This window comes from Solanum dulcamara, chromosome 10 (assembly GCF_947179165.1).
Source record: "Solanum dulcamara chromosome 10, daSolDulc1.2, whole genome shotgun sequence".
Lineage (NCBI taxonomy): Eukaryota > Viridiplantae > Streptophyta > Magnoliopsida > Solanales > Solanaceae > Solanum > Solanum dulcamara.
This window is the reverse complement of record NC_077246.1, coordinates 67,731,653-67,783,978: the sequence shown is the minus strand read 5'-3', so window position 1 is coordinate 67,783,978 and position 52,326 is coordinate 67,731,653. Positions and strand designations below refer to the sequence as shown.

The 52,326-nt window shown below is 35.8% G+C and overlaps 2 protein-coding genes and 1 long non-coding RNA gene across 7 annotated transcripts; 1 reads left to right on the top strand and 2 right to left on the bottom strand.

Moving 5' to 3' along the window:
- Window positions 1–223: 223 nt before the first annotated feature.
- LOC129871563 (histone acetyltransferase HAC1-like) lies at window positions 224–29,647 on the bottom strand. Of its 4 annotated transcripts, none has more exons than XM_055946512.1 (18): window positions 29,308–29,647; window positions 27,774–28,085; window positions 26,118–26,232; window positions 25,723–26,002; window positions 25,107–25,619; window positions 24,502–24,936; window positions 23,232–24,358; window positions 18,634–18,930; window positions 17,704–17,982; window positions 16,214–16,342; window positions 12,814–13,014; window positions 12,579–12,721; window positions 12,167–12,479; window positions 11,485–11,624; window positions 10,098–10,176; window positions 9,614–10,006; window positions 1,652–1,869; window positions 224–851 (listed from the first exon to the last, which is right to left on the bottom strand). In XM_055946512.1, exons 2-18 carry the CDS (start codon window positions 27,962–27,964, stop codon window positions 737–739), a joined length of 4,968 nt encoding a protein of 1,655 aa, XP_055802487.1. In that variant the 5' UTR covers window positions 27,965–28,085; window positions 29,308–29,647; the 3' UTR covers window positions 224–736. The 4 variants fall into 4 exon arrangements, with proteins under 4 accessions (XP_055802487.1, XP_055802486.1, XP_055802488.1 ...); XM_055946511.1 differs by having other exon boundaries at window positions 29,470–29,647; XM_055946513.1 differs by having other exon boundaries at window positions 23,232–24,352; window positions 29,470–29,647.
- Window positions 29,648–36,997: 7,350 nt separating this feature from the next.
- LOC129871098 (uncharacterized) lies at window positions 36,998–39,361 on the top strand. 2 transcript variants are annotated; one of them, XR_008762189.1, is made up of 3 exons: window positions 36,998–37,230; window positions 38,096–38,137; window positions 38,975–39,361. It is a non-coding gene; the product is annotated as an uncharacterized LOC129871098 (long non-coding RNA). The 2 variants fall into 2 exon arrangements; XR_008762188.1 differs by lacking the exon at window positions 38,096–38,137.
- A 2,990-nt stretch (window positions 39,362–42,351) lies between these two features.
- On the bottom strand, window positions 42,352–50,296 carry LOC129869997 (uncharacterized). The gene is made up of 5 exons (XM_055944556.1): window positions 49,884–50,296; window positions 46,586–46,708; window positions 45,440–45,536; window positions 44,116–44,225; window positions 42,352–42,718 (listed from the first exon to the last, which is right to left on the bottom strand). The coding sequence occupies exons 1-5, from the start codon at window positions 50,220–50,222 to the stop codon at window positions 42,512–42,514; spliced, it is 876 nt and encodes a 291-aa protein (XP_055800531.1). The 5' UTR covers window positions 50,223–50,296; the 3' UTR covers window positions 42,352–42,511.
- Window positions 50,297–52,326: the final 2,030 nt, after the last annotated feature.

The following is a 52,326-nucleotide window of genomic DNA, read 5'->3' as shown; positions in this document are numbered from 1 at the left end:
CTCAAGTCTGATGGTTTTGGCTGAATAATCTTTCAAAAGCTTTGGCTGTAGTTGTACACTAATCAAAAGCCATTTTTGTTGGTCAAGTGGATGAGGAATTATGGTTCTTTCATGAAAGGAAAACACAAGTAAATAGTTACACACGTAGTGGACATTTCCTGCTTGCAAAACAGAAGCAATAGTAATTTGCTACTTGTAACTCTTGCATCTTTAAACATATATATATATATATATATATATATATATAAGAGAAACATCCACAGAACCAAAATCCAGTTTGAGAACTCATGGAGCTGAACGGAGCAAATCAATTTTACTAAAACAAAAAAACTAGTTCTCCCTCCTTCCCCACTGCAAGCTTAAGTTGACCAAGGAAAGCTATATTACAACTTTTGGTAGAATGAAATCAAAGAATCACCTATGTGCCATGGGCAGACGACGCTTGTTGGCATTCTATACTACCACAGAACGGTTGCCAAGAGCAGCTAGGATCTATAACCATCATTATAGAAGTAATCCAAAGCTGTGCCACTGAAGGAATCATAAGAGTGATAATAAACCAGAACCAGACCTGGTCAAGTTCTTTTTCCATGAGAGAGCATATCATTATAGAAGTAATCCAAAGCTGTGCCCTGTATGCATGAAGCAGATTTGTCTATTCAACGCTTCCTTGCTTCCATAGTCCTATCTCCAATAACACTTCAGCACCATGCCTATTGAAATATGTACAATATCTTCAACCAGAACCGCCTGCAACCTCTGCTGCACGCTGCCTCATCATCTCCATGACAGCAGCTCTCCGCCGAGAATCAGCCTGCTGCTGCATCCTCCGCAAATGTTCTTTCAAATCTCTGTGTAAAGGGTAAAAAGATAGCAAACTTTACGTCGATAGTTGAAATTCAAAAGTAATAACTGCCGGAAAGGAGAGGCGGAGAAGGAGATAAAGTTACTGAGTTTTATGATTATTTATACTTTTGCAAATCTATAATCTTTATCTAATCCCCAGTTGGACAGCAAAGCATAAAAAATAATCAATAACTATTGAGTAGTCCTAGGAAGAATATAGTGAAATGGACAAAGAGGATTCATACAGCCAAACCCAAATTAAAATGGATTGAATCATAGTCTGATTGGTCGCTACTCGTAGCTGATGCTGTTAATAGATGGAAATTGTCACATTGGCTAATCATTATTTAATTAATTGTAATAACAACATCAATGAAAAGTGATTGATTATGTGAGAAGTAGACAGGAAATATTAAGATGTTTATCTAATTATTACACCTAGCCCTATTTATAGTTATATTCTAAACAATACTATAACTTTCCAAGCATCGTAGTAGTATTAATTTTCGCAAAACAATGTTAGAAAGTGGCATTAAAGCGGACAACCACTCAGGTCACCGGAAAATTGTGGTGACTGATTTTCTTTCCCGAAAAAGGCTGGTATTTTTGCTCAATGATATTCTCTCACCAAGGCTCTGCTACCATGTGAGAAGTAAACACACGAGACAATATTAAGATGTGTATCTATATTATGACATTGACCCCTACTTACAGTTATATTCATAATAATCCTTTTCCATGTTAGCCTATATACATTAATATTCTAACAGATTACAAGTATCTAAGGAAGCATTAGCCAACGTACCTGCAACGTGGAACATGACATTCAGATACCTTGCATGCACGAGCATGCAATTGAAGGAGATACCACATCTTCTTACAGAGAACACAACCTCCAGAAACTCGTATTTTACACTGTATACCATGACGGAAAAGCCCCTTAACTTTGCGACAGTTTGGATATGGACAATGGGGAAAGCGACACTGAGAAGCATGCACCAGAAGCTCAAGCATCTTCTTAAGCTGTAGAGTTGAGGGGAGAAATCATGTCAGATCTCACGTCTAGAATATGTTTTTAATAAAATGGAAGAAAATATAATCGAGCTAAAAGAATTTCATTTATATGTAAACAGAACCATCTATACCACAGATGATAGTTGAATTGCTAGGTTTCGTTAAATAATTGTTATCTTTTCCATTAGGATAGAGATCATCTAATACTTTTCTATTTCATATGAATTTCAAGATGTTCAACCAAGAAGTTTTTGAGGAGATTTTGGAAAGATTTCTAGAAAAAAATAGTTTTCTGCAAAAGATAACATGCTTGGATTGCTCTAATCTTCCAAAAAAAGAGGTTATTCAAGAGACAGACCGGTTTTGAAAATTTGGAAATTCACAAATTCACATCATAAGCAAGACCTCGTATTCTTGTTATTCAGGATTTTCAAGGAAATGAATGAAACAATTATCATTACTCAAAGAAAAGGTCATGAATAAAAGTTGTCCCATATTAACTTAGAAGGGATTGATTTCCTTATATGATTATTGGCAATTCAAACCATAGAAGCTAGCTTTTGGGTTGATTAAGGCCCAAGATCCATTTCTTATCATATCGAATAAATTATATTTACTTATTATTATCAACCAAGTAAAATGGTTGTCCACTTAAAATGGTGGATAATCCATTTACTTTTTAAGTGGATAAAATGTCCACTAATATTTTCCTCCACTTGTAAATATGGCTATAAATATAGCCTTAAACTTCAATGTAAAAACACACAAACACATAAAAAAGAAGAGAATTACTATTACTCTCTCTATATTACTACTCTCTCTATTAATACTTTCTATATACATATTCTCTTGTTCTTCTTCCTTTATAAAATTGTCAAGTTAGTTAATTTATAACACGTTATCAGCACGAAGCTCTAATTTTTCAGAAAATTAACTTCTATATCAGGTATATCTACTAAAGAAATTTAATTTTTAAGTTATCTTTGTTACTTTCAAATTAATTTTCATCATGTCAAACTTGTCAAAATTGGAATTTGTGGCACTTGATATTTCTGGTAAAAATTATTTGTCATGGGTACTTGATGCTGAAATTCACCTTACCGCTAAGGGTCTTGGTGATGCTATAATTGAAGGAAATACAGCATCAAGTCAGGATAAAGCAAAGGCTATGATTTTCCTTCGTCATCATCTAGATGAAAGCCTAAAAATGGAATACTTGACAGTGAAAGATCCACTTGAATTGTGGAAAGACTTAAAAGGGAGGTATGACCACCTCAGGGCAACGGTATTGCCAAGGGCTTGTTATGAGTGGATGCACTTACGGTTTCAAGATTTTAAAACCGTAATTGAGTATAATTCTGTTGTATTTAGAATAACTTCTCAATTAAAATTATGTGGGGAAAATATAAATGATGAGGACATGTTAGAAAAGACACTAACTACTTTTCATGCCTCTAATGTAATATTACAGCAGCTAGGGCTGTACAGGGCAAACCGATAAACCGCACCAAACCGACAAACCGAATCAAACCGGAAAAAAAACCCGACTAGTGGTTTGATTTGACTTGGTTTGTTGTTTGAAAAAAAAAACCCGACCATTATAGGGTTGGTTTGGTTTTAACTAAAAAAAGTCAAACCGAACCCAAACCGACCCGATTATAGATATACTACTTTTAAATTATGTTATACAAAAGAATATTTATTAAAATATAATTTATAAATATTTTTAATTTTTTTTTCATAATTTTCATTTTCTTTCTTACATTTAGATTTGGAGTTGAGAAACCCATCTAAATAATATACAAAAAAACCCATCTTATAAAGTTATATTATAAAGTTAAAACTTCAAACAATGTTCTGCCTCCATCTTATACGTTGATATTTTGTACTAGAACTCTTTTTAAGAAGCACTGCTCTGTGTTTTTTATTAGATACTATGAAAAACCCGAGTAACCCAAAAAACCCGAAAAATCCGCAAAAACCCGAAAAAATTAATATCGAAAAACCCGACTTTATTGGTTTGGTTTGATTTATATATTTAATAACCCGACACAAATGGTTTGGTTTGGTTTGTAAAAAATCCGAACCAACCCGATCTATGTACACCCCTAACAGCAGCAATACCGTGAAAAGGATTTTAAAAAATACTCTGAATTGATATCATGCCTTCTGGTGGCTGAACAACATAATGCTCTTTTAATGAAAAATCATGAAGCCCGTCCCACTGGAACTGCTCCGTTACCGGAGGCAAATATGGTAAAAGCACATGGCCAGTCTGAAAGAAGACATAATAAATATCAAGGTCACAATAATGTGCGTGGACGTGGCAATGGCAGAGAACGATATAATAATCGTCGTGGTGGTGGTCAACATAAAAGGGAGAACAATATCAGTTCTCAAAATGGCCCTTCAAAAAGTAACTGTCATCGTTGTGGCATGAAAGGCCACTGGAAAAATGAATGTCGGACGCCTGAGCATTTTGTAAGACTTTATCAAAACTCTTTTAAAAGAAAGGCAAATAGAGGTGGTGCCTCTTTTTCTAATGCTCGGATAGAGTCACACTTGGCGTTCGAAAATAATGTTGAGGCAAGGCCTTTGAATAATGATAATATTGAAACAAATCTGGCCTTAAGGGATGATGATTTTAATGACCTCAATGATATTACTCATTTGGAGGTTGAAGATTTTTTTAAGGATCTTAATTGATGTTTAATTTCATGTTTTTCAATATGTTATCATGTACTTTGAATTATTGTGTTTTTACGTTTATGTATTTGAAGAAAAAAATAATAATCAAGGTCACATTTTTATGATAATTGTATATTGTTTATTACATTGTGCTATTTTACAATGTTGTAATTAATTACTATTAGTGTGCTATTATTTAATCTTAATATCATATTGTTACTAAAAATAATATTCGCCTTATTTAATGTCATTATACTAACTGTTTATTCTTGTTAATATTTTAGACATTAATAATGTATAATGATTGTATTATTTTTGTCAATAAACAAATTATCTATACATGATGAATAATATTATATTAATGTTTTATAATATTTTATATTTGTTTTTAATACTTGTGTATAATATTTATTTAAGGTTAATAAGTATATAATTCCATAAACTAAATTATTGTAACATTCATCATAATTGAATCATATAATTTTTTAAATTCTAAATTACCATAATTTAACTTTTAAAAAAAAGGGACTTATGTTTTACTAGCAAAATTGTTATTTATTTTATTTCTTACAATGCATTTTTATTTTATGAAGATAAATAAATTTATCAGTGTTCAATTGGATTCAAGATGAATAATGGAGATATGTGCATTTTGGATAGTGCCACAACTCATACGATATTAAAAGAAAAGAAATATTTTTGTCATTTGATTATGAAAAAGACCTATGTCAATACAATATCTAGTAGTACAAAATTAATTGAAGGCTCTGGAAAAGCAGTCTTATTACTACCTGGAGGAACGATATTGGTAATTGATAATGCATTATATTGTAGTAAGTCTCAAAGAAACTTGTTAAGTTTCAAGGTTATTCGCCAAAATGGCTATCATATTGAGACTGCAAATGAAGGAAAGGTTGAATACCTTTATATTACTACAATAAATATGGAGAAGAAAATTGTGCACGAAAAATTACCTGCACTTTCTTCTGGGTTGTACCATACAAATATTGGTACTGTTAAATCACATGCCATTGTAAACAAAAGGTTTACTGATTCTAATGATTTTATCATTTGGCATGACCGGTTAGGCCATCCCGGTTATAATATGATGCGCAGAATTATTGAGAATTCACATGGACACACTTTGAAGAATCAGAAAATTCTTCAATCTAAGGAATTCTCTTGTGTTGCTTGTTCCCAAGGAAAACTGATTATCAAACCATCAGCAACTAAGGTTGGGATTGAATCCCCTGCGTTTCTGGAACGTATACAGGGTGATATATGTGGGCCAATTCACCCTTCATGTGGACCATTTAAATATTATATGGTCTTGATAGATGCATCTACAAGATGGTCACATGTGTGCTTATTATCAACTCGCAACATGGCTTTTGCGAGATTGTTAGCTCAAATTATAAGGTTAAGAGCACAATTTCCAGATTATGCAATAAAGACAATTCGTCTTGATAATGCTGGTGAATTCACATCTCAATCATTTAATGATTATTGTATGTCGATTGGAATAAAAGTTGAGCATCCGGTCGCTCATGTACATACACAAAATGGTCTAGCGGAATCATTGATTAAACGCCTCCAATGGATAGCTAGACCATTGCTAATGAGGACAAAACTTCCTATTTCAGTATGGGGGCATGCTATTTTGCATGCAGCAGCACTTGTGCGCGTAAGGCCAATAAATTATCATGAATTTTCCCCATTACAGTTGGCGTTTGGAAGGGAGCCAAATATATCCCATCTTAGAATATTTGGGTGTGCGGTATATGTCCCAATTGCTCCACCGCATCGCACAAAGATGGGTCCCCAAAGAAGGTTGGGAATATATGTTGGGTATGAATCTCCTTCTATTATAAAATATCTGGAACCTATGACTGGAGATTTATTTACGGCAAGATTCGTTGATTGTCATTTTGATGAATCAGTATACCCAACATTAGGGGGAGAACATAAGCAGATGAAAAATGAGATAGATTGAAATTCATTGTCACTATCTCATTTAGATCCTCGAACAAATCAATGTGAGCAAGAAGTTCAAAAGATGATTTATTTGCAGAATATTGCAAATCAACTGCCGGATGCATTAACTAACCTTCCACGGGTTACTAAATCGCATATCCCAGCTGCTAATGCTCAAGTTCGAGTTGATGTCCCGGTAGAACAACTTGTTCAGGCAAATGAGTCTAGACCACGCTTAAAACGTGGAAGACCATTTGGTTCCAAAAATAAAAATCCTCGAAAAAGGAAAGGAATAAATGATCAAGATGATCATAATTTGGAGGCGAGTGCTCAAGAAGAGCCCAGAGACACAACAAATGGTGATACCACCGAGGAGGTCCAAGTACCTGAAAATAATGAGAATGAAGAAATCTCAATAAGTTATGTCTCGACAGGAAAACGGTGGAACCGAAATGATATTGTGGTCGATAATATTTTTGCTTATAATGTTGCCATTGAAATAATGGAACAAGATAAGGATCTTGAACCAAAATCTGTCGATGAATGCAGACAGAGAAATGATTGGCCAAGATGGGAGGATGCAATTCAAGCAGAGTTAACTTCACTTGAAAAACATGAAGTTTTCGGATCAATAGTTCGAACACCTGAAGATGTCAAGCCAGTAGGGCACAAATGGATTTTTGTGCGTAAACGAAATGAAAAGGGTGAAATCGTAAGATATAAAGCACGACTTGTAGCCCAAGGTTTTTCGCAAAGACCTGGCATTGACTATATGGAAACATATTCCCCTGTGGTGGATGCAATTACTTTCAGGTATCTAATGAATTTGGCAGTTCATGAAATGCTTGAAATGCACTTAATGGACGTGGTCACTGCCTATTTATATGGCTCATTGGACCACGACATTTTTATAAAAATTTCCGAAGGGTTCAAAGTGCCTGAAGCATACAAGGATTCTCGAGAAAATTGTTCAATAAAGCTTCAGAAATCCTTGTATGGGTTGAAACAATCAGGGTGAATGTGGTACAATCGTCTTAGCGAATATTTGCTAAAAGAAGGATATAAAAATGATCCAATTTGCCCTTGTGTCTTTATGAGAAGGTCTGAATCTGAATTTGTCATAATAGCAGTATATGTTGATGATTTGAATATTATTGGAACTCCGGAAGAACTTTCAAAGGCAGTAAAATGCCTGAAAAAGGAGTTTGAAATGAAAGACCTTGGAAAGACAAAATTTTGTCTTGGTCTACAAATTGAACATTTTACAAATGGGATATTTGTCCATCAGTCAACATATACTGAAAATATTTTAAAGAGATTTTATATGGATAAAGCACACCCATTGAGTACTCCAATGGTTGTGAGATCTCTTGATATTAATACAGATCCGTTTCGGCCTTATGAAAATGATGAAGAACTTATTGGTGCTGAAATACCATACCTTAGTGCAATTGGTGCATTAATGTATCTTGCCAACAATTCTAGATCAGATATAGCTTTCTCAGTAAACTTGTTAGCAAGATTTAGTTCTTCACCAACACGCAGACACTGGAATGGAATTAAGCATATATTCAGATACCTTCGAGGTACCATTGATATGGGATTGTTTTACTCAAATGATTCCATGTCACAATTGATCGATTATGCAGATGCGGGATATTTATCTGATCCCCATAAAGGTCGATCGCAAACAGGCTATTTATTTACATGTGGTGGTACAGCTATATCATGGCGTTCAACAAAGCAAACTATGGTTGCCACTTCCTCAAATCATTCAGAGATAATAGCCATTCATGAAGCAAGTCGAGAATGTGTTTGGTTAAGATCAATAACTGAACACATTCAAGAAACATGTAGTCTTTCTTTGACAAAAGACGCTCCAACAATATTGTATGAAGACAATGCTGCATGTATAGCTCAACTGAAGGAAGGATACATCAAAGGAGACAGAACAAAACATATTTCACCAAAATTCTTTTTCACTCATGATCTTCAAAATAAGGGTGAAATAGATGTCCAACAAATTCGTTCAAGTGACAATTTGGCGGATATGTTCACCAAAGCATTGCCAACTTCAACCTTTGAGAAAATGAGATACAAAATTGGAATGCATCGTCTTCGAGATATTAAGTGATATTTTCATCAGGGGGAGCAAAATACGCGCTGTACTCTTTTTTCCTTAGTCAATGTTTTGTCCCACTGGGTTTTCCTGATAAGGTTTTTAATGAGGCAGCACTCAAGGCGTATTATCAGATATGTGTACTCTTTTTCCTTCATTAGGCTTTTTCCCACTGGGTTTTTTCTAATAAGGTTTTAACGAGGCACATTTCTCGTGGACATCCAAGGGGGAGTATTATCAACCAAGTAAAATGGTTGTCCACTTAAAATGGTGGATAATCCATTTACTTTTTAAGTGGGTAAAATGCCCACTAATATTTTCCTCCACTTGTAAATATGGCTATAAATATAGCCTTAAACTTCAATGTAAAAACACACACACACATAAAAAAGAAGAGAATTACTATTACTCTCTCTATATTACTACTCTCTCTATTAATACTTTCTATATACATATTCTCTTGTTCTTCTTCCTTTATAAAATTGTCAAGTTAGTTAATTTATAACACTTATCAAAAGAGCTACTTGGAGAATTAAACTATAGTGTCCTTTGGGGCTATTTTTACTTTTACATTACAACTTTTAATGAAAGAAGTTAATCCCCTTTTGCAGAAATAATTAGGATAATTTGACAGATGATGGTTATCAAGCAACATCGCTAAAATGTTCATACTTTTGAAACCATCTTGGTGTGTCATCAATGAAAAGAATATTTATTTGTCCAGAAAAAATCTTTTTTGGAGAATGGTCGTAGGAATTTTTCTGAGAAAGAAAAGGTATAGCATTTAGAAGCTGCAGTGGACTAGGACTAACATATGGAGATTCAAGAGGATGAAAGAGCTCCCAAAGAACACAGTGAGGTAGGTGCAAGGGATCTAGATCTGACCCAAAAGTTGTAATAGAGGACTTCACAGACTAAACATAGGAAGCAGCACAAAACCACAAATTACATTAAGGGCCAAGAAGAATGCACCTGCAAAACTCGTAGTTGCCTAGCTTCTTTATTCTGTGCATCACGCTCAGCCAAGGATGGATGCTTAGTCAACTTATGAGGATGATCAATTCCACCATCTTTTTGGTAACAAGCATTGCAAACATCATAATCTGCACAAACTTCACATCGCCAACCTTGACCAGCTTCTATATCAAGGTAACAAATGTTGCAAGTTGTCACAAATGCTGGTGCCGTTGGATTATGAAGATGGTAAAGGACCATCATCGAGGAATGTTTAGCACGCCTCAGGGTATCATATTGGTAATGATTTCCCTGACAAAGGCTCAAAAATGCCTGTCTTGTATCAAAAAACTCACTCTCGAGAATTTCATCTTCATCCTTGGTGTCATGAGGTACCTCCTTGATTTCACTCTGGAAAATTTCATTAAAATTTCTTAATCATGGAACACAATACATGTTCCAACTGTGGGGCGGGGGGGGGGGGGGGGAGAGAAATACTTACTAGATAAAGAGTGTGCTTGTCCTTTTGATTAATCGGATGTCTCTCTCTCTCTTCAAGATTTTGCTCAGTTTCATAGCACCTGAAACAGTACCAATAAAGACCAAACGTTGTTAAGAAAAACACTAGGGAATAAGAAACTCTCTCTCTCTCTCAAATGGTATCTCATATGAATATTTTCATACAACAAAGAGAAAATAACAAAAACAAAATGTAACTGCATCCTTTCTGTTCTTTCTTTGGGATCCTAAAAATTCCCCAGTTTAATTTATTGATCAATATGCCATCTCTCTGTTAGCTACATAAAAAAAACTCACAATATAAAGACTCGGAAACCATATGAACTTAACCTACCATGGAGCTTCTTCGCATAATGTACTATTCATGGAGGAGACAAATAGAATATAGTTGGGTCTTTATAGATGCTCTGTTGGAAAAGACTTTATTGTATATTCTCTACCTTCTAAGCATCAAAGTTTTACACTTCAATCAGTAAATATATTAATTATACCCTATCTTTCACCAAAAGGGGAAAAGGAAGGTGGTTGAGATAGGGGCGAAGGATAATGTCTCCCCACCACAACCAAAAATTTGCCCGTGAAGTTCTCCCAGCTAGACCCCCCCCCCCAAACACCGGCAACAGGGGGTTCTTTGATTCTCTGCTAAGAGATGGATTATTGAGAAGGGATCTATTGAATTCCTTCAACGAATCTGCTAAAATATATTTTCTATTACGTTCTGTTTGAATCGGAAATGGACAATCAGCTCAGTCCAATAGGTTGGCTTATAGATTGCAAAAGCCAACATGCTCAAAAAGAGGCAAATGACATTACAACCACCAAATAACACTACATATTCTAACTCATATGTCCTGGTGAAACACACCAATGATGAGAAAGTGGAGGTATTTCACTAGGACTTGTACTGCAAAGAGTAGAAGTCCAAGCCTCATAAATGAGAAGACGTACATGCTCTGGGAATACCTAACAGAGGAATGACAGGAAAAGCTAGTTGCTTTAAAAAATTTAAAGCCTGTCTTTGTTTATGTTTTCTTTCCTGCTTTGAACGTTATACTGTGTGTCTGTCTATTCTAGCCTCGTATTCCCTTCTTCATATGAACACTCTGGTTGCCTCTGAGATCTCATAAATAAATAAATTCATAAACAAACAGCTGGTGTTGCTGGCACTAGCTCTGATATAAATCCCCTTAAAAGACTTGGCATTAAACTAAGACTTATATTCATTCTTCGTAAGTGGAGGAAAAACAAAAACAGTTCATTTTCTACAGATGAGAGTTTCTACCAATCCACATTCAATGCTGCAACACGCATTTCTATAACAACCAGAAATTTTTTACAACTCTAAGCATATAGAGAGATGAGAACCATACTTGTCACAAAGCTGAAAGTTCTCGCATTGCTTGCACTCCCAAAGATTTCCAGAAACCATTAGAACGCAACAATGGGTGCATGCATGCTGTAAATGAACCATAATAAAATCCTCCTTCATTGGAGAAATCGTTTCACCGAGCTGTGGCAAGTTTTAAAAAAAATGAACAAGAGTTAAAAGTGCAGATTAATGGAGAGTGGCAGTACGATCATCAGTTTTTGTAAAGAAGAATGGAAAATGAAGCAAAACAGAAACAAAACATTAAACTAAGATAACAAATGAGTACAAAAAAAAAATTCTAATAAAAGTAGTGTGCAGGCCAACTTTTGTGCACACTGGACTATTCCATCGAGTGCTAGCTACCTCCACCAGCACAGGCGTGAGTAACTCTACCCACCAAGGCATACATGCAGATAGGATGAAATCACCTAGCTATTTTGTCACTGCAAAGGTTTGAATCCCGGTCTCACATGGTTTTCAGCCACTGCATTAACGGCCACACCTTTGGGCGAAAATAAGGAGTGCAAAGTTCATTCTAGAGCACAATGCTCAAGCATAGTTTAATTTCTCGGAAGTTGCAAGCCGCAACTCCCATATTAACAGCAAATCAATCAACCAACTAGCCAATATATAGGAACTAGAAGGACAATGAGTAGACAGAGATGTTTAGCAATCAAAATTACTTTGTCCATTAGAAGCAAATCTTTAGATGTATTCCCAGAAAGATCAAATTGACTAGATGCTTTCAGAGTTCTTTTTGTTACGGTCTTCCGCATAGTTCCTTTCTTATGCTGCTTTCTCCCATCCTCTTCCTGCTGAAGTTGGTAAATCATATCCTCTGCAGCACCAGGCCAATAGTCCCCATCAAAATAAGGCAGACGAGCTGCAGTAACTTTCGCTTTACATTCGCCAGTGGATATGAAGAAATGGTTGTATAAATTAGTAAGCTCGACAACTATATTTTGCTCCTTAGCTTTTCTTAACATTGATAAATACCTGGAATATGAAAAACACTAGTTTAATTAATAACAAATATGAGAAATACACCTATATTCAGAAGTAAGTAATCTATATAAAAAAAATTATTAAGCTCACCACTCCCTGAGTTTGTCAGATTTTGGGGTCTTCTGAATTTCGGGATGGCAATATAATATATAATCTTCACCCTTCAGTGGAGGACAAGCCCAAATATAACAACTCGTGAAACCACGCTTTTTGCAATATTCTAGATATCCAATCTGAGTGGTAGCATATATACATATATATATTAATATACAAACCAATAGCAAATATCTAGAATCAGCAATTAGAAGATGGGAACAAAGATTACCAAAATTTCATGGTACACAAATGTGCGGAGAGCCTCTCCAGACACTGTTTTGATCTCTGGCCTGAAATATTTAACAGAATCTAGATACGAGAGATAAACACGGCGATGATTTGGTTGTGCGCATTCAGATCCAAATTCCTGAACATACATGCCAAAGAGGCACACCTCCACCCCTTCAATTCTCTGAAATAACAATAACACCTGAAGAATGCAACTTTTCAGTCCATAACTCAAATAATTATCGTCAAATAGCAAGTAAAACATAAAAGACAAGACTCCTATCTGAGGATAATGCCATGATTTAAACATATTGAGACATAATAATGTCTGAACATTACTGTCTGGTATGTCATTAATCAGTAAATAGTCGTATTTCAGAAACAAGCTTTGAAACTTGGCCCTCCTATGCTCAAATTATGATCCAAACTTTTATGGATGTCAACCGTCCCCTGAAAGAACACCTTCTTCGCAATGGAAATGGAGGAAATTAAAAAAATTGAAGGCTATTCGAGATTAGGAGGGAATTTTGAGACAATATTTCGGGTCATGGAAGATGAAACAAATGAAGATGGACAAGACATGATCATGAAGCCATCACCTTTTGCATGTGAAACATCTTTTCTCTAATGGCACACCAGCCCTTATCTCTATATATAGAACGGAAAAGGGTCAAGCATACCCTTGAACTATTGAAAATAAACCACTTTTACCCTTCGTTAAGTTTTGGGATCAATTTTACCCCTGCCGTCTATTTTGGGCACCACATCTACCCTTATGTCTAACAGCCAAAAAAATCCCTCTCTTTTTGTGGCGATTGGGTCGCCACATAAGGGTTTTTGTGGCGACAAGTCATCACAAAGTTTTGTTTTGTTTTTTAAAATCATTTTCGTTTTTGGCCTCTACTGGGTATATATTTCAATTGATATAGTACTTACTAATGGAGTGAAATGTTTTAAAAGAGAGAGAATTATTTAGATACTGTTTTTATTATTAAAAGGGAAGATAGTAGTTTTAGTCCCTTAGTTATTGCCTAATACCAATTTTGATCCTTGTGTTAGTGAACTAAGCACATTTAACCTTTAATTAAACAAAGTGTGTAATTTTAGTCCTTTAAACTAACTTGAAGCTAACACGACAACTTTTAAATTCTTTTCTTAACCACTTCGGTGGAACATATTTAACGGTATGCTAATTAGAGTTTATTTCCCATTTGCAATTCCGTCTCTCTTGCATCGAAGACATGAAATTGTCTTTCTCAACAGTAAAAACCAGTAACCGAAGATTGTAAGTTACAACCACAGATGTATTTCAGATGATGCACCATCTGCTTAACTATTTAGTACTAAAAGAAAGAAAGTCAACGTTAAAGTAAGATTGTAAATAAAATACATAAGTTGAACTACTAGTAAAAACTAGTCTTGTTTTAAGAATGTTGTTATTAATTATGCTACTGTCCAGTGGAACTTGGCACAAAAGTTATTCGCACATTACGATTCTTCCTTATTCTTTGACTTGACTGATTATATTGTCAGACCTAAGTTAACTACAAGGAATTTATGAAGCGTAAACTCTGAGACTTTAAGTAGTATACTGCATCTCTTTCACAACTACGGAAGTTGTCTCCATTGAAGGGGATAACGATAGAATAAGCAGTTAATGGTGTTAAACATCAAATTAGGTTAAAGGACTAAAATTGCACATTTTATTTAATTAAAGGTTAAATATGATCAGCTCATTAACACATGGACCAAAAATAGAATTAGACAATAACTCAAGGACTGAGAGCTCTGGATTTTTCCGTTGCGAGTCAGAAGGGAAGATGTGGTCCCAAAAATAGATGGCGTGGGTAAAATTGATCCCAAAACTTAACAAAGGGTATAAGTGATCTAATTTTCAATAGTTCAGGGGTAATTTTGAGTCTTTTCTGTATATAGAAATTGTTTTCTTGTAATTCTATAAGGAAACAAGGACATGCTCCTATACAACTTCTATGACGTGACTAGTAAGGAACAGAACCTATTCCAAGTTTGAAAATTTGTTGTTGGAAGTTGAAGGATTTTGTTGTTGGAATTTGTTGGAAGGAAACAAGGACATGCTCCTATAAAAAAAAGCTAGAATCTCAGACTTCAGATGGTGTTTGAGGATTAATAAGCTCAGACTTCAGGATAAAAGCCTGTTGCGGAAGTGTTACGGAGATGTAATCAGAAGTAGATGCCCTTTGGGTTGCTGCGATTAACAACAAATATGGAGCAGAGGAGCAATGGCATACTAGAGAAGTTAAAGTTGCCTTAGGGGTTTTAATTTAGGAAGACATTAGAACCCATTGGCGCTGTTTTAAGTCTAAAATAGGGTTCAAGGTGGACAATGAAGTGAAGATCTCCTTCTGGAAGGATAAATCAATTGGAACTGAGCCACTGAAGAGCCAGTTCCCAGATTTGTTCATTTTTTACTGGCAGCAAATAAATTCAGCTTCTTTGGCAGACAATAAAGAGATGGGAAGGAGTATCAGCTCCAGAAGGAATCTCAATGAATAAGAGGCTAACAGAGCTGTTGAACTTTTCAACCATTCAAATCTCAGTGACTCAGAAGATACCATAAGATGGTTGCTCAACAGCAAAGGAATGTTTACAGTGTCTTCTTGCTACAGAGATCTCACAGGAGAAGCGAATCTAGAAAAGTCTTGGCCTTGGAAGCAAATCTGGAATGATAAAGCTTCTCTCAAGGTAGCCTGTTCACTTGAATTGTGAGGAAAGAAGCTTATCTTACTCATGACAATCTACAAAAAAGACGGCTAGCTCAATGCAGTTAATGCCTCCTATATGGATTGCACTGCAAACTTACCAAACAACTGTGGCAGATTTTTTCTGAATATTACTGGTCAGCATTGGGTCATGCCTAGTTCAACAAGTGAGTTAATGAGATGCTGGAACAGAACTGGACAAAGAAAGAACAAGCATAGGCATTGGATCAAGGGCCCTGCATCATTTGGTGGACTATTTGGACAGAGAAGCAGTGGATGTTTCAACGATTCTGCTGATTCTATCGTTAACATGAAATTCAAATGTATATTTATTATTTTGCTCATGGTGTAGATTGGAACATATGAATAATGTTGAATCAGTTTTGCAGATGTTAGAAGCCCTAAAAGACTAGGAAATTAAATTAAAACAGGCATGATTTGCTGGTTTTTCTTCTGTAAATAGTGTACCAGTTGCTACAACACATCCTTTGTTGCTTATTTTCTTTAAAATCATCTTACCTTTTCAAAATAAAAGTTATCGAGATACTCCTGCGACTAATTCTCAGTAAACTAGTGCCAAATAAAGATATGTGACATTCATTCAAATCATTTAACCCGAATTGACATTCATGAGCATGATTCAGTTCTGCATGAAGGTACCTTCGATTTGTACGGGAATTCCAGCGGATAGTTCTCTTCCTGAAATATATCAAGAAACCGTGGTTTCACTTCTAACTTTTTGTCCACAGATGAAACAATTCTTACAACAAGTCCTTCCGCTCCAGGAACCTACAAACGAATACAAGTAGGAGAAAAATTAGGAAGGCACAAGTGAACTTGTTAACATCACTACCAAAACTAAATGCAGAAACAGAAGTTAGAAAAAGCTAAAGATGATATTTTTTTCCCAACGAGAAAGAAACATTGATGGAAAAAATGCTAACAGTTGACTTATTCACGAATAATAGCTCAAACTCCATGAGCTATAGAGAAATGCAAATTCACTTCCAAACATCTCCAACACTTACAGCTGCAGATTAGGACCCTAGAATGTTAATTTCTAATTTCTTCCTCAAGAAGACTGGCCCTAATCAACTGGACTATAACATCAATACAGGTTAAAGTAACAAAAGCAGCATCCACAGAAAGAGCAGACCATGATTCGTGGATGTCTGGGCCTATTAATTTTTATACAATCCAACTACCCTCCATGGTTGAAATGGAGAGATTCTACCTGAGTGCTATGTGATAAGGATGAATACCAAAGTAAAAGGTAAGTTCTATCAAACAGTTATAAGCCCAGCAATGTTATATGGGAGTGAATGTTGAATTGTTAAAGTCCAACACATCTAGAAAATTGTACTCCAAATATATGAATACTAAGATCGATGTACGACCATACAAGATTATAAAAAGACTAAAGTGATCACATTTGCAAGAAAGTGTAGGAAGTACTTATTAGCATCTACTAAGGATGAAATGAGACGGTCCCTTGAGATGATTTGGTAAAGGCATCGACCTTCAAATGCACCAATCAGTAAGTCGGAAATTGTGGTGAGTAAAGGTGTTTAAGAGGACGAGCTAGACCTAAAATCACATGGAAAAGTAGTCTCAAAGGGCCTCCAATTCCTTGATATCCACCCAGACTTGGCGAAAGATGGAGCATAATGGAACAAAAAGATCTATATAAATGATATCAATTAGCTGGGAATGTGTTTAAACCATGTTAGTGTGTATACTCTAGATCCTATGCTCTCTAGGAGTCAGTTTTTTACAAAGTGATAAAGTATCCCGGGTTTTCCCCCAATTTCTAATAAAATTATTTACCTTATCAAAAAAATAAAGTGATAAGGTTTTATTAAATGTTTAGGTATGCTATCTAGAACTGTTTTAGCCCCAACATAGAATTTATGTAATTATAAATAGAGAGAACTTCTAGTACTTCTTTTTTTATTTAATACAATTTTGGACTGAGATTAATATAAATGGACAAACATGGTCAGTCAGAATTCAGATATTCATACCCAACTTGTTTGGAACTGAGTGTAGTAGTAGTTGATGTTGTTTACATATCAGAGGAATCAAGTCTCAATGCATTAATCATTTTATACTGCATAACATTAACAGGTAAGTCAAGCCAATTGACTTACCTCATCATAACCTTTTCCTTCACGCTTTGCTCTTTTTTCCCGTTCCTCCTTCAAACTATTAGCTAATCGTTTCTCAATGTGATCACTGAGAGTTGTTTGAGGCAGATCTTTTGCTCCAAGAACAGCACTTTGTGGTAAGGGCTTGCGCTCACCTCTTTCAACTTCTGCTATGTAGCAATTGGGACAGGTATACTCAGCTTGTCCGCCATCATTCCTTCTACCATTAAATAAAGCGCAAATCTGATGTTGCCAAGCTTCACACTTATCACATTGCACCCACTGCGCAAAGCAGTAACCACTTATATAACAGGACCAATAAAAATTAAAACTAGAAGAAAAGAAACATGGTATTGACAAAAAGCATTGACCATACTAGTTTCCAAAACACTGTTTCTACAGTAAACTAGTGAGGAAAACTGTGTTATGCACGGGCCCAATATTTGTTCACAAACTTATTTTTTTAAGTTGTTTTAGTTAAATGATTTTAAATTTTTGCTCTAAAATAAATTATATATATATGTGTGGTGGTAAATCATCTCATTCTTTTTTCTCAAAAACCTAATGTGACGGGACCCATTGGGATGTCCATAATTGGAATATTTTTCTTCATCGACTCTCGATTTTAACCTCAAAGTAGCTACAAAATTTACACAAATATCAGCAACATTCAAAGTAATAAAGCTATACCTAAAGGACATGAATTTAAAACTAAAAGGCGTGGATAAAGTAGGTCCCCCAATTCGGAAAAGTTGTACACTAATTAATTAAAATGAAACAAAAAAGCATTTTCTTTTGCTTTTTCCAAAAATACCCTTGTTGAAGCAGGCACGTCGACGGACTGCTGCCTGCTTCAGCCTCAACTCTCTCTAATATAATAATAGACTAAGATACTATATTTGTCAAATAAAATGCAAAGAGTTCGACAGATACCCATTCTTCAGTCTCCTCATCATTTCTCTTTTTCTCCATCCTCGCCTTTGGAACGGTGGTTCCATCAACAACGATGGTGTCTCCACGGGCCTCATTATAACATGGAATGCAGAAGTAGTGTCGTGTATCACCGGCTCCAATGGTATAATACATCGCATTACGTTTAATGCGAGCACCACATGGAGTACAATATATGGGTGGAGGTTCAAAATTTAGCTTCTCAACTGCACATAACTGACAAGAATTTTCACTCATAGAATGCTCCATTGCTTGATTTTTTTCTGCTTTCGCTTTGCTCTGTCAAGCAAAACAGAACAGAAAGGAAAAAGTTTACTCATACAGATTAGAAATAAAACCAAAAATGTCACCAAAAGGAAGACCATATATAGCAACAAATCAGCCACTTGTCCAACTACAAGCACTGAAGATCAATAGAAAAAAGAAATAAGCATAAACAGTTGAGTCTACATAACATGGTAGAAGGATTACATGAAAGAAGTTAAAATAGTACATTTCCTGTAAATAGCATAGCACTTCATTATCATCAGAAACTCTTAGTTAAGCCTTATAGTACTTGACAACTACTAAGATCTGACAGATCTTATTAGCCACTTACTGGAAAGATTATTAGGCACATAACTACCCGAATTACCCATTATTCTTCTTCCAACTTCAGCTAGAGGACAACGAACTATTAATTTTTAAAAACATATAAAACAATGGTGTTATGAGTTCCTGGCGAGATCAGCTCAAATGCTAACTTGTAAGGTTTGCTACATTCCTATGCAACTAACATTTAGGGTGTCAATTGTCTATGCATTCAATGCTAGAGAGGAAAGAAGAGACTTTTGGAGGGAGATAACAAACCAAAGCTCTACATGTGTAGAACCATGGATATTGTTGGGTGATTTCAACTCAGTGCTACATTCTGATGATAGATTAGGAGGTAACCCTGTCACATGGCCTGAAGTTTCTGAATTTCAAAACTGCATCGAAGTAAGTGATTTGATAGAATTACCCCATCAAAGGCATAAGTATACATGGAATGATAGGAGTAAAGGAAACAGAATATACTCCAGGATAGATTGGATGTTTATTAATTCAACTTGGTTGAACACTATACCTTCATGTGGTGCTTCTTATCTACCTGAAGGTATAAGTGACCACTGCCCTGCTAAGGTTTATCTGCAGAATCAGATTACTAGAACAAGGCGAGCTTTTCAATACTGCAATGTTTGGTCTCAACATCCACTATTTAATGATACAATCCAAAGCGTATGGAATAAACATGTGAAGGGTTGTAGGATGTGGACAGTAGTACGAAAACTGAAACTACTAAAACCAGGTCTAAAGAAATTGAATACTCAATATTTCAGGAATATAGTAACTGAAGCTAGTGAAGATAGAAATGCTCTGAAAGTTATTCAGGAGAAACTTCAGATTGACCCTTTGAATATAGCACTGCAACAGGAGGAGATAGAAAAATATGGAAAATATAGGCACACTTCTTACATGGCAGAGATGTTTCTTCAGCAACAGAGCAAGGCAACATGGTTGAAGCTGGGTGATGATTGTACCAGGTATTTCTTTGCTGTGATTAAACATAAAAGACTCCAACAGGCTGTAACACAAGTAAAGGATGATAAGAGTGAATGGCAATATGATCAGGAGGCTATTGCAACCATATTTGTGAACTTCTATAAGGAATTACTAGGACAGGAATATACTACAAAGGAGGCTGCTCACCCTATATTCCTGCGCAATGGTCCTCTCCTTACTATAGAACAACAAGTAGCATTGATGCAAGATTTCACAAGTAGGGATGTGAAGGAAGCAATGTTCAAGATAGATTGTAACAAAAGCCCGGGACCAGATGGCTATGGTAGTGGGTTCTTCAGGGCAGCTTGGGAGATAGTTGGGAAAGATATTACAGAAGCGATTCTAGAGTTGTTTGGGAATGGTAAGCTATTGAAACAACTCAATGCTACTAATATAGCTTTGATCCCTAAGATTCCTGTACCAGAATTTGCTAGCCAGTATAGACCTATATCCTGCTGCAATGTGTTGTATAAGAGCATCACCAAAATGATTTGTATGAGGCTCAAAGTGGCTATAACTCACATAGTAGCAGATAACCAATCAGCATTTGTTCAAGGAAGGTCTATGTTACATAATGTCTTAATATGTCATGATATATTAAGGCATTATAATCGACAAACTTCTCCTAGATGCTTGAGGAAAATTGATTTGAGGAAAGCGTATGACATGGTTAACTGGGAATTTGTGAATGAAGCCTTGAAGGGGTATGGATTTCCAACCAGATTTGTCGATCGTGTCATGCCTTGTATTACATCTCCTATGTTCACAGTTAAAGAAAATGGAGAAGGACATGATTTCTTTGCGGGAAGACGAGGGTTAAGGCAAGGGGACCCTATGTCGCCTCTATTATTTGTAATTGTGATGGAATACTTATCCAGGACATTGAAGTGGATGTGTGAGCTGCCTGATTTTAGATTTCATCCAATGTGCAAGAATGTCAAGCTGACACACTTAGTATTTGCGGATGACTTGATGATCTTCTGCAAAGGAGATGTCCCATCAGTAAGTAGAGTTATGGAGGCATTGCAACACTTCAGTAATGTTACTGGCTTAGTTGCAAGTATGGACAAGTCACATAAATTCATTGCTGGGGTGGATGAGTACACCAAGAGTCAACTGCTGTCAAGAACAGGATTTTCACAGGGCTCATTTCCCATTAGGTACCTAGGGCTACCACTATCTTCAAAGAAATGAAGCAAAATGGAGTGTCATCAACTGACTGAGAAGATCACGAGCAGAATCACTAAAGTCTAGTCAAAACAGTTGTCTTATGCAGGGAGGTTGCAGGTAATAATCTCAGTACTGTTTTCTATACATAGTTTCTGGGGTTTGGTATTCATATTACCTCAAAGCGTGATAAAAGAAGTTGACAAGAGATGTAGGGAGTACTTGTGGGGTAGCTCTGAGGCCAAAAGGAAGACTCCACTGATAGCATGGGATAAAGTATGTGTGCCTAAGAAGTATGGTGGTCTGAATATCAAAGGTAGCAAATTGTGGAATGTAGCATCAGTGGGGAAGTTGTTGTGGCAACACGGATGTTTTATGGGTTAGATGGGTACATGGAGTGTATATGAAAGAGAACCATGACATCTGGGCGCATGCACCTCCACAAGATAGTAGTTGGTATTGGAGAAAGTTGAATGCAGTAAAGAAAGACATGCTGGAGTGGTATTCTCAAGGCACGTATGTCCTAACAGCTAATGGGAAATACTCAACAGGAGCAAGTTACGTCTCACTATTAGGGGTCCAGAGTAAGATGCGAATTGCAGAGTTAATCTGGAATAAAATCTCTCAACCAAGGCATAGATTTATAGTTTGGATAGCTGTGCAGGGAAGGTTGCTGACTAAAGATAGACTACAAAGGATAAATGTGCCAGTGGATAACATAACATGCAGTTTATGTGCTACGCAAGCTGTAGAGACACAAAAACATTTGTTTTCTGATTGTGACTGGACCAAACAAATCACAAGAGCAATGGTACAATGGTCTGGAGTGCAGATTCCAGCAGGAGATGTCAAGCAAGTACTGAGCAGAATTAGAAGGAAGAACTGGAAGCAAATATATAAGGAAATAATAGCAGCGCTTTGGAGTTCGATAGTATACCATGTGTGGTAGGCCAGGAATTGGAAATTGTATAGGGGTACAACTAAGACTACAGATACAACTATTATACAGATAAAGCAAAGCTTCAATGTTAGATTAGATATAGTTAGAAAGTCTAAGAAAGGCTAAAGGTGTGATTATTTGGTTCAACAATTCACTATGTAATAAGAGATATGTTTAAGGCTTAACTTACATAGTCCCCTTCTATGAAGGTAGCTGTGGAATTAGGTGCTCCCTAGGTGTATTGGATTTGGTTGTTAATGGTAATATTTACATTTGTTACCAAAAAAAAAAATGGTGTTATGGGTAAGCTTGCCTGGAACCTGCACCTCGACTAACCTACCAAGTACCTGCTATCTCCGACCAATACAAGTACCACGTAACTTCGTCCCCAAGCCTTAGACAGAAATAAAGAAAGCCTTTTTTTTGCTTCTGCTAGGATTTGAACCCTGGTCTTCCATGGTCTATTCCAGATTCATTGACTACTAGGCGACACCCTCGAGTGCATTCAACAAATTATGAATGATCTGACCAACAGTTAGGACAGCAACCGCACGCTCTTGACATTGGAAGAATCATTTCAGATCAAAGAAATATAAATCTCAGTTCACAGTATGCCTCATACCTTTAGAATACTTGGTCAAAGTGTAGAAATGCTAAAAGAACAAAGAACTTCTGAAAACATGTTTTCTATTAAATCCTTTAAGCAACTCAGGCCACTTCTTCATAGGGAAGGTAACCGAACATCCCTATTTTTAACTAACTGGTTATCGAGTTCTTATCTAGAAAAATAAAAGAAAGTAAATCACTCGTTTAAATGGCAATTTCTTGAACAACCAAACTGCAGAATTCCCAAATGTAGGAGTATAGTGAGCCCAAAATATATCTGACTGACCTGGCCTATCCATTGCCTCAGACCTATAATGTGTTCCCGGACCTGCTCTGGGGTAAAAAGTTCCATCATCGAGACACCCTTTATTTTAGGCTTCCCAGATTTGGATTCAGTTGTACTTTCAGAGGGTGCTGAAGTATTTTCCTGTTTAGGCTGATCTATGTCTTTCTCAGTATTAACATTTTCCTGCTTCATAAGACAACCTGGAGTACTTGATGCAAGAGAATCACTAGTAAGCCTTTGGGTGTATGTATCATCCAAATTATTCTTTGCTATATCAGTACTCCCAGGACCAACTTGCACAGCATTTGCAAGAGCTTCCATCTTTACTTCAGTGACTTCAGCCTTCATTACCACAGCATCATTCTGTTCAACAAGCTGAGTATCTTGCAAAACAATAGACTCACAGGCCGAAACTGGCACAAAATTTTGAGTTTCCAAGATATGACGTTGAGAAGATGGCTCTATCTTCATGCGCTTAAGAGAAGGCTGCAAATCTTCTGGAGTTTTAACTGCCAGTGGACTCAGGTTGCCAGTCAACTTAGAAGTAGTTTCAACAGCATCATAGGTTCTACAAGTACCATTGAGGGAATTTGTCATATCAGAAATATAGCCAGGACGACCAAACATTTTTTGCTGTGTCTGCATAAATTTCTTGACAGGAATGCAAACGGGACAGTTTACATTCTTGCACTGCCTATAATGATTGATTAAAACCTTTGTTTCAGGGCACCGAAGATACCGGCAATCAAATTTACTGCATCTTTCCATATGCCTCAATAGTTTTTGTGCGTGTATGCAATTGTTTTCAGGACATTTTCCTTCAGGAGCAGAACATCGACGCGCATGAATCAAAAACAACAGCCACCTCTGCTGATTAAGATACTGCCGTTCACGAGGAACGTTACCAGATCTGCGGATTGCACTGCTCGAATTATTGGTTTCAACTGTTCTATTAGCAACAGATTGACTGGCCAAAGATCCCTCTGTAGACAAATTATTGGGCTGTGCTTCCTCTTGCGTGGAAGTTCTCTGACGCAATTCCTCTTGAGCATTCGGTTCAAAGAAGCTACCTGGTATCTGAGACCCATCTTGAGATTTGGGATACCATTCACCCTGCAATACTGCACCTGAGTAAACTCCATTAGAGAGATGGCTTAAACCAAGAATCAGCAATAAGCTGGTTTGGATGTAACATTGTTGCATTGGATCTGAAGATTGAGAAAGTAATGAACAGATGGATGCTGGCTAAATTAGAGAAGCAACTGATTACCTTTAGATTGGTCTCCAACGGTTTTCGGTTGAAACTGATTTTGCAGGGCCTCATCATGATTTTCAGGTTCAGATTTTACTTGAGTACCAGGATTAGATGGCAGCTGAGCTCCAACAGCACTGCTCCTTAACAATAGTTGTTGCTGCTGACTTTGTAGCTTCTGTTGGGATAAATGTTGAGCAAACTGATGTTGATGCTGAAATTGTTGAGGCTGCTGTTGATATTGTTGAGGCTGATGAGAAGATAAATGATCATCTCCCAGATAATGCTGGGACTGAAAGTTCATCTTCTCTGATTGAACGACAGGTTGAACCGTTGCATTTGGCATCTGCTGAGAGGCAGTCAAGTTCGACGTATTGCTCATCAAAGGGGAGTTTATTTTTGACATGGACTGTAAGTCTACAGCACTCAAGCTCTGACTACTGATGACTGTGCCTGCAGAAGACACAGGAGTATACAAGTTTCAGACACTGAAGTTTCAGTTTACTAATACCATATCTATCACCTGTTATATAAAACAATGAAATACTTCTAACATTATCAAAACATGGAAAGAGGCATATTGCAAGAACTAGCTTAAGGTATGTGTTGTGCTGAGGAATCACCTTGCATTTCTGGTTGCTGATGTTGATCAAAATGTTGAGGTAGCGACTTTGGAGAGTCTCCATACACGGTAGTGGATGTATAATCCTCAGAGGCTCCAGGACCATTCAAATGCTGCAAATTGTTCCCAATCATTCCAAGCCCCTCATTCAGAGGCGCAGTTGACTGTCCATAGGATCTATTCTGCAATCCTGACCTGATTCCACCACCCATATGGCTGCCAAGTGTATGCAGTATACGGCTGTTTTGACCAGAAATATGTTGCTTTTGTTGTAGTGGCTGTGACACGGTTGTGGAATCAACCCCAGAAAAGGCAGCACCACCATTAGATGATTCCAAATTGATGTGAGATTGTGCACTGCTATTATTATTGGAGTTATCACTATTACTAAACCCAGGAGTGGGAATCATTTGGCTTGTTATTCTTTGTCCACCCATGGATGGCACCAGGTTGTTCCCACCAGAATTGATTGAGAAATTGGATGTAGACTGCTGATATCCATTTGGCAAGGGGCCTGCAAGGATGAGTTCTGTTACACCAGAGTGAAGTAAATATCTTAATATTTGGAAAGAAATAATGCCTCAAAGTAATATCATCAGCATAAATAAATGAAACACCATGCATACTGCCAGAGGGGAAATTGGTTGTCCGCACGAAGCTTCCAGAGTTAACTGCAGAGGATGTAATAGTACTTCCAGCAGTCACGGAACTGTCGACAGATGATGTTCCAATAAGGGACGCATTCAAACTTCGGGGCATGCCTGGAGTTGGTATCATTGTACCAATGGAAGCAGATGAATTAATGTGGGACAATTGTTGGCTATGATTATTCAGAGGAAGGCGTTTAATCACAGAAAGTAATCGGTTCTCCAGAGTAGATAGATCCATATACTCCTCCTAAAGCATGAAAAAGATGCAGCATCATTCACAAAATGAATAAAAATGACTTTTCATGATAGCACAATATTTGACGTCATACTAAATAATAAACAAAACTGAAACAGCAGTAAACCTTTGTTGAAGCACTCTTGAACAAGCTCTCCTCCAGGCGTTTAACTAGATCCACAACCCTCTGTGGTTGCATCTCCTGGGATTGCTGCTGCTGCCGCCGCATGAGATACTCATAGCTGGTCAATAGAAACGTTGTAAGGTTAGCATCAGTTATCATCAGATAACTCAGCAGCAATATGGAAGATAAATTCCATGAAAAAGAGATTTAACAAATAATTGGGGAGTTCGGAAGAAGAATCATGATCATGAACAATATAAAAACAAGAGCATCTTTTTGGACCAATTGAACAGAGAGTACATAATGGAGAATCTGAAAATAACGAGCCAATAAGCTCATTAAACAACGTACTTCAAGTTGTCAAAAGCACCCAAGAAACACTTAACGTTCACACACCATTTCCCTGTGCATTTATCAAGTGCTTATTCTCATACGAGGGACGGTTTCAAGCTCATAAAATACCATGCTGACCACTTATTACTTGCTGGAAATACATTTACAGACGGTTTGCAAAAGAAATAGAGGGATAAAAGGTAGGTGTTCCCCAGAACCAGAAGAATTCATCCACCAGGTTGGCTTTTTTTTTTTGAAATTGGTAACGTTGTATTCCTCAGCATTAAGGATATGCTGGAGACCTTCAAAAAGAGGCAAACAGAGAGTAGGAGGAAGCTACTTACAGAGATCCTAACAAATCTACTAGTTCTAGTTCATCTATTTCTATCTTTTTGCACCAATAATAAAAAGATATAATACAATTCCATTTAACTTTATGAATGGAATTGGACCTATCTTCAAAGCTTCTGCTATTTCTCTCTTTCCATACATTCCACTATATGCAGTGTGGAATGATTTTCCACCATCTCTTCTGGCTCTTGTTCCCTCTTCTTCTAATCCACCAGGTTGGCTTACCCCACTACAAGTAAGGTCAAGTAATATTGATTTTCTTCTTAAGCTCTCAAGGGGTTACAACCTGCCAAAATCCATCAGTGTTTGGTAATAGAAAAGCAGATTACAAACCCCTCCACAAGTTTTGCAATAGCTAAACAACACCTCAAACTACTCTCTTTCATCATCTTCTATTGTTGTGTCTAAATATCACCTACGTACTCTAGTATTTTGAAGTTGAAGTCCTTTCTAAACTCCTAACTAAAAATACTTTTATAAACTTTCCCAGTCAAAACAGAACAACAGCTTGTTGAAGCAGCTTTCGAGAGAATCAGTGCTTTACAGGAGCTAAAGAAAGGCAAGGGACCCAGCAAACGAAAATTTAACTTAGTCAGTTTTGCCTCCCTAAAAAATCAATGCTAGCAGAAGACTTGGTTTTTCATATGTTCGTACGGTATCCAACCTCTGATTTTCACATATGACCTCCACCAACAACTCTTTCAGCATTGAAGTAGACTTAGTTATCAAAGAAAACGTGTTAAACTAATGCAAACAAGTTGGTCATTAGTAGCTCTTCATCTCAGCCTGAGTCTACACCATCCAACTCCACATCCCTCCCTAATAGGATTAAGTAAGAAATAAATTGCCTTAACAAAATACTAATGGACGACTAGATATATAATATATCTTCCTTTTTGTTTAGAAGGAAAAATGATATCTTCCCTTGTTGATTTTAAGATCAAAAGAAAAAAGACAAGAAATATAATATCTTACATCTTCCGTGAAATATATCTGCGAACTTTCAAGAACTCAGACTCCATATTGGGCAGAGTACGATGAACACCTGAATTTTGCATCTGCATAGGAGAAGGATTTCCATTCTGCTGGGGTATCCCAGGCAAAGAAGTGCCACTTTGATTTGGAACCTGCCCAGAAATCTGCCCCGACATTTGCTGAAAGTTCATTTGTTTTCTTGTGTCTTTCAGAATAAGGTATACTTCACAAGTGGACTATCAGCACCCATTCAAATGGTTGAGAATCCCGCATATCATTAGTTTTCAATCAAATTCAAGAATATTGTGAAACCTACAGTTGAAATAATACCAACGATTTAAAAGGTAGTCTGTCTAATTCATCACGTCATCTAAAAGCATTACAGGAGAAATTACAATCTGATAGATGAAATTCGCAAAAACAGTAGCTACAACATGATGCAACTGATAAGGAAAAAGAATAACAAAAACCAATTCTTGTGTATCTGAACAACAGGGTAAGGACAGGAACCGCAATACATTCCCAGTGACCAGGACTCCAACTAACTTCATCGCTAAACAGACTCTACACGTAATTCAAAGAGCGTCAACATTGCATAATTGAACAACAGAAAAAACATACTAATTAATACTATGCTCGACTCAAAATAAAAAAATAGTGAGTGATCATGTTGCCCATTTTAGGGCTGGAAAAGAGAGATGCAGGTGATATAACCAAATTAAATTTATACGACTGTGTATGACATGGATTGAGTCATAGACACAAATTGTAATAATTGTCAACGCCAACTTCGTATTTTGTTAATGCAAAGTAAGGTTGCGTACAATACACCATTGTGGTCGGGCCCTTCTCGGACCCTGTGCATAGCGGGAGCTTTAGTGCACTGGGTTGCCCTTTTATTTGGTGCACAAGCTTGATCAAGCCCCAATATCACCTCAAGATTCAAGCTGAAGACAACTGTTCAACTAATTTAATCAACTCAGCCAATGTGAGCTTCACAAAGTATAAAAAAGGGCAGCCCGGTGCACTAAAGCGCCCGCTATGAGCAGGGTCCGGGGAAGGGCCGACCACAATAGTTGTTCGAAAATCCAGGTAAACTAAGAACATTGTGGCAAGTCAACAGCTAGCATAGAAAAATTCAATGATCAATCCTCTGATCATGACCTTACAACAACAACATACCCAAAGAAAAAAGGTAACATACCCAAAGAAAAAAGAGGAAATTCTTGAGCCAGAGGGGAAAAAAGGTTCAAGCAAAAAGAAGCTCAGCTAATTAAAACTGTGATAACCAGCATGAACTTATAATAACAACAACAACATGCTCAGTGTAATCACATAAGTGGGTTTTGAGGAGGGTAGTGTTCAAGCAAACCTTACCCCTAAATGAACTAATAAACAAAACAAAAAAACAGCTTAATCGAATTCAATGAGGGCATAAAAAGCCCTAATTTATTTTTAAAAAATATCAATTTTGAACATAGGGAGAAGAAGCCACTTCCATAGGGAGGAATTTAAGAAAGCTTAATCCAAATACCTATATAAAACATCCGATTACATTTTGAATTTCATAAATTCCAGGAAAACTTCACTGGAATTCCCCTAATTTCAGTACCGATAGAAATTGCAGAGGTTGTGAAGAATCGACAAAAAAATCATGTGGATTTTTGGGAGACGAAAATAGGGTTAGCCATCGAACCTTCAAGATCGAGTGGGTGGATGATGGATATACGCCGGCGGCGAAGATGATTATTACGGCGACGGTGAGAGACGTCGAGATGATATACAGAACAAAGAGGGACTTTTACGGGAATGGCGAAAAGTTGAGGTTTGGAAGATTATTGGGGGTAGATTGTAATTTAATTTGCATAGTCTCATTGGTTGCACTAGTAGTAAAAGTTTTGGAATTATTTTTGGTATATAGATGTTATAAAAAAAGATTTTACAAAAAGTTTTTTCATATTTTTTAGGATATTATTTAAATATGAATATTAAAATAAACTATAAAAGAATGTAAATTTAGATTCAACAAAATTATACTTTAATGAAGAAAAAATAATTTGATATGTCATTATAAAATTATTCTTTTTGTATTGTTGAGTAACGTGTCGACTTCAACATCCGTAAAGAAAGTTGGTATCTCTTTCACGCGGAGCAAGCATCGTAATCATACCATTGTAAAACGATCCATAAGAATCAGAGCTAGGAAACGACACCCAAATAGCACAAGTTATTGTGGAGACATGTGTTGGCTTCTTTATAAGAAATGACGCCTAAATAGTACATGCATCAATCGCAACGTCACTTAAAACAATCCACAGGAATTAGAGCTGGAAAACGACACCCAAATAGCACGAGTAATTGTCAAGTTATGGATTGGCTTCTTTATAGGAAATGACGCTCAAATAGTACATGCATTAATTGCAACATCACTTATAACAATTCATAAGAATCAGAGCTAGGAAACGACAATCAAATAGCACGAGTTATTGTCGAGTCATGTGTTGGCTTCTTTATAGAAAATGATGCCCAAATAGTACATGCATCAATTGCATCATCACTTAAAACAATCCATAGGAATCAGAGCTAGGAAACGACACCTAAATAGCACGAGTTATCCTCGAGTCATATGGAAACGACACCTAAATAGCACGAGTTATCCTCGAGTCATATGTTGGCTTCTTTATAAGAAATGACGTCCAAATAGTACATACATCAATTGCAACGTCACTTAAAACAATCCACAAGAATCAGAGCCAGGAAATGACATCCAAATAGCACGATTTATTGTCGAGTCATGTGATGGCTTCATTATAGGAAATGATGCCCAAATAGTACATGCATCAATTGCAACGTCACTTATAACAATCCATAGGAATCAAAGTTAGGAAACAACACCCAAATAACACAAGTTATTATAGAGTCATGTGATGGCTTCTTTATAGGAAATGATGCTCAAATAGTACATGCATCAATTGCAACGTCACTTAAAACAATTCATAGGAATCAGAGCTAGGAAACGACACCTAAATAGCATGAGTTATTTAGTCATATGTAATCTTCTTTGTATGAAATGACGCCCAAACAGTACATGCATCAATTGTAACGTCACTTAAAACATTCCATGTGAATCAATTGATGAGTTCTTGTTCAGTGCAACTGCACAAGACTATGATAATCCATTCCTCCTTTTTAACCTTGGGATGGCAATGGGGCGGGGTGGGGCGGGTTTAGAGCTAGGCGGGGCGGGGCGGAGTAAGAGTTATGCGAGGCGGGATGGATGCAGGACGGGTTGAAGTAATTATTATCAAAATTAATGTCGGGCGGGGCGGGTTGCGGGTTTAAAGTATCTAATAGGAATTCGAAGAAAATTAAATCTTTGTAATTAGAAAAAATCAAAATATATAAATTTTTTATATTAAACTTTGACTTTAATTTTAACTTCTTCTTTTAAAAAAAAAATTAAACTAGACAAATATTAATTAGAGTTAATTAGCGATTAAAAAATAATTGTTGAAATGTTAACTAGAAATAATTAATTAGTTGTTGAGATGTTAATTAGCAAAAAATGAAAAAAAAAATGAATTTTATTTTTCATACAAAACTCAATTAAAAAAACATAAAAATTCAACTCGTGGCGCCCCATTGTCATCCCTACTTTAACCCATTTGACCTTAAATTCGTTCCTAGAAACAAACTAAGAAGAGCCAACAAGCTTTTGCTTAAATTTTATCATCACCGGCTACAAGTTAAATATTTTGAAGAAAAAAATTGAATGTGATTTTTAATAGTAGGGTTAAAATTGATTACCTAATGATTCTTTTACAAAAAGTTAGGAGCATGTTGACTTGCAATTGGAGCATGTATGTTTATGAATTTATTTTTATATATAACTCACACTCTTTTAAAACCTTCCAACTCTAATAAAACTATGATGATGCGTGTGTTTTTCATATTCCTGCGCAATAAAGAGAAAAATTATTCCCAAGACAATCATTTGTGTCTTTTTGGGATATGCTCAGTATATGCTATGACGTGAAATTCAAGAGAGTTGATGTATTCTTATGTACAATTTTAAGTTGTGATATGACATTGGACATATTGTGTGTGTATATATATATATATATGTATATTATGTCATTTTCTTGGCACTTTTATACTTAAATAGTGAACTAAAAATGCTTAATTTAGCCAATATAGAAATGTTATGTTAATGGGTGTTATTTGATGTTTCGTGAATATTATGAAGCAAAAACATCAAGGATGAACATAAATACAACTCATTCATTCTATTGTTAGTTTATGAATTCTTGTTATTATTTTGAGATGGATGTAATGCGTAGCTAATTTCATTAGTTCTAGGGTTGTGGAAAATCATGAATGTTGACCTTTAACGATTGTTGTTATCTTTATACAAACTATTAAATTTGACTATTTCTTTAATTTGTGTGTAATTGCTTAATTGTCTAATCAACAATTAGGTTCTATTTACTATACGAGTTATGCTTGGGAAAGTCATTCTTATTTTATTTTATTTTTTGATTAACAATTAGGTTCTATTTACTATAACACTGACGTTAACCAGAAGAAAGAATGGGCATTTCAAGGAATTATTTTTCGATGAAATCAAAATAAACGGGCATACTCATTTAAATATTTTGCTTTTTTATGGGCATTTATGTTAAATTCCCAAAATAATAGTGCCCTAAAGCTTAGGCTTTGGTGGTTTTACCTAAAAATTGATTGTGTCTAAGGTATAAATCTATAGAAAAGTAGAATATGACGTAGAAAATGTAGGTTAAAAATAAAATATAATTATTAAATATTAAACAAAGGCAAAATGAAGGGGAAAAAGAAGAAGGTAACAACGCGATTTGTAACATCCTAGGCGAATCTAATATCAACAAAGATCGGGAGAGATGTTAAATGTTAACAAAGATCGGGAGAGATGTTGGATGTACAAGGAAGCAAACCTTGAACCACAGTAATGCAATTTAAAGTCATGCGGGCCTGATCGAAAGCGAACAATATCACTAGTGGACTCGACTGCTACATATGCTATCAAAGTCATTTTGTGTGCAACCTTGAGAGATGGTAGGGTAAACCTCAACGAGGGTAGTAAGTACCTAAGGGAGGTGTAACACCTTAGGCGAATATCACATCGACAAAAAAATTAAGAGATGTCGGGTATATAAGGAAGCAAGTCTTAATCCCCATTGATGTATTTTAAAATTGTACGAGTCTAGTCCCAAAGCGGACAATAATACTACTAAGTTGGACTATTATATATAATATCATAATCGTTTTACGTGCAACCTTGAACGATGGTAAGACAAACTTTAGGAGGACGCAGAGTCCCTAGGAGTGAAGTGTATGTAACACGGCCAATCGCTCATCAACAAAATATGAAAGGGATGTTGGATATGCAAGCCTTAGACCCAAGAGACGCATTTTAAAATTGTGCGGTCCTAAGTCCAAAACGGACAATATCTCTAGCGGTATGAACTATTACATGATTGCACAAAATCAATCATTATATAAGATAAGATTGTTTATCGTTACGTAACATGAATGTAACAATACAATATAATAAAATTTAATTAACAACTAAAAAATATTAGTATTTTATACCATATGATAAAACAGGTAACAACCATCCAAACAAGCTTTTACTTACAACAACTTATTCCATTTATAATATGCATAAATCCCTCTCTATGTTTTAATTGTGTTAGCAAAAACGTGAAAATATAAAGAACAAGGAAGAACAACAATATTTAATGTGGTTAGGATCAGAATGATTTTACGTCCACCAGAAAACAACTACCTTTATATTAACAAAAAAAGGGGAGAAATCTCAAAAATAACTAAGAGAATTGCTCTATCAATTCTCTACTCTTCTAATGTATTTTGCGAATATGAGAAGACAAGAGAGAAATGTTTTTGAGGTGTGTTTCAAATGAATCAAGAGCTACCTATTTATAGGAATAAATTCTTGCTCTTGATGTCATTCATAACATCACATTTTGTCAAGATGTCAAAGTTTACCAAACTTTCACTATCAAATTGCTACATTAAGACTATCTAGAATCTTGTCAATTTTAACAAATCTCCACATTGACAAGATTCTCCATTTTAAACTTTTTTCAGCAACTTTTGATTGTGTCTTCAACCTCAACTCTTTCAATCTCCACCATGGTTTGCGTTCCGAGCATGCGTATGAACAACTCCGGTCAAAACTTCTAAGCTTACTAGGCAATCCTATTATAAGAAATAAGAAGAATCAAATCTTTGTTGAACACACTAGCTCCACCTAACAGTTGTTCTCCAGCCCGCCAAGTCCTTGCAGTGTACAAACTTGACAAGGGAGACTATTTTGGTCAGCATGTTTGTAGCATTATCATCTGTGATAACCTTCTCGACCTTGATAGCTCCCTTTCAACGACATCTCGAATGAAATGAAATCTGACATCAATATGTTTGGTGCGCTCATGAAATCTTTAATTTTTAATCAAATGAATAACACTTTGACTATGACATCTTAGAGTTGATTTCAGCTTAACCAAACTCAATTCTGCCACCAAACCTTTCAATCAGATAGCTTCTTTCACTGCCTTTGTTGCTGCCATATATTTTGCCTCGGTTGTTGAGAAAGCGATAATCAATTGTAAAGTCAATTTTCAACTAACAGCACTGCCAACGAGATTAAAGTTGTATCCAGTTGTAGACCTTCTTCTATCAAGATCCCCTGCATAATCAGAATCCACATAATCGAGAACTGAAATACCTTTAATTTTTTGAAAGGTTAGACCAACATTAGAAGCTCCTTTGAGATATCTCAATATCCACTTGACAGCTTTCCAATGCTTTTTTCCTGGATTGGCCATGTACATACTTACCACACTTACATATTGAGCAATATCTAAACGTGTGAACATCATAGCATACATAATGTTACCAACTGTGCTAGCATAAGAAACTTTTGACATATGCTCTACCTCATCCCCAGACTGAGACGTTTGTAACTCTGAAAGCATAAAATGAGAAACTAACTGTATACTTACAGGCTTGCTCATTTGCATATTGAATCTATCAAGAACCTTTTTGATGTACCTCTTCTAAGAAAGATGTACAACACCATCTTCTCTTGAAATTTCCATTCAAAAAATTTTCTTTGCACCTCCCAAATCCTTCATGTCAAATTCCTTGCTCAACAGTTTCTTCAAAATATTTATTTGTGTGATGTTGTTAGCAGCAATAAGCATATCATCAACATACAACAGTAAATAAATCATAGAGTTACTAGACATTTTCTTGTGATACACACAGCTATCAAATGCACTCCTCGAAAATCCATGTTTAGTCATAAATGCATCAAACCATACAAAGACTTCTTTAGTTGGCATACATGATCTTTTTTTCCCTCAGCTAGGAAACCTTCAGGATAACCCATGTAGATTGTCTCTTCTAGATCACCGTGTAAGAAAGCAGTTTTGACATCAAATTGTTGAAGCTCTAAATCAAATTGTGCAACTAATGCTAATAACACGCGAATTGAGTATGTTTCACGACTAGAGAGAAGATCTCATTATAGTCAATTCTCTTCTTCTGACTGAAACCCTTTGCAACCAATCTTGCCTTGAACCTAACATCTTCCACTTCTAGAATACCTTCTTTCTTTTTATAGATCCATTTGCATCCAACTTTCTTCTTCCTCTTTGGCGGCCTTTCAACTATCTCTTCCATCATGGCTAACCATCATTGTGCAACATCTTTGCAAGAAGTTGCTTCAACATATGAAGAGGGCTCGAGATTTTTAATCTCTTCTTCTGCAACTACGAATGCGTATGCAATCAGATTTGCTTGCTTTGTAAGACATTCTGATTTTCGTATATGCCTTGTCCCTTCCCTTCGCAATTATGTATGATTCATTGATAGCATGTTCTTCAAGATTTGCATTTTTTGACTCATCAATTTGGATTTTTTGATCATTTTCCTTGGTATTCTCCACTGGTAGCTCCACCTGCTCGTTGTTCTTATTTATTGATAACTCCACAAAATTTTTACGAGGATCAAGTATAGAAGATTCATCAAATATAACATCTCTACTAACTATAAATTTGTGTAAAGATAAACACCAAAGTTTGTACCCTTTTACTCTATCTACATACCCTACGAATATAGCTTTTTTAGCCCTTGGTTCAAGCTTTCCTTCATTAACATGATAATAAGACGGAGACCTAAATATTCTCAGGTATGAATAATTAGAGGGTTCACCTGACCATTCCTCATTCGAAGTCTTAAAGTCAATTATTGATGCTGGAGATCGATTGACAATATGAGAAGCAGTATGAACTGCTTCGGTCCAAAACACTTTGTATATTTTGGCTTGTAAGAGCATATAACGAGTCTCTCAAGAAGAATTCTATTCATTCTCTCGACAACTTCATTCTGCTGTGGTGTCTGCCTGACCGTTTTATGTCTTGCGATCCCATGAACCTTGCAGAAATTATTGAACTCTTCACTGCAAAACTTTAAACCATTATTTGTGGAAGATACTTGATTTTTCTCTCTATTTGATTCTCAACCAAAATCTTTCATTTTTTAAATGCTTCAATAAACATCATTTTTTGCCTTTAAGAAAGCACCCAAACCTTTCGTGAAAAATCGTCAATGAATGTGAGGAGTTACCTCTTTCATCCCTTTGATGAAAGCTGAGAGGGACTCCATAAATCTGAATAGATGTAGTCTAGCACTTCTCCTGTCTTGTGCTTGCCAGTACTGAAACTGTTACATTCCGTATTTTTGCATTTTGGATTATTCGTAAGCTAACGATTATAAATTCAAGGACTTTTAAATTTGAATTTTAAAAGGACATGATTTGTTGTAGATGCCAAGTTATATGAATAATTTATGTGTAGTAAAATACATCTCAAGAAGGACCCTTAAGCCAAATCAAAATAGAAGCCATCAAATATGTTTTTCTTAAAGTCACGTTTCGGGTAAGCTGACTTCGGGAGGCCATAACCTCTTTATAATTTGAGAATTTGGGAAAACTCTCAACATGAAAGTTGTAGATAATTGAAATATCTTTCCAACCATAGGTCGTGGGACGAAATGTGATATCGGAGTAATAAGATATAGACGTTTTAAGTCTGACAGGCCAAACTAAATAGTGAATTCGGCCCAACCCAATTCTAATTCGGGTTAGGCCCAATGCCCACGAAATTAAATCTGATTTTTTGTAACTATTCCTTCATACTTTGGACCAACATAATTCTGGAAATTTCCAGAGAGAGAGAGAAAGGGAGTTCTTGAGAGAAATCCCAAATCCGACCAAAATTCAAGTCCCGAAATCCGAAGCTCATGAAGAGAAAATTGTTGTACGTCGCGTTGGCTTCAATTTGAGCTAGAAATCAGCCAATAAGGAGAAGATTTTATGTGGTGCTGCAAATTTAAGGTAATATTAAAGTCTCCTTTTCATTGTTAACAAGTTTAGTTAGAGTTTTAACGGATTAGAACGAAGAAAATAGTGTTATAAACTAGTTTAGTGATTTGTTGAGAGTTATGGATTAAAGGGTTGTTTTAGGTAGATTAAATAGATGGAATTATCTTAGTGATAATGTATAATAATGGTTGATATTGTTTTGATGTTGTTGATGAGTTGTTGTTCTTGAATTTGGAGGGAAAAGGTGTATGAAGATTGTGAATGTTCAAACCCGTTTTTGGAATTGAGTAGCTGGTAGTAATTCTGGATTATCTCATTGTGTAGACCTTCGATTTTAGATATTAAACATGTTTTGGAATGCTAATACACGTACCTACAACTCTTATGTTTATGTCTTAGTCTATATCTGCTGTTATTATGTCGAAAAATGAGCATGAATTATAAGACAAATTCTGTCCAGATTCTGGATTGAAAATTCCTTCATGTATAGCTGTTCGTATTTTGATGATATCTCTTTGTAGAAAATGAATTTTGAGTTGATTTCTTTTGCATTGGAAACTTAAGACAGAGATCTAAATGTTTTATGAAGGTTATAAAGTCCAGTTTTGCCGTTTGCATTTTCAAAATTTAGATACAATGTGAGGTACTTGACTTTCCGAATTTACTGCTTTGGTAACATGAATAATAAATCTTATTTTGTGTCAATATTTTGGATTGTTGATGTTGGTTGATGATTATATGGCTGGTTTGAAAGTGGAAAAAGTGAGCGGTATAGGGGAGGTGCTGTCCAATTTGTTTTTAGAAATAACCTACTAACGATAGACTACGTTTTATTCTTGTCCATAGCTTAATCATAGTGCTTAACGTTTTAATATAGGTTGAGACAATATTGGACAACATATACGTATAAACGCTAAAGGTATGTAAAGTTAACATTTTCTTCTTTTGGCATGATCCATATGAAACGAACGAATGACGTATGCTTAAATTCCAAAGAAACTCTTATTCGTAGATATACTCGGATGGCTACCGTTCTTGATTTTCAAAATTTATATTGTTATGTCTTGACTCATGTGTATGATTCCAGCCATCCTAGTTGGTATAACTCATGTTGTGGTATAATTCATATTTTAGTATAATCCATAATTGGTGTGATTCATAATGACTATTGTCTTGGGTTTCAAATGATGGACTATTTTGCTTATTCTATTAAGTCTCCGATAATGATCAAATTTCACAAGGTTGCTAATGATACCTTATTCGTGCATATTGTTATGGTATTATTCACCGAGTCCTACGATAGGCCGGGTATGTTATCATGTATGGATTCCACTACATTATTCACCGAGTCCCTTACTAGAGGGCCGGGTACGTGATATGATAATATAATATTATAATGATATGACGATATGATTATGGCACCGAGTCCCATAATGGGCCGGGTACGGTATCAGTGTACACTACTCTATTCACCGAGTCCCTTGCTAGAGGGCCGGGTATGGTATATATATACATATGACGATATATTGATATAATTGTGATACCGAGTCCCATAACGGGCCAGGTACGATATATGATGATGATATGCATGTCTTTATTTTATAAGACATAGGTACAGTGATTTATTAATTATGATACTTGACTCCTGAATCTTTATTTCAGATGTGATCTCCTTTATGATATTTTATGCTTTATATACTCGGTACATATTTCGTACTGACCCCCTTCTTCGGGGGGCTGCGTTTCGTGCCCGCAGGTACAGATACTCATTTTGGAGAGCCGTCACCTTAGGATTCTACTCAACGGGTTGAAGTGCTCCATTGTCTCGGAGCCTAAACTTTTGGTACTAATCCTTATAATGTATATATTTGTGTATTTTGGGGGTACGGCGGGGCCCTGTCTCGTCATATGCTATTGTTAATCCTCTTAGAGGTCTGTAGACACATGAGTGGGTTGTATGTAGATGTTGTCTGGTGTACTAGTATGGCTTATGTTTTTGGACATTTACATTCGGAGTGAAAGCCTTGTCGGCTTACGTATTATGTTATCTTATTTTTGACAATTAAGACTCCCCAAGAAATAGCTGATTTTGGTATATATATAAGTGACCGTTTGAGACAACGTGCTACCCATATAAATTCTATATCGTGTTTAATTGTCGATTGATAATAGATAATATGTGTGTATACGAGTGTCCAATTCGGACACTAGTCACGGCCTACGGGGCTAGGTCGTGACAGAAACTGACCTTCTTCTGCTTCCCTAGGATGCAATGCTTAAAAAATTCAAGTGTGTTGATCTTCTCACTGTTCAAAAGGTTGCGTTTGCTCAACATCTCCAGTCCTCATGCGCTTACATGTCCCAGTCTCATGTGCCATGGTCTTGTCTTGTCATCATCAGATAGCTGTTGTACTGGAGATGCATTAACAGAGCCAACAATGGTGCTTCCTACTAGTGTGTAGAGGCCATCCTCCAACTTGGTCTTCAACATGACTAAAGAACATTTAGCCACCTTCATTATACCTCTCTCACTCATGTACTTGTAGCATTGATTATCTAGAGTACCCAGGAATATCAAATTCTTCTTCAGATCAGGAATATGATGAACTTTTGTAATAGCCCTCATGATTACATCATGGCAGCGAATCCGAATTAAACAAATGCCAACTATTTTACAAGTTACATTATTGCCCATTACTACAGTTCCTCCATTTTTCTCATAGCTGTTGAACAAATCTCTTCGAAATGTCATATGCAGAGTACAACCAAAGTCTAACACCCATTTGTTGTCATAAACTCCACCATTGTATGATGTTGTTAGTACCTTCTCAGCAATGAATGCACTCGCCTTTTCTTTGGAATTTGACATAGGACAATCTCGTTCAAAGTGTCCCTTCTTTTGACAGCCCCAACACTCCACATTCTTCTTGTTCACACGAGATTTTGATATATGCTTTGATTTGCTGCTTCTATGTTGGCTAGTATGACCTCTTACAAAGAACCCACTAGCTTCATCATCTTTGTCTCCTTCAAAATGCCTCCGCACATCACAAGAGTTAAGTTCTTGCCGCATTTGCTCAAGAGTGATTGGCACCTTGTTATACATCATTGAATTCTCAATATCACGATATTTTGAAGTCAATGAAAATAGCAAAGCACATGCAAACGTCTCCTTATTCTTCTTAATTCCGACAATCTGTAAGTCCATCGCAAGTTTATTGAATGCATCTAGATCGTCTTGCAACAAATTACCTGACTCCATCTTAAATGTGTGAAGACCCTATTGTAACAACATCTTTGTTGTAACCGAACGGTCCTGGTAAAGCCCTTCTAGCCTATCCCATAACTGTTTGGTCATCTCATCGGTACTTGTACTCACTTCACAGAGCACGTTAGGTGCAAGGGATAGTTGGATTACACTCAATGTATCTCCTTCAATCTTTGCCTTGTCAGAAACCGATGTGTTATCGAGGCACTTTCCGTCAATAGCGTGGATTGAACCTTTCCTCTGCAGTAACGCCATCATCTGAATCTTTTAGATATTGAAGTTGTTGCGCCCGCTAAATCTATTAATTTCAAACTTCGTGGAACTCATTTTTACTTATTTTTCCTCTTCTACTGCAAAGTATTTAGAAATACAGAAAACCAAAGTAATTCTTTTTTGATGAGGAAGTTCAAACTGTGCTACAACCACAAAGCATACTTAGACAGAACCTTGGCTCTGATACCAATTGTTAGCGGAAACGTAAAAATATAAAGAATAAGGAAGAACAATAATATTTAATGAGATTCGTATCAAAATAATCCTACGTCCACCAGAGAACAACTACCGTTATATTAACAAAGAAATGGAAGAGATCTCAAATACAACTAAGAGAATTGTTCTATAAATTTTCTACTCTTCTAATGTATTTTGCAAATGCCTTAGAATATGAGATGACAAGAGAGAAATGTTTTTGAGGTGTGTTTCGAATCAAGAGCTACCTATTTATAGGAATAAATTCTTACTCTTGATGTCATTCATGACATCACATTTTGTCAAGATGTCAAAGTTTACCAAACTTTCACCTACCAAGTTGCTACATTAAGATTGTCTAAAATCTTGTCAATTTTAACAAATTGACTCTCCAAACTATACCTAATAAATCAAATCAACACACAATCAGTGAAAATTAATAATCAAGCTAATTTGAGTATATTCAACGTGAAAGTTAATTAAAGAGTGTTCAGAATACTACTAAATTAATATTAAAACATATATAAATATGTACAACATCATGTTGATAATACTATCATCAGATAATGAACAATAACAATAACATACTCAGTGTAGTCTCACATGAGGGACAAGGATAGCGTATACGTAGACTTCATATACCCTTGGTATGGAAAAAATACACTCGACAACCTACTAACCCTCTGCTTTGATACTCGACATCCACGCCCTCCTATAAGGGTCATATCCTCTGAAGCTGCGTCAGATACTACCTAATCACCTTTCTCTGAGACTTCTTTGACTTACCTCTCTCTTGCCTCAGGCTACCACATCTCACCTCCTCACCAGGACATTAACACACCTCCTCTGCACATATCCGAACCATTTGAACCTCCCTTCATCTATAAGGTAATGAACAATACAACAAACTCATAGTGCAAACAGTTCTAATTACTTCATTAGTATAAAGTTTCTTATCAAATACAAAAATACAAAATCCACTGGTTTGTTCTTGAGTTTTAGAAAGTAGTAACAAATACCGTGTTATTTCATTTGTGAAGCATTTCTACTACGACTTAATAGACTTAAGTTACTTTTTCTTTTTACAACTAAAGCTTACATGACCAGATTGTCACTCCTTCATGCATTTACTTTTTGGTACTAAAAATAAAAGATTGTTAAACAAGCTCTTAAGTCTAGTTTTAATTTAAATTACCAAATTTATCAATTAATGAAAAGGAGATCCAATTTGGGCAAAAACATACCCAATGTATTCCCGCAAGTAGAGTCCGCAAGTAGAGTCTGAGAAGATAGAGTATACACAAATTTTATCCTTACCTCAGAAAAGTTATTTCTGAAAGACCCTTGGTTCAAGTAACACATGACTAAATAGTTGGAAAAGCAAATACAATAATAAATAGGACGTAGCAACTAATGATTTAGATCAATCTCTTCAAGTGTTGACATTCAAGATAAAGGAAGTTTTAAGCATTTAATGAAAAAATAAAAAACTTGTGAACAATTTACAATAAGGATATAGTAATAAGTTGGGAACTTCTATGGAGCTCAGTGTAAAAACTATGTAGACTTGTTATGAGTAGTTCGAGCAGCAGCTCTCTGCAATGCCTTCAACTTATTAGCATCCATCCGAGCTCTTTGTTCTTCCGAGATCTGAATAACCCCAGAACTTTTTGCTACATTATCTGGAGCCTGATTTACTGTATCTTTCCCTCCAGAAGATGTATCAGCAGCAACAATTTTTTGAGTGGATGGTTGAGATGGCTCCTGCCAAATACACAACGTGATATGGTTAAAACTTAAAATATCTGCTGCAGTAGACATGTAAAGGATGCTAGTGAGTAATAATAGGTTGTAACTGAAGTTTGTGTCAAATCCTAACCAGTGTGGCACACGAGACTAAAAATTACACGAGGATAGTAGTCACTGGCCAGATAGGTAACTATGGGATCCATTAATCAAGCGAGTTCTCTTCATATGAGAGTATGATTGGAAGTTCTTGAATAGTTTTTCTGTTCTTAAATAATCAATTCAAACACAATAAGTTTTTCAAAAATGTTTCTGAAATAGCAACCATCCAAACAAAAATTGTTTTCAAGAAATGTTATATTAAACATTTCTACTGAACTTCTCCAAGAATTATGTCCAAAAAGCTATTCTCCTCCAGCTTCAACAAGTAAAAAACTTCAAATTCGAGGAGCACTCCCTTGCATACACTTTGAAGAGCAAGTGATTTCCTGGTTTCTGCAGATCAAGCTTGATATTTTCCTTAAGCTAGCTCCAAGAATAACCATAATCTACTATATGGTGTTCAGATAGTTTGAGATTGATATACATAAGAAATCACTAGAATGAATTGAATGAATCCCCTATTCTGTTGCACTACTTTTAACAGTCTATATGACAATTTCCTCTGATGGCACATGGAGAGGCTAACTAGGGTGGGCAAACTGTTTCAAGGGCTGGGTGATTTGGGTCTGAACGTACCCAACTCACATTCCACGCGTACTATTGTGGAAGTGTACATTGTAGCCAACTGCATATAATTTCATAACAAGGGAACAAGGAAAATAAATAGGCAAGGAATAGGGTTAATTTATTAGACTGGGGGTGATTCAATAAAAAGGGCTGCTGGGTCCCCTACTTTTGGGTGTTAAGATGGGAGTTTTATCCCCCACAGTTCCAAGGGCATTAATATGAACCTGGTAAAAGTTTTCCAGATTATAGAAATCTGACCTCATTACTCTGATATCACTTTCAAAGCACAAGTGTATACTCTCCAATGCGTAGTTCATAGTGTGTTAACTTGGAGTAGATGTAGCCCAAGCACATCAAATGCACATTCATCAACCGTTTCATTCTCTCAAAATATTTCAATTTTTTTTTATTTTTATTTCCTTTTTTGGGGGTGGGGGAGATAATAAATTGGTGATCCAAACACAAGGTAACAACTTTGCAAGTACTTCTGACCTAAGCAATGCAGTTCACAAAATGAAAGAAAACATAATACTACTATTGTATGCTTCCTAGTAGGGAATAATGATCACTGATTAGATGTAAAATTTGGGCTTAAGAATGCCAGACAAAGTAAACACTTAATAGTTATTTTTGGAAATAAGACAAACACTAACACAGAAATCTGTTGGAAGTTTCATTATGGTTACCTCAATTGCCTTCTCCCACATATCATTAAGCATGATTTCTTGAAAATCTTTAGGATTTGGATTTTGAGTTGTATCTTCTGGATAATCAGTTGGTTCTGAGTCCTTGAATTCTGCATACAAATACAGCAGAGATGCAATTTCTGATTTCAAATCCAAGCATTCACAAGTAGAAGAGCAAATTTATTTATGGATGACACATATCATGATTTCTCCTTCAGTATTCACAAAATCAACAAAAAGTGCCCTTGAAAGTGACCATCATGATTGCAAATGACTACCAGCATACATAGGCATGTCACATTCTCTAGAACAATAATATTTAATTTTGAAGACAAACATACATATCTTCTCGAACTCTACATGATCAATGAAGTTACTTGTTCATCATAGTAGTTATTCAATGTTTAAAGAGAAGGAAGGGCTAATATATGTGTACATTAGACGTTGAATTTTTAAAACTAGAATGCCAAGCTGGCCTTAAAACCGTATACCCTAAATAACAATTTGTTAGTGATATATAACAAGACAGCTCTTAATTATCATATTTAACTTTTAGCCTAAATGTTTCCATCTAAAATGTTATGCAATCTTACATAATTAACAGATCATACACACATGTCACGATAGACAACTGAAGAATAAAGTACAAGCCTGGAAGATTTTTAATAGGCCTTTTCCCCCAGGAAAACAATAGAGAAGAGGAATTATGTCGTGTAATAATTGAGGATTAATAAATAGAACTACTACAATTGAAACTTAAGAGAGTTAAAGTAAAATGAAGCACTCTGCAATGAAAGAATTAGAATTCACATTTGATATATGTTATTTAATATCTCTCAAAATTACCAGACAGCTACATTTCCTTTTCCTGATTTAAGTAGTTAGCCATTTTTGACAATATTTAGAATTTTGGATGAAGTTGAAAAAGAGTATTAGGAAGTTGAAGTTGGAAAAGAGTAATTTGAAGTTGAGGTTGTGTTTGGACATAACTTGACTTGGATAATGTTTGTAAAAGTTGAAAGTTTGTGAATAGAAACCATTATTTCACTTGAAATACTCCTCAAACCATTATTCTAATACTTAACCAGTATTTAAAATATTAAAGTTTAGTATCTAAAATACTGAAATCGTCGTACTTTCAAACTTTATATCTGTTTTGTGATACAAAAGCAAAGAGAGTGATACAAAAATTTCAATGGAAGTTCGGCATTTTATCAGTAATTCGTTAGTAGTTGGTAGTCATATATTGCTGCTTTTACAAGCTGTAAGTAATTTGAGATTAGACATAAGAATACTTAAAGAATAGGAACTGATGGAGATGTACCCTGTTGATTTATTTCTTGTTCTTGTACTTGTGGCTCATACAACTTTGCAGGATCCACCCCATTGGCAACCCTATCTCGTAGTCCTTTCATGCATAACTGTTCAAAAAAAAAGAAACCCTAGTAAGATTGGTAATTAAAAAGTAAAATCTTTAACACTCATATTTGTTTTACGTGTTCACTGAAGGTCACACAATAAACTATCTTTCAATTATCATACATTGGGAAGATGACCTGTTGCAGCAAATGGAGAGAAACATATCTGGTTAAAAGTCAGCTATGTAATCTGTGTTAATTGAATATTAAGCTCATGCAACAGGCTCTCCACAACAGAATGCTATTTAGCAACAAATGAAATGACGTCGTTCAGTTCTTATGGCGATCAAATTTGCAAAGAAATCCTAAAGGATGATTTTGCACGTAATACTCATAAACATATGTGAAGTTGTGGCCCCTATTTATTCTGCTTTTATCTTGCATAGTGTCTAAAGGGTTATAATGTTCCATTTTTTCTTACAGGCTGTAGGATGCAGCTGAATGATTTGGTAAACAAGATATACACAAGTGTGTCTCAAGGAGGCCTTGCAAGGATAACACAAAAGACCATAAACATCAGAGGACTTTTAAGTGATATGAAATGATTTTTTCAGGGATTGAAGGATGGCATTGCACATTATCCAATAATTACTTCAAAAATATTGTTGAGATATCATCTTGTCATGTAAATTATACCAAAGAGATTCAAGTTAAGAAATTGAAGTGTGCATATGCACAAAACTACAAAACAAAAAATAACAGTTATTTTTAGGATTGTCCACCTAAAACAATAATTACCTCTTAGTTCTTATATGACAGAGAAGATGCAGATGATTAAGTAATGAGCTGTCTATTCACAAAAATAAACTAACACAATCAAGAACATTGGTGGTTTTTTATTTTCAAGACTGAGTATTTTATTTAGACACGTTTAAGGGGTTTCCATTTTCCACGAGCCTTCTCCTCCATATATTCCATTTAATCATGCTGGAACTTAGCTCTAGTGAAAGCCAAGATATAATACTTTTTTAAATTGAAAGATAGCACACATTTCATGACAAGTATATCTAACACGATGAGAATATCAAAGCTGGGGAAGTGAAACCAGTTACCTTGACTCTCTTTGAGCCGCCAAGCTTTTCCACCTTATGTATAAACTGATCAAATGAGTAATAAGGAAGCAAACCCGCATGCCATTCAGCATATAAGCCAAGTAGGTGACCCAAATCAGCAACCTGCACCCAGTTAAGATTGCATTATAAACAAATCACTCTGATGCTGGAGTACCACTGGTATAAGTACATACGCTTCCACAATTGTTCATTTTATAGCAAGAGTACAACCAAAAGGACTGTGTATCCTTAACCAAAATGATGGACTTAAGCATTATAACAATCACCATCTTCATGCAAGCAATCAAACTTGCCATCTTAAAGAGGCACAAGATGAATGATTATGTACTTCTCTTTTCAACTTACAAGTAATACAGAGAAAAACAAGTCTACTTACTGCCACAAAATGTTTCAAGGCAAATATAATTAATATTACCTTGGTTGTCCCTTGGTGAGTGGGAGGAAAAAAAGTGACTTACTACAATGACATTGTCAAGAACATCACTAGTAGAATTATAGGTCGGCACTCTTAAGCTTTTATCACCTGGTGGTAGAACGATCTTTATCAGACATGTCCTCTTAGCTCTACCTGCTCATCTTCTCAGTGTTGTTGACCCTCCAAATTGACTTTGGAACTTAATGAAAAATGTTTAGCTATGTTCTTTTGGTCTGGCCAAGAAACTGGTAACAAGCACCATTGAATTGAAGACAATTGCATTGATTTTAAATTCAAACAGTGGTGGAAGCTCAGAACCTCTAAATCTCTTTGGAGTGATTTCATGAAAGCAGAATACTGGAATAATCGACATCCTGTTGATGTCCAATGGATTAAAGGGAACTTCCGATACTGGAAATATCTTTGTGGGATCAAACATAATACTGAGAAATTTATTTATTGGAAACTAGGGCAAGGGGATGTATCCTTCTGGTTTGATAATTGGTCTAGCTTGGACCCTCTATATCATCTGCTCCCAAATGGAAGTGAACAAAGTCAAATAAAGCTCAAGTCAGTGTTTAAGAATGGAGTTTGGCACTGGAATGCTCTGCAATATAAACTGTCCACAGAATACAAGAATAGGATCAGCAGCTTGAGTATCAATCTGAACAGCAACAAGGATGATCTTGCTATCTGGACTGAAACTTCTACAGGTAAAATCAGCACCAGTTCAGCCGGGTGAACTATTAGACAAAGGAGAGAGCCCAACAACATTGCCAAAAATATCTGGATCAAGGGCATCCCTTTCAAAATGACCTTCCTAACTTGGAGGGCCATCCATGACAGACTCTGTATTGATGAGAGAATAAACAAGAAGTTTGGGATCAGTATCACCCCAGGCTGTCACTATTGTATGTCAGATAGCTCCAACACTGATATTGAAAATGTTGATCACTTGTTTTGCCAGGGTCTTCATGCTAACAAAATCTGGAATGTTTTTGCAGGACCTCTGGGAATTGGACACAGACACAACTCTCTTAAATTGCTATTGCTCGACTGGTGGAACTTGAAGACTAAAAATCCCATTGCAGCTTTTATAACTAAAGCTTATAATTTGTTGGGAACTATGGAGAGCAACGTGCAACAACAAATTTGAGGTGAAAGGCATTCAATGTACAGAACCAAAACTAACATTGTTTATACAATCTTGCAGGTTACACAGAAGAAATTTGGTAAAGCAAGGATAGGTGAAAACTGGAATAGCTTATGTCAGGTTTTTGATGCAGATATCCACCAAAGAACTACTATCATGGTCAAATGGCTCAAACCTCCTGAAATATCGATAAAGTTCAACAGTGATGGAAGTTGCATTAGGGGAAGATGTGGTGGTGGAGGAATAATCAGAGACAGCAAAGGCACCGTTATTTTGCTTAGTCAATGAGCTTGGGTCAAGGCACTAGTAACATGGCTGAAGCACAAGCTTTACTTTATGGATTCAAATGGTGTGTTAGCAGAGACTACAATAGAGTATGGGTGAAACAGACTCTCTACTACTCAACTGCATCAAGAGAGAATGGAAACCCCCTTGGAGATTGGACACTCTGATACAAGACTTACAGAATTTAGTTGAAGAACGTGGAGTCACTATCAGTCATTGCTTCAGGGAAGCTAAAAACATGCCAATAAATTAGCAGCCCTTAGCCACGAAATTGATGGAATACATGCCTTCAATTCTTTCTCTGAACTCCCAAGGTAAGTTAGAGGTTTAGCAAACATGGACAGATGGGAGCTACCATCCTTCAGAACCAAACCAACAAAGCCCTCCAATATTTTATTTGAACCTTCTTGATCCATACATATCATGGAGTCAAATTAGGATAGGATAATCTAACTTACACTTTCTTTGCTGTTAACTTACGAGAGCGAAGCTAACTTTGCCTCTACCCAAAGATCTTGTATCAAGTATGGTATGCCAAACTAAAAGTTGTACCTTTTGCTTATCAATGATCAATGGAGGCTGTTAATTTTGTTTTTAAGAAAAGTAATTGAAGAGTATTTTTGTTTGGATTTTACCTTTAATAAGATTCCCTTTCTACTATTTTTTACATCAATAAAACTTCATTTACCAATAAAAAAAGTGATTGAAGAGTGTTGGTTATTCTGGATGCTACAACATACCCACAAGTAGAGTTTGGAGAGGGTAAGATGTGCAGAACTTATCGCTACCTTTGTGAGGTAGAGAAGCACTACCTTTGTGAGGTAGAGAGGCTTATTCTAAACGCAAATCAATCAAAATAAAAATAAAGTCCCATCAGCAATAAAAAGACAAAAATGCCTCAGAATAACATTTGTTAAAAAAATTCATTTGGTTAAACAAATAAAATGAATCTATTTAGCATGTGAAAGGGAACATTATCAACCAGAAATTTATACATTCTTCAGAAAGCCAATTTGTAAATCAGTAATCAATATCTTTTTAAAACTTTTCTTTTTACCCCTCCCTTGAGCTCCACCTTTATTTGATCTTTAGTGACTCGACCTCTTTTCTGATCCTTAGGTGACTCGAACCTACAAACTCAAGGTTGGAGTTGGAGGGCGTTTACTGTCTGAGCAACCCATCTTGTTATCTGTTGGGAACTTCAGTTACATCGTGAGGTGCAAATCATTTTCTCACCAATAATAAACATAAAAAGGAATATCATCTACTTGCAGTTTAACTACGCAAATTCGAAATAATATTAACAAAAAGATCAAAAGGAGAAACATAATCAGAGGAAGAATAAATATAGATACAGGAAACAAAATTTGTACAGATCTAGTCTAGGAGGCGAATGCAATAACTTATTTGATAGCTCAAAGTACCTCATGACCGCGGCCGCGATATTTGAAAGCACGAGGAAAATGACGGAGAACGTATCCAAGTCCTTTATCAGACAGAAGGATATCCGGTGTTAGCTTAGGCATTGACCTCGGCAATTTCTTCGGCTTAGAGGCAGAAGCTCCATCACCGGCACCGGCACCGGAAACAGAACCGTCGCCGGCGTCGGATCCGGTCTTTGAAGCGTACTTCGTCGTACTAAGATTAGATTTATCGGTACTGTTTGGATTGGACGGACAATCTCTTGACCAGTGACCTGGACGACCGCACTTGTAGCAACCAGTAGGCGCTGAACCGCCGCTGCCACCGCCGGACTTCTCCATTTTCTGGGTTTTTTTGCTGTCTCTCTTCGAGATTTAGAAGGGTTTTCTGGTGTTTGGCGGGAAATAAAGGAGGGAAACTTTGACAGTTTTCTCTCTTAATTCTTTTACTTTTCTTGTTAGTTCAACTTTTTTAAAAAAAAAATTGTCTCTTTCTATATCTTTTCTTTTGAAAAAAATATGAATTAACTATTTTTAGATAAATAAAAATAAAAAATATATAAATAACTAGATTTACTATAAAAAATAATTAAGAAAAATAATAAAGTTCATTAATTTATTTAATTAAAAACTAAACTAAAGATAAAAATAATTTATAAAAAAAATCACTTGTGCAAATGAAAATAGAGCATATATCTAAAATATGAATTTATTTTTGGTGAGTATTATTACAGAAATTAACTTATTAAAACTGATTTAAAAAATATCAAAATTAGGTGCAATTGCTATGATATAATGTTTGTATATGATATATACCGTGTGAACATAAATGTGTCACTATCCGAGACTACCCTCTAATCGAGACATGGTGTTTCGAACAACGAGTGATCCCAAACTAACCTTATGGTTTGTCATGACACTAAAATTGGACATAAGCAATCAATATTTGAAGAAAAGTTAAACTAAAACGGAAGTCAAAACTGCAATAGTCTATCAAGGTCAAACAGAAAATATCTAACAATACATAAGCTGAAGCTAGATTGACTGTCCGAAAGCCTCTACTAATATGATTGTTGGGACAACCTCCTAGCTAATTCTAACTGTCTGAAATTGAAATAGTAAATGATTGAAAAAAAGATAGAAGTTGTCCCCGGATAATAAGGACTCACCAACAAGCTACCACTGACTGGACATAGTACTAGACGCGAGCTGGATACTGAGCGTCAGATACTATATTATCAAATAATATAGGCTGAAAGTATGCAGTCAGTACTTGAAATGTAATGAGTATGTAGGATAATGCATAATAAACATGATATCTGAACATGTTGAACTGAAAACATAACTAATACAATGACCAAGTAAATAACATAAAATCTTATGAATGTTGTACTGAAATACTAAATATTTGGTCATGCAATAACTGAAAAGTGACTGTGGGAAATACTAAAATCAACATATAACCATGTGAGTCATTACATGGAGTTTGATGTATAATACCCATAAAAAGGGTCTAATATACTTTCCCAAGGTATTAAGGCTGATCTGAGCTGATGTGGATCCACTAAGCTAATAACCGTAAAGATTAAGGAGCCGACCTCAACAGATGGGAGACCCTTTATTCCTACGATGGCACTTAGTTCTGAGACTTAGGGGTTGCTACAAATAACCCATCGGACGCTGATCATGAGCCTTCATCCCTAACTCCGCTCGGTGATAAGTAAAACTCCCAACAAAAATATGCATTTAATTGATACAACAATAATCTGATAATAGCGAAATACCGATAACTAATAATAACTAAGTAGCTCATGAATCATGATTTAAAACTGATAGTTACTAATAATAATTGAAAAACACTTTATATGAAATTATCTAAAATCATGAAACCTGATAATCCGAAACATGCATTTGATTGAGCCATGAAAATACTTATATATTGAGGGTTCATGAAAATACCATTTAAAACAAGGAATTATAAGTAAAATCATGCAACTAAAGGCTAATTATGAAGAAGAAGTAAATTGCATTTGAAACATGTATTTGATTGAGCCATAAAAATACTTATATATTAAGGGTTCATGAAAATACCATTTAAAACATGGAATTATAAGTAAAATCATGCAACTAAAGGCTAATTATGAAGAAGAAGTAAATTGCATTGAAAACCCATGAAATCATAGAAACTCTAGGTTTCAGAGAAACCATAAACTTGAAAATCTGATTTTTTTGGGACTCAATGGGTGAGAAGTTTAGAGAAACATAAACTTGAAAATCTAAGATTTCTTAAGGACTCAATGGGTGAGAGGATACCCATTGCTGAAATCCCACATACTAGAATGAAAATCCTCGCTTGAATTCTTGAATGGGAACTTGAAGCTTTAGAACCCTAGTTATTACTTGAGAAGAAACTTGAGAGAGTGGAAATTTATTTGGGTACTTGTGT

Coding starts and splice junctions, on each gene's coding strand:
- LOC129871563 (XM_055946512.1), bottom strand. CDS start 27,964: ATGAACTTTCAGCAAATGTCGGGGCAGATTTCTGGGCAGGTTCCAAAT. Junction 26,003..26,117: donor TCAAGAGTGCTTCAACAAAG/GTTTACTGCTGT, acceptor TTCATGCTTTAG/GAGGAGTATATGGATCTATC. Junction 12,722..12,813: donor TTGTGTACCATGAAATTTTG/GTAATCTTTGTT, acceptor GCTACCACTCAG/ATTGGATATCTAGAATATTG.
- LOC129869997 (XM_055944556.1), bottom strand. CDS start 50,222: ATGGAGAAGTCCGGCGGTGGCAGCGGCGGTTCAGCGCCTACTGGTTGC. Junction 46,709..49,883: donor ATCGCGGCCGCGGTCATGAG/GTACTTTGAGCT, acceptor AACTGGGTGCAG/GTTGCTGATTTGGGTCACCT. Junction 45,537..46,585: donor GCGGCTCAAAGAGAGTCAAG/GTAACTGGTTTC, acceptor TTTTTTGAACAG/TTATGCATGAAAGGACTACG.